This window comes from Poeciliopsis prolifica, unplaced genomic scaffold, assembly GCF_027474105.1.
Source record: "Poeciliopsis prolifica strain line A6 unplaced genomic scaffold, Auburn_PproV2 SCAFFOLD080, whole genome shotgun sequence".
Classification (NCBI taxonomy): Eukaryota; Metazoa; Chordata; class Actinopteri; order Cyprinodontiformes; family Poeciliidae; genus Poeciliopsis; species Poeciliopsis prolifica.
The window spans coordinates 363,937-424,884 of NW_026562455.1; the positions used below are offsets into that span (position 1 = coordinate 363,937).

The 60,948-nt window shown below is 38.8% G+C and overlaps 1 protein-coding gene across 1 annotated transcript; it reads right to left on the reverse strand.

The window, feature by feature from the left end:
• Positions 1-28,477: 28,477 nt before the first annotated feature.
• nxph1 (neurexophilin 1) lies at positions 28,478-58,444 on the reverse strand. Its single transcript, XM_055021949.1, has 2 exons — positions 58,002-58,444; positions 28,478-30,368 (listed from the first exon to the last, which is right to left on the reverse strand). Exons 1-2 carry the CDS (start codon positions 58,053-58,055, stop codon positions 29,613-29,615), a joined length of 810 nt encoding a protein of 269 aa, XP_054877924.1. The 5' UTR covers positions 58,056-58,444; the 3' UTR covers positions 28,478-29,612.
• Positions 58,445-60,948: the final 2,504 nt, after the last annotated feature.

Consider the following 60,948-nt stretch of genomic DNA (forward strand, 5'->3'; position numbering starts at 1 on the left):
AAGTGCTAGCAGCATAACATGTCCAATTTTCAAGCTCAGTCCAGGGAATCCAGGGGGTTTTCAATGAGGATAATGTCCATGTTTTTATCAATTTGCAGGAGACCACTAGGCATCCTTAAAATAACTGCCACCATGTCTGGATACCACAGCCTTTCTCATCCCTTAACTGCTGCCTCGGGCTTCAGAGAGAATAGTTTTAAGACATGAAGATATAGGTGTAGCTGTAGCTAATGTGTAAAGTAGCTTTACAAACAAACCACCACTTCTCTTTGTTTTAAAACTAAATCAATTTCTGCACCATAAATGTACATATCTTGAACATCATATGATACTTAAGGTGGTACAGAAATGGCCTGACAAATTTTTGTTTCCTTAATTCTTTTTCTACTTTGCAAGTTGAATCAATTAGGCAGTCAGAATGAAGCCTCCAGGCAAAGGACCCCAGCACTGAAAGCATGGGGTGAAAAGAGAAAAAAACCTCAAGTCATCAGGCATTTATATCTAATGACAGACATTTCACTCCATGTAAATGTAGCACATCAGCATCTCGACAACATTTTTGTTCCGCATCATTAATCTGCAGAAGCTTCCTTAGTGAAAAAAACAAAATGGAATTAATTAGGAGAATGCAAGAAACCAAGTTGAGGAATTAATAACACTGCATGCCTTGTTAATGGACACCAAGCAAATGACGCCATTATTCTTTAAAAGGCAGGCCGGCTCAGTGCACCGACTGCTTGTTTCTGACTCAATTACATTGCAGAGAGAGCACTGTTCTCTACCTTTCTAAAATGAAGTTTGAATGAGAAAATTTAATTAGGAGTTATAGCCTGCTGAAGACACTCATGGAAAACCATGTTTTTCATTTCCAGCTTCCTAGTTTCTCTGTAACTTTTCTGTGGAACTTTGGATTTAATTAGAAAACACTCTTTATGCATTGCATGAAGTCTTCACAATAAAAGAGTTTGGGAAATTCAATGCTGCATAACATTAAGAGATCTCCAGGGAAGTCCCTTCTTGCTGTATTAATTTCGATGAACAAAACTATTCAGTTAGATTTTTTACTTTTTCTTAGCTAATTTCTAGAAGCAGTTCAGACTCGTACTAAGCAGATGTTAGCAATGAATGTGTCTCGGCCAAGGGATGAAGATAATCTAACTCATACACCGTCTGCAAACATGGCTGAACCTACAGGACATTCTCATTGCTGTTGCTGGGAGGGTGATCCTACCCGCAAGCTAGCGTCATGTGTTGCATTTCTCCTTGGTAACAAGCTTAGTCCTTTAAAACCAGGGGGGCAAAGATGTTACTGGGATGGCAGGGGTCAAACAGCAGTGGAGTTAATCAGTATGTGATGAGTCAGAGGGTAGAGAGAGCTGCCTTACCTGGGGACATTGAGAACTTCCTCTAGACTACTCAGAGAAAAAAAATCAGAGAGCTAAATTTAAGAAGTAACCCATGAAATTAACACCTCCAGCTCTTTTTTTCTGCTTCCAACACTGATTTCAAGAATAGACAGCTTCCTTTAAACTTTTCAAAATGAGAGAGAGGACCTGACTTCATCAGGAATGGCACCCTGGGTGCCACCTGCTCCAGTTTGTTGTCTTATGGAAGCAAAGACTGGGCTGTTTGACAGAACTATTTAGAGAACTGTATCCCTAATAATAGAAAAAGATCATTTCGGATTAATGAACTCCATATATAAAATATGTCAGATATTCTGCCTAATTTTTCTTAGGAATAAGAAATTTAATTTTCTCATAATTTAGTAGTGTAAAAATTGTTTTATGATTAAGTGGAAAATTATCAGGTTCCATAAATATATGTTGTAATTATAAGTACCAAGTGCCTGTGTACTGTGACCCATTGGCAGTTTTGTTTCTTCCAAACTATGATATTTGTAAAGTTCAACATAATTGAAGGAGGGTTGATGGACCCAGATGCAGAGAGGCAGAGGCATCAATAGATAATAATCTTTTTATGAAAAAATGATCATAAACAAGAAGTTGCATAAGCAGAACAGAAAGAAACCAGATACATGGAGGAACATGATAGGGTGTAATATTAAAGCAGGAGAGGTGTGAAGATGAATGCTTGCACAATAGACCTGATCTGATTGGCTAACAGGTTGCAGGTGTGAGGGGAGAAAGAGAGAGAAAAAACAGGAAACTAGGAAAATTAATTTAACACTAACAAAAAATAACTATACACAAGGAACAGGATTAAACTACAATAACTAAGAACTGAACAAAAGGAAAGCAAAAACAAAGATGATCTAAACAAACAATGAAAACTAAAGACAAGCTGATAATAAAACAACACAAGATCCTGAGAAACATGTTGGTAATGTATTAAGCTGCATCATAGGAACCAGATGGATACAGAAACATGATGAAAACCATTCATTGGTTTTGATCAATAGTTGTCGTTATAGTTGTCTTTGGCTGCTTTTCAAAGCTACAGGATGTATCGTTTGCATTTAAAATATGTTTTCCCTTTTTTATTCAAACTGCCACCATGTTGTGACAATTTAATTTGAAACAGATAATCTGAAAAAAGTTGAGGCTCCTCCTTCTTCTACCTCGGTAGCTTTTACTGTCTAAAGAAATTCTCTTCTATCCCCTCTGATGCTCACTTTGACCTTCAGGAAGTCGTCTTTGCAATGTCAAACATCAGCATTGATACCTGGCTGGTTCGACTCAACAGGTCTGTCCAGTAAAGTGTTTTGTCATATAACTTTCACAAACAAAAAAAGGGCTTAAGTATGTACAACCCTTTGATAGTTATTGTATACAAATGATTTTACTGTATTAAACATATTAATGGAATTATTTTATAGTTTACAAAAACCATATGAAAAATAAACTACAAGCAGAAAATGTTTTGCTTGTCATATCTGCACATGGGTTTTCCTGCAGAAAGCTCTGCCTTTTTCATCTTCAGACTCTTGCAACAGAATCAACAGCTGACATCCATATCTAAAAAAACCCCTTATATTAATTTTACTTTGCAGCAGCTGGAGATTTTGTTTTTGTCTTTAGTTGAAGGATAAGAAAATCCAATCAAAATAAAACTGCTAATGCCCAAACAGCTATTAAAGTTTGATTTGACATGCCCTGGCAAGAACAATTGTAATGTCCCTGAAATCCCTATGATGTGATTAAAACCAGAGAAATGCAGGTCAAACATGATGAAAAAGGAAAAATATGACTATGTTGCACAGAAAAAAAATATTTGAAAGAATGAGTTTTTATCAACTACGATTTCCACTTATAGTCTGAATGACAGAGCTCCATCCACTGCGTGTAAAATGATCAAATTCCCACTGAGATCCCAGCTTAATGAGAACAAGTTTATTCACTCATTGGTCCCATGTATCAGTTGAGTAATTGGAGGTTTAAGTCGAGCTAACAGAAGGGACAGACAATACTCATGGATCACAACTTTTGAGAATCAGTTTGGACAAGTTAACATCAGGTGTAGGTGGAGCTGAACATGCATGTTTTCTAAAGAATAATGTTCAAGCCAGTAGCTTTATAGAAAATATCTGCATCCAGATTGCCTTTTTTTATTTAAAACTGAATAACTCTTGGTGACAAATCACAAGCTGTTGGGGAGCAATTAGACAATACCAATACAACAACCAATACTATACAAAAACACTGTAACATGGCCTGGTAATATTATAAATGCCAGAGCATCAACATCAGTACTGAGAGATCGAATTTCAAGTGTCCTGTTGCATCATCCTATATCATCCAGACCTGGTATTTAGTTTTAGGAGGTGAACATAGAGAGGAAGAGAAATAAGGCAGTCAGAGACAGGGCACTGTGTAATCTGCACAAATCATTTTATTCATCAGTTTACTAATAATTAATTATGAGAGTCACATTTTGCAAATTTCATAGTTTCATTTCTTTAAGACAATAAGCTCAAAATAACAAATTCTTAAGTAGCCAATTTCTTACTAAATGAATCAAAGAAGATGGTTAATAGTGGTGATTCATCCTGATTTTTCTCTGTCAGTGCTGACTGATTTTTAAATCAATAAGAATTGTTTTGGAATCTAGGCCACTTTCCCTCAGCATCCATGAAGGGCACAAGAGGTGCTTGCTGTAGCTTGGAACCATGATGTCAACTTGTAATATGATTACAAACCCATCTGTCTCTTATTGCATGACAAGCGTAAAATGTTCAATTATAGTTTTGTTAAATTGTAATTAGTTCAGCCAAATTTGCTGTCCTCCATGTGCTTAATGACGAGGAGATGCATGACTCTGTTCTAAAGGACCAGAGAGATTTGTACACATGTAGCGGCATGCGCTTAACCCTTTCTTTGTACTTTGACAAAGATCTATCTCATACAAAATGTTATTTTGTGAAAGTTTTTTAAGCTTTGCTTTTTCTACAATACTGGAATTATTGTACACAATAAGAGGTGAAAAAGTACAAAAATAAATAATGACTGAATGAAATGGAGCTAGAAGCTGTCATTCTGAAATTTGTACCAATACAAATACAAAAATACTGCTGTTCACTTAATTCTTAGCAAACAACAATGCAAGGTCATTTTTTGTGGTCCTGAATCTGAATTCCTAAAGCCTTCTCTCCACAGGCGTAGCTTTCACTGGCTCAGTCAGCCTGGATCAGATTCATTGCCCAGTTCCTCACAGTTTTCCGAAACCACTGCAGGGGTGATGCAAGTCAGGCAAAGATGTACGTTGAGTATATGAACTAAATGACACTTTTTTCTCTAAAGCAAAAATCTCTGTGTTCACTTGAGTTGGCCATGGTAACACCCAGACAGAGAATGACATGTAGCATCATTTTAGGCTTTAACCTTAATAATCCCCATGAGGCTAAAGAATTTGAGAATGATTTAATTTCCCCTTTGCATCGTTACAGCATTTTTGGATCTGAAATAAAAACAGATATATTACATGGGTTACAGATCTTTATTTACATTTTAGTCATTATCCCAGTAATGCACACTGCCTTCCTATCTTCGTCCTTCTTGTTTTCAGAGTGCTGCGTGGTCTCCTGCTGAATCCTGCATGATACTCTGCAGTACTACTCGGTGCTTGCTGTTGCTATAGCCACCTTGTATTTCGATTACAACTCATCAAAACCACCTTTGCAGAGTGTTGCTGCAAATGACATCATCGTCGACCACAGCTCACAACCCACTCATTCATTCGTACATTCATGTTCACCATCCCGAGAAACATACTACAATGGAGTCTATACTTTTAGATTGGACAATTTTGTTTTGTCTAAGCCCGACCTAGTTTATAATTCAGTTTAATCCTTCTGGTTGGTCCTGGTGAATGTTTATTTGCTCCTTTTGTGTGTATGTGCCCGTGTGTCCACGTAGATTAGATATATGAGTGTTTAGCACATATGTGTGTGAATTAGACACCTTGTGGTGCGATGACGGTACAATGGTGAGAAGGCTAGAAATTCTGCTACACTCAGCACCCTGGAGCAGCATAAGGCAGGTAGCCCCGGTTCCACAGGGCTGCAGCAGTCCCATGCAGATAGATAACAGGCACCCTGACAGACTAGCTGGACTACCCAAATGAAGACAGGTTGGCAGCAAAGTACCAACTGTCTTCCCTGGGCCATAAACACAGGAAGAGACACAGAGCATTGAACTCCTTAACACAAACCTGGTGAAATGTCCCACAGGGCAGGTCATGGGAAAAGGGCATGGTGTTTTTCACTCGGGCAAGATAACCACAGGGAAAACTGCAAAAAAAGAGTTTTCCACCAGAGCCCCGCTCAGTCATTCTAGTTCTAGCCACACAGTGGCTTCCTGTCATCCAGGAAGCCACTGTGCCGAAGACATGGCCTCAGACCCCATCTTGGGCCATGGTTCAGTATGGTCACTGGTTTTCTCAATCACCTTACTGATCTGATCAACCCTCTTCATAACACCTCCAACACCCCTAAAGTCATCCACACCCAACCAGTCCACTGTATCTGTTGGCAATGAACTAAATAAACCTAAATCTAATTTACTATTCTCAAAAACACAAATGTATTGTTACATGGTTCATTTTCAAAAAGGCATGCCTGATCCCATGCAATCTAATTTTGTCTTTGGAATAAATTTATATTCAAATTTAATTGAATGCAGTAATCTTTATGTCATAGGACATAATAAAACATCTATATTAAGACAAAATATTAAGTAAAAGTTTTAAGGTTTGATGCAAATAGATTTCAGCAGTTATTTTCCTAAAACATGTCTCTATGTACTATCAGGCACATGTCTGAGTTTCCAGTTTTCCTAATATTTTTCTATGTTCCTTTGCATCTCTTGTTGGCTGCTGTTCCAAATCATTACTGCTCACTCTTCCCCACAGACTGACAAGCTGACAGAGCAAACATAGTCTGCTCTGTTACTTGTTGTAAACAGCCTTAGTGTTGTATTTGAATTTAATCTGGTGTCCAGGTCTGTATGTCTCCACTGTCTCCACTTAATTAAACAGAACTAAAAGAGATCATTCAGGCTGTATTTCTCTGCTTTGCAGTTCTAAACTGTTATATTATTTTGATATGATGAACATAAAGACATATTCAGCATCAATAATCATCATGTTAACCACCACTTTATTTATTTATTTATTTATTTATTTTTAATACAGGTTTCTGTCACTAGTACAGTAAAATCAGATTTGTGTGCAGATATATTAATTCCATTCAAGCACATGTGTTCACTCAAGCTTCCCTTAGTTATGTTATTTTCTCATTTTAATTAGCTGTTTTTATGACATTTTGGCTCATTTGTCCAATTTTATATAAACCAGCTAAGTCTGGCAGAAGTTTTGGGACTTAATGAAGCTTTTACAAATGAAGCCTAGGCGTAAATCTACCTTGTACATGTTTTATAAGTCCGTTGTATCTACTGTTATATTCTAAGCAATTGCTTGTTGGGGGCAACGCAAAGAAGAGAGACACACAGAGACTGAACCGCCTCATCTGTAGAGGTAGCTCTGTGGTCGGTGTGAGCCTGGAGTCTCTGGAGACGGTGGTGGAACAGAGGACACCGTCTAAACTCAGTTCAGTCCTAGAGGACACCAGCCATCCCCTGCACTGTTTCTCAACCAGAGGAGCTCCCTCAGTGAAAGGTTCCTCTCACTGGGTTGTTCAACTGAGAGGATGAAGAACTGCTTTGTCCCTCGGGGTAACTAGTATTTTAACATATTTAAGCACTTTCTAGACCTCTTTGAGTGGTAATGTATTTATTATATTCTTGTTGTATGATCTTAATGTTGTGTGGATGTGAAATAATGTGTGAGCTACAGACTACCTCAAGTTCCCTCTGGGATTAATAAAGTTTTTCTATTCTACTCTATTGAAACTGGAATACTCTTTCACTCCACCTGCATCATCCAATCGGCGCGCCCCGCTAATCACCGACGATCTATTAACGCTGGACCGAGCCATGTCACAGCCAACCACCGACCATGCCACAGTTGATAAGGATGTCCATCCAAGGCGTCTTCCTCTTTGCTGCTGCTCTCAACCCACCTCCACCTCTTCTCCACCTCTACTCTCCCAGCTGCCAAGGCACACTTCGTTTCAGCGTCCTCCACCACCACCATCTGACTCTGGGGGATGACATTCCTACTAGCATCAGGAATGCTCATGCAAGCTTATCGCAAATCAGAGCTTGATGTCCTCAGCCGGAGCCCGAGTGCCAAAAACTTTAATTCATGCATGTCAATAAACTTTTCTAATCGCTTTCTTTCTCTGTCTGAGTCTCTCCAGATTGAACTGTAATTGCTACAGCAGCACCAGTACCTTGGCCTGGATGACATGACACTTGCTTACTGTAAGCATTCATCATCCAGGCATCACATGAAGTCAAATAAAATATTTAATAACAAAGTGAAATTGCTTTGGGGCTTAAGTAGGTCAAATCATGATGCCTCATTTGCTTCAGAAAACAAAACACAAATAACATTAAAAAACAGGCAAACTATGTTCAGTTAAGCTTGTTGACAGTTCATGCTGTTTGTAGCCATTTGGTCTTCCAAAATCAACAATGAGCCAAATCAAGACTTTGGATAATTTAGTTCTTAATGAAACAAAAATCAGAGTAGATTGCAATTACTGGGTGAAATTTAAATGTTAAAAATAATGATAGGCTGATTAAACTTTCAGAGACAAAATTAAAGTCAGCTTTGAAGTGATTGAGGATCCTGTTGCTGCAGTCAATTGTGTTTTTATCAGGAGTTAATACTTCTTTCACCAAAATTGCAATGCATTTATTTCACATGGCGGCCTTCATTTATTTGAATAAATGCTAGGTGAATTTATTTTGTTATGTTTTCCAGTGTAGTTTTTGCTTTTCTTAAAAAGCAAATCATTAAGATTAGTAAATAGCAACATCAATACATTTTACTGTTAGGCTCTTGTGGTGTTGAGTTGTTTTGGAGTTTGATTTAATGATTCCAGCTTCATTATTATTCTGTGTCACCTGTTTGATCTCTTTATTTGATTAGATCAGAATTGTTTCTGTTTTTACCTTCGATCATTTCTACTCAGTGATTCAAGTTTATCTTTATTTCTTTCTTGTCTTGTTACTCCTTGTTACTCTTAGATCCATTAGTTTCCTGTGCCGCTCTCATTCTCTCTCCCCTCACATCCTCAATCCGTTAACTAATTGGTCCAGGTGTTTGGTTCCAGCATTCACCCTCACAGTATTTAAACCCTTGTCCTGCTCACTCTCCTTGCTGGTTCTTCTTGTCAACTCCAGTTGTTAGACCCTGGATTCCTGTTTATGTTGTGACTCTGGCTCCCTGTGTTCCCAGTGATTTTTGTCTAATTTTTCATTCAAACATTCTTGACTTAGAACAAGGGTGGGCAACTCCAGGCCTGGAAGGCTGGTATCCTGCAACCTTTACAGGTGTTTCTATTTCAGCACACTTAAGTCAAATAGTGAGGTCATCAGTCGGACTCTGGAGAACTTGACCGCACTTAGGAGGTGATGAGCCTATTTGATTGAAGTGTGTTGGACCAGGGAGACATCTAAACAGAGGGAAGTAAATACCTTTGTGACAATTATTTAATCAGGGATTACAGAGTTGTAATCAAATCGAATAAATAACGTTTAACATATGTGGAATGTTGTGTGAGACAGACTAAATCAAAGTCATCACAATGGAAAAAGGAAAATGACAAGTAGATATTTGCATTTATAAGGTGAGACCAAAACCTTCCTATAATATGGGTGTTATTCATTTCTCTGCTGCTGTTTTTATTTGCATATGATAGAAAAAATTGTTTTTATCAAATCCAGCACAGCTGTCACAACCAGTGAAGGACTCCATTTGTTTCTAGAATGTCCCACACTAAATTTACTCCAGTTGCGAAATGCAGTGCGAGCTAGGCTGAAAATCAATAGAGAATGGCCACACTTCACTTAGCACCTTTATTCTCCTTCTGGTCTTTAAGAACAATCTTACCATGCTGAGACCAGACTGCCTTTATCTCACAATCTCAGTATTACAGGTACATATGTAAGAATCACTTTCAGTTCTTTCTTGACATGTTTTGGATTAATTTTCTGACCCACATGCAAAATCCTTCACAAGAGTCTACATAAAGGAATTGGATTTATTTTCAAATAAATATCAATTTGTAAACAGAAAAAAAAAATCTTGTTTTTCTGGAGTGGAGGGAAGGTCATGGAAAGGTTTTGTCTGAAATGAGAGCGGTGTTAATAATGGCCAGAAATGAGGTGATCAGAGAGACATGGATCAGAGTAAATAGTTCTTACTTCTGAAAGGATCAAACTGAGACAAAAAATTACAATAAAAATGGAAGCAAAGTCAAGATTTGAAAACAAGACAAACTGTGAGCTCAGAACACTGAAATAAAGCTCTCAATTTTGAAGAACAGAAAATGTTCTTTGTGTGAATTTGGACTGCACTGTTGTCACAGAGCTCACCTTTAGACCTAAAGTACTTTATAAAAGTGTATTCGTACCCCTGGTAAGAAGACATCTAATTGGTAATCTATAATCCTTTTGATACGCTTTAGCCTTTTTTCATTGATCCTTTTCCAGCAAGAGCAGCAGCACTGGAGGCCACATTAATCCTGTTATTGAGACCCAGAAGTATGACTCTAGAAAACCAATAAATCTGTTACTCTTGTTATCCACATTTCCCATTCTTCTTGTCCCTTGTTGCTGCCCATATCTGATAACCCCATCAAAATGAAACAAAAGGAAGGGAAAGCATAATAACAAAGACTTGATCCCAGCTTAGATGTTATTAAAATGTAATGTTTTTAGTAAAGTAAAATGTTTGCCCAAAATCAGAACTGCAATTAAATGCTTAATTATCTTAATGTTCTTTTCTTTGAAGCTATTTGCCTTTAGTGTTTTTACTTGCTCACTGATATGTTTTAATGTACCATCAGAGACAAATCACAGTCCAACTGGCTTGCAACTTTGTGAGATGCATTTTTTGCAATACATTTTAAATGGACAGATTTCTGCTGAATCTTATTGACAAAAATGTTTTGTAATGCTAACCATACTACCATACTATCTTAGCATTTTCTTTACTGAATTTACAATTGCAAATTGTATTATCCCTTTGGAGACATTTCACATAATCTGTACATAATTCATTGGAGTGGGACCAGATATCCAAAAGTTAATGATGATTCCAAATCGTTCATCCACTCATTATTATTCACTTTTATCCCTAATGGGGTGATGAGGGGTGCTGGTGTTTATAGACAATACATGCATACACAGGGAGGACATGCAAAACTCCATGCAGAAAGAGCCTGGGCTGGGTTTCGAACCCAAGACCTTCTTGCTGCAAGGCAACAGTGCTACCAACTGCATCACAAGTCACAAATACAGAAATTTGTAAATAACAAAATGGTTAAATACAGAGCAAAATAGCCAAAATCAAAACTAATAAATAGTAACAATACCTAAAGGGAACTAAGGAAGACCATTCTAATCAAACAGTAAAATATTTGGACTGTGACAGGAAGTAATCACACCAAGGCAAAAGGTCAATAGAATTTAAACTTTGGAACATGGTGCTTTGTCTAACAATCATCAAATGCATGGGCAGACTGTAGTAAAGTTCTGGGTTAGGGTTAGTAAAGCAGCAATACTGAAATAGCCTGTGATGTTTACGTTTATGCCAAACTAGCAGTAAAGGGTGGAAACATATTCAGCTATTGCAGGATGGATCAATGCTTTAATTTTTCTGACAAATTCGGATCTTCTGATATGGACGTGGCAGCTGAAATTCAGAATCATCATTTATTGTCCAATGTTTCTATGCTTTTATGAAAAGATTATGGAAATTGTGTAAGTAAAAAGAGGGGTAGAAGAAATGACAAGGTCAAAGATAAAGCCTTGAAGGCACAGAAATGAAGAGTTAAAACTGTGGCATGTAATTAGGTCTCAAAATTAAATGATATTTTTTTGCACATAGCCTGAGGCAGAACTGGTAATAATTAAATGGTTTCCTATAATTCTATTAAAAGTTTAATATTGATAATAAACACCTCCTCCAGGAGTCTTCAGTCTCCTGGGAAATCATGGTTATCATTGCAGATTCACTGATGTAGATCTAATGGAGTTCATGAGTGGCAGGTGAAACAGGATCAAACTTTGATGAAGTTTGATTAGACTTATTCATTGCTGCTGACATTAACATTACATAAGCATTATTTGCTAATTTATGATAAGATCACATAACTTGTACATTTTTAAATGGATTGAACTTATATAGAGCTTTTTGACCACTCAAAGCGCTTTACACTAGAGTCACTCACCCATTCGCACTAACAAACGCACACACATTCATACACTGACAGATCATTAGGCAATCTGGGGTTAAGTGCCCTGCCCAGAGGCACATCAACATGTGGAAGGAGGAAGCCAGAATCGAACCTACAATCTTCCGATCGCAGGATGGCTACTCTACCATATGGCCACAGTCGCCATATATAACAGAATGCCTGTCTGTGTGTGGCTCCCCTTTAAAACACACCATGACAGAAGGAGCCAGCAGACCTGCAGCTTAAACAGGAGTTTGAACATTTGAGACACACTATCAAGGAATATATTGATACGGTAGCTGCTCCGTGCTCTGCATGGAAGGGTTTTCAAGTGGCATCGGTCCAGACCCCACTCCTCTTTAACCTGGGTAAGATGGAGCTGTTGGAAGAGGAGGAGTGGGACCAACAAGCAGCATTAGCTCTAATGTCCAATAAGCCACTCCTGCCTCCCCCACACCTCCCATCCTTACACTCTACCCCAGCCTCTGGACTCCATCTTTCCACTATTAAACCTCCAGCTGCTGGGTCTCCTATCTCTGCTCCTCTGGCAGCCCGGCAGGCATCAAGCTCCTCCTGGTGGGTCCCTCTGGCTGCATGGACGACCTCCAGACTTCCATTGCCGATGGCCACAAGACTGTCTGCTCCTTCACTGCTGGCAATCAAACTCTTCTCTTTACACTTATGAACAGCTAGCAGTGTCCAAGAACTCACCCCGCTCTGGCAGACCTCATCAATTCAATAAACAGATTACCGTATTAATGAAAAATATATGTACCTCAATACCTCAGCTCATTAAAAATATATATACTGATTAATTCCACACATACTGATAAAGCTTTTATTTCTGTTAATGATGATGATTTATTGTTTACAGCTCACAGAAATTTAACATTTAAGATGAGAATTTTATATCAGAAAGTGAAAGAAAAAGCTGTTATAAGCGTTCCAAGAGGACAGAGTTTCCTTCCTGAAACTCCTGGATCAGAGTTTATGCAGTATTTATGTTAAATCAATAATTATAATGCCAGTCATGTATTCAGTTTCATTCCATAATGGCTGGATGTCCAACACACATTTCTAGCAGTAATAAATCTATATATATAAACTTTAATATTGCCTAAATGGGTTATTTCTTATTTAATATCAGTATTTTTTATTTAACTTTTTTTATTTAAATTTATTTAACTCTTTTAAGAATTTACACAAGTCATCATTTTAAAAACCTCTCCTTGGGGTTCCACCTTATTGTGGTGGAGGGGTTTGAGGGCCCCAATGACCCTAGGAGCTATACTGTCTGGGGCTTCATGCCCCTGGTAGGGTCACCCAGAGCAGGTAAGTCCGAGGTAAGGGACCAGACAAAGTGCAGCGCGAAGATCCCGATGACGAGCAAGTACTTTGGATCTCGTGTTCCCTCACCTGGACGCGGGTCAGCGGGGCCCCACCCTGGAGCCAGGCCTGGAGGTGGGGCACGTTGGTGAACGCCTGGTGGCTGGGCTTTTACCCATGGAGCCCGGCCGGGCCCAGCCCAAAGAGGAGACATGGGTTCCCCATCCCATGGGCCCACCACCTATGAGAGGGGCCAAAAGGGTCGGGCACTATGTGAGATGGGTGGTGGCCAAGGGAGGGGGTCCTGGCGGTCCAATCCTTGATTGCAGAAGGTGGCTCTTGTCACCTCTCTGGTGGGGAAGGAGCTGAAGCTGGTGTGTGAGGCTAAGAGGTTCCGGCTAGAAATGGCTCTGGTTCTGGAACCAGTCTCCTTGAGAGGGGCTGGATGTACTTCCACTCTGGAGTTGACCACAGCGAGAGGCGTCGAGCAGGAATGGGCATACTTGTTGCCCCCCATCTCAGCGCCTGTACGCTGGGGTTTACCCTGGTGGAGGAGAGGGTAGCCTCCCTTCGCCTTCAGGTGGGGGGACGGGTTCTGACTGTCGTTTGTTCAGATTACCCACCCTTCTTGGAGTCCTTAGAGAGGGTACTGGAGATTGCCCCTCCTGTGGACTCCCTTGTTCTGCTGGGGGACTTCAACGCTCACGTAGGCAATGACAGTGAGACCTGGAGGGGCATGGTTAGGAGCAGCGCTCCCCTCCAATCTGAACTTTATCCAGACTGGAGCAGTGGCTACAACAGATCCCAGGAACAACATCAGATATCTCAGTCCAGAAATGTGCAGTCCTTGGCACAGCCAAGATACTGCACACTGTAAAAAAGGAACCTCACATTAACAAAATAATATAATGTACTGTTAACTAAATAATTCCATGTTTGAGCCAAAAACATGATACAATCATGTTGCATAAACAAGATATTCCACAACTTCAACGTTTATAAAATTGAATCATGTTGAGAGAACATGATTCATTATAGTCAGACCGATCCTATGCTGAAGACCACGAGTGCGATCACGCGATATCACGCAAGTTCACGCAAGATTACGTGATTCAATTACGTCAGCTAGATCTTCCGCCAAAAAAAAAAGAACGTTGGTGCGTATTACATTGACAAAAGAATATCATGTATCTTTCACACAATAATGTTGGGTTTGAAGCGAAAACGTGATAAAATCATGTTGGATAAACAAGATATTCCACGACTTCACATTTATAAAATTGAATCATGTTAGCTCAACATGATTCATTATAGTCAGACTGATATTGTGCTGACGACAACGAGTGAGATCACGGGATATCACGCGAGAACACGCGAGACAATCGTTTTTTTCTCTCAACTGGACTAACGTGATTGAATGACATTATCTCAGCTTGAATACATCTAATTAACATATATATACCCACCGCGGGTGGTTCTTATCCCCTGAGCTCGGGTCCTCTACCAGAGGCCTGGGAGCTTGAGGGTTCTGCGCAGTATCTTGGCTGTGCCAAGGACTGCTGCACATTTCTGGACTGAGATGTCTGATGTTGTTCCTGGATCTGTTGTAGCCACTGCTCCAGTTTGGGGGTTACTGCCCCGAGGGTCCCGATGACCACAGGCACCACTGTGGTCTTCACCTTCCAGGCCCTCTCCAGTTCCTCCCTGAGGCCCTGGTATTTCTCCAGTTTCTCGTGCTCCTTTTTCCTGATGTTGCAATCACTTGGTATTGCTCCATCTACCACAACGGCTTTCCTCTGATGTTTATCCACTACGACAATGTCTGGTTGGTTCGCCATTACCATTTTGTCTGTCTGGATCTGGAAGTCCCACAGGATCTTAGCTCTGGCGTCTCTACCACCTTTGGGGGTGTTTCCCACTTTGATCTTGGGGTTTCCAGTCCATATTCTGCACAGATGTTTCTGTACACTATGCCTGCCACTTGGTTATGTCGCTCCATGTACGCTTTCCCTGCCAGTATCTTGCACCCTGCTGTGATGTGCTGGACTGTCTCAGGGGCCTCCTTGCACAACCTACACCTTGGGTCTTGTCTGGTGTGGTAGATCTGGGGCCTCTATTGCTCTGGTGTTTAGGGCCTGTTCCTGGGCGGCCAGGATGAGGGCCTCTGTGCTGTCCTTGAGTCCAGCTTTTTCCAGCCATTGGTAGGATTTACTGATATCAGCCACTTGGGTTATTTGCTGGTGGTACATCCCATGTAGGGGCTTGTCCTCCCATGATGGTATCTCTGGTACCTCAACCTCCGTTCCCTGTTGTCTGAGACATTCACTGAGCACATTGTCTGTTGAGGCTTTGTCCCTGATGTATTTATGGATCTTAGTTGTTTCGTCCTGGACAGTGGTTCTCACACTCACTAGTCCTCTGCCTCCGTCCTTGCGGCTCGTGTACAGTATATATATATATATATACTGTACAGAGTATGTGCTGATGCACATCTGGATGTTGGGATTGTCCTGGAGGAGGTGGAAGTTATGAACAGCTTGTGCAGTGTATCTTCTGCAATAGTGATGCTGCTGGGACTAATCTACGCACTAAGTTTAGTGCGTTCAGCACTCAACTTGCTCAGTGACTCAAGCATACCTTTGAAGTAATACAGAAAATAATAATGAAATTGGATGGAAAGAACTTATCAAAGAAAGCACAAGTTCTCAATATGAAACTCGCCGCTAAGTTGAGTAAAGTTTCATATGGAAAATGAGTGTTTAAAGTCTGCAGTAGAAAAGATTTATATTGTTACAGTTCTCTAAGTTGAGCAACTATACTGACATGTTTTATGTTGTAAAGAATTGGCTGGGAAATGAAACTGTAACCTTTTTGTAGTTGTTTTTTTATTTCAATGTCCAACTCGGCTGTGTTTTGTGCTGTGTAAAAAGACGATGTATAACAATTCTGAAAATACAATTGTGTTGTACCTTTTCTAATTGTTGAGTGTTCTTCCTACACTTTCACCTAGTGCTATCTTAAAATGCTTGATTAATGCTTGAAAAAATGTCTTTGAACTAACATCATGAAATAATGGAAAGGATTTCCACACGATTAACTAGCTGTCTTTTAGCATGAAGCATATTTGTTGAGCTAACTTGCTTTTCGTGAGTTGGACCTACTGAATCAGGTAGTGTGAAGGTACCACTGTAAAATAAGGTGGTTTCAACTAGATTTATATTCATCTTAATGAAGTAACATCAATGATTTGGTCCTAAACATTGCAGATTAGTTGGGCGGGCTGTATTGCATTACACTGGGTCACACTATAGTAACTGAGTTAAAGGAACCTTTAAAAAATATGTTGAGCCAACACATTTCATTTGAATTTGAATAACCTTAATGAATGGAGTAGAGCCAACTCATTTGATTTACAATCATCCATTGCATTACCATAATTCGGTTAAGCCAACATATTTGGTTTAAATTAGAACAACCTTAATGAATTATGTTTTGCCAACTCATTTATTTATATAAGAATAACCACAATATATTATGTTGAGCCAACATGTTTGATTTAGAATCACCCATAGAATCACCATAGTAACAAGTTGAGCCAACACATTTGCTTTAAATAGGAGTAACACAAGCACATGGTGCTGAAATAAAGCAAAGTAATCAGGTTGAAATCCTTTCCATAATTTTTTTATGTTCATCCAATGACTTATTTTTTTCAGTGCAGGACCCTCAAGCTCCCAGGCAGAGGGTCCTGAGCTCGGGTAGAGGACCCAAGCTCAGAGGATAAGAACCTCCCGCGGTGGGTGAGAAGGGAATTTATATATATAAAAAAAATTCCCTTCTCACCCACCGCGGGTGGTTCTTATCCTCTGAGCTCGGGTCCTCTACCAGAGGCCTGGGAGCTTGAGGGTTCTGCGCAGTATCTTGGCTGTGCCAAGGACTGCACATTTCTGGACTGAGATGTCTGATGTTGTTCCTGGGATCTGTTGTAGCCACTGCTCCAGTTTGGGGTTACTGCCCGAGGGCCCCGATGACCACAGGCACCACTGTGGTCTTCACCTTCCAGGCCCTCTCCAGTTCCTCCCTGAGGCCCTGGTATTTCTCTAGTTTCTCGTGCTCCTTTTTCCTGATGTTGCAATCACTTGGTATTGCTACATCTACCACAATGGCTTTCCTCTGATGTTTATCCACTACGACAATGTCTGGTTGGTTCGCCATTACCATTTTGTCTGTCTGGATCTGGAAGTCCCACAGGATCTTAGCTCTGGCGTTCTCCACCACCTTTGGGGTGTTTCCCACTTTGATCTTGGGGTTTCCAGTCCATATTCTGCACAGATGTTTCTGTACACTATGCCTGCCACTTGGTTATGTCGCTCCATGTACGCTTTCCCTGCCAATATCTTGCACCCTGCTGTGATGTGCTGGACTGTCTCAGGGGCCTCCTTGCACAACCTACACCTTGGGTCTTGTCTGGTGTGGTAGATCTGGGCCTCTATTGCTCTGGTGTTTAGGGCCTGTTCCTGGGCTGCCAGGATGAGGGCCTCTGTGCTGTCCTTGAGTCCAGCTTTTTCCAGCCATTGGTAGGATTTACTGATATCAGCCACTTGGGTTATTTGCTGGTGGTACATCCCATGTAGGGGTTTGTCCTCCCATGATGGTATCTCTGGCACCTCAACCTCCGTTCCCTGTTGTCTGAGACATTCACTGAGCACATTGTCTGTTGAGGCTTTGTCCCTGATGTATTTATGGATCTTAGTTGTTTCGTCCTGGACAGTGGTTCTCACACTCACTAGTCCTCTGCCTCCTTCCTTGCGGCTCGTGTACAGTCTCAGGGTGCTGGATTTGGGATGGAACCCTCCATGCATTGTTAGTAGCTTTCTGGTCTTAATATCTGTGGCTTTTATCTCCTCCTTTGGCCAGCTAATTATTCCAGCAGGGTATCTGATTACTGGCAAGGCATAGCTGTTTATCGCACAGATTTTGTTCTTGCCATTGAGCTGGCTTCTCAGGACTTGCCTTATTCGTTGGAGGTATTTAGCTGTGGCTCCTTTCCTTGTGACCTCATCGAGGTTGCCATTTGCTTGTGGTATACCTAGGTACTTGTAACTGTCCTCTATGTCTGCTATTGTTCCTTCTGGGAGTGAGACCCCTTCTGTGTGGATGACCTTCCCCCTCTTTGTGACCAGCCGACCACATTTCTCTAGTCCGAATGACATCCCAATGTCAGTGCTGTAGATCCTGGTGGTGTGGATCAGTGAGTCGATGTCTCGCTCACACTTGGCGTACAGCTTGATGTCATCCATGTAGAGTAGGTGACTGATATTGGCCCCATTTTTGAGTCTGTATCCGTAGCCAGTCTTGTTGATAACTTGGCTGAGGGGGTTCAGGCCTATGCAGAACAGTAGCGGGGACAGAGCATCTCCTTGGTATATGCCACATTTGATGGACACTTGTGCAAGTGGTTTGCAGTTGGCTTCAAGGGTGGTTTTCCACAGCCTCATCGAGTTTGCAATGAAGGCTCTCAGAGTCCTGTTGATGTTATACATCTCTAAGCATTCAATGATCCAAGTATGCGGCATTGAGTCATAGGCTTTCTTGTAATCAATCCAAGCCATGCACAGGTTGGTGTGTCGGGTTTTGCAGTCTCGGGCAACTGTGCGGTCTACGAGGAGTTGGTGTTTGGCTCCTCTGGTATTTACACGATACCCTTCTGTGCCGTGCTCATGTGTTTATCCATGTGTTTGCTTATCTTGGCCGCTATGATGCCTGACATGAGCTTCCAGGTTGTGGAGAGGCAGGTTATTGGTCGGTAGTTGGGTGGGACTGGACCCTTTGATGGATCCTTCTGGATTAGGATTGTCCGCCCTTCAGTTAACCATTCAGGGGTGAGTCCCACTTTGTAGCAGCTGGTTCATTTGGGCTGCCATTCGCTCATGGAGAGCAGTGAGTTTCTTTAGCCAGTAGGCATGGATCATGTCAGGCCCTGGTGCTGTCCAGTTTTTCATACCTGAGACTCTTTCTTGGACATCTGTCACAGTGATGGTTACCGGGGCTTGCTCAGGGAGGTTGCTGTGGTCCTCTCGTAGAGAGATCAGCCACTGTGCATTGCTGTTGTGGGACGCCTCCCTTTCCCATATGCCTTTCCAGTATTGTTCAGTCTCCAGCCTTGGTGGGTCTGCTCTGTTGTTATTGTTACCCTGCCATTGAGAGTACACCTTAGCTGGTTGAGTGGAGAAGAGCCGGTTAATCCTTCTGGATTCATTCTCCCTTGTGTATCTCTTTAGGCGGCTGGACAAGGCTTGGAGCCTCTGTTTGGCAGTCTCGAGTGCTTCAGGTATGGGCATCTGGCTGTACTTTCTGGGTACTGGTCTTTTCATTGCACCCTTGTGGAGCTCTGACAGTTGGCTCACTTCCCTCCTTGTTACCTTGATTTTAGCCTCTAACCGTCTTTTCCATGGTGGGTATGGGTCTCATGGTTGCTCTTATAGCCAAGTATCTCAAGGATCACTGATGCTGAGTTGTAGATCAGCTCATTGGTTTCTGTTATGGTGTTGGTAGGGATCGTTCTCAATGCTGCATTCACATTCTCAATTAGACTTTCAGATGGTACTTCACTCAGCCGTTGTAATTGGCGCCGGGGAGGCCTGGTTGTCATTCGGGTCATGATTCTCTCTCTCAGGTCAGCAGCTGTCTCGTTCAGCTCTGTTTCGCTCATTGGGGCCGTGTATCCCCTCACTGGGTGGGGACTTGTAGTTAAGTCCCCACAGTCCTGACATCCGGGTTCCTCCCTTTTGCCGTAGCATTTGTGTTGTATCTCGTCAATCTCAAGTTGTGATAGCAGTTGCCGTTTGCGGATGTTGGAACACTGAGCTACTAGTTGTTTAGCGCTTAGTGTTGACTGGGGATGTCGAAGTAACCATTCCTTCCCCAGTCTTTGCATGTAACCTCTCTCACTAGGGTTACTTGAGTAGTAGCATTCCAACAGATCCACATTTTCATCTCTCGCCCATTTCCGTCTTGTTCCAGTAGCCCATTTGTCATCAAGGTGCTCTGGTTCCCCAACACCTGACGCAGACCTTGTTTGGCCGGGCGACGTCTGAGCCGGCATGTTACGCAACTTAGTATCTCTCATGGTATGAGGTAGGCAGTAGCTTGAAGGGTCTTGCCTAAGGACCCAGACTGGATTCGAACCCTGCCCTCTCGGTGATATACTGATGCCTTATGTATTGAGCTATCCAGTCATATATATATATATATATATATATATATATATATATATATATATATATATATATATATATATATATATATACTCAGTTACTAATTTATATATATATATATATATATATATATATATATATATATATATATATATATATATATAAATTAGTAACTGAGTTAAAGGAACCTTTAAAAAAAATATATATATATATACACATATATATATATATATATATATATATATATATATATATATATATGTGTGTGTGTGTGTGTATATGTATATGTGTATATATAACAGAAGCAAGACAGGTCTAATCAGAAGAACAAACTAACACAGAATAATACTGGAATTAAAATCAAATCACTCCTTAATTGTCAGGACAATCAAGGACAGACAGTCCTTGATTTATACATCTACTATTTTAAAAAACTCAATTCTTGTCAGGCAGCCATTTTTAGGCAATCACTGAGACTGAACTCTTTGGCTATTTCCTTTCTGATGACCATGCCCCAACTTGGTCATTTTGATCTAAATTACTAGTGTTATTGACTTTTAATAAGTAAGTTTGAAATTATTTTATAGCAAACCAGACCTGTGTTGCTGTACAGTGGTGTATTATCTAAATTATTGTTTTAGGGTTAAGATTATTTACAACTAATATTTATTGGCGTTTAGAGTAATTTGAATATAGAGGGCTTCTTGCCCATAATTTCAAATTTCTAGAAGAATATGGTGGCAAAAAAAAGCTGAAATGAAAATTGCATTAGTAAGTTGAGGAAGACTGTATTAAAATGCAAATGTACAGCTGTTAATAGTTCTTCAAAAACCAATAATCCCCTACAGTCAGTCATGTGTCAAAATGGTTAATGGAAAAATATCCCAGAGGCACACAAGGTCCCTTTTCCATTCCACTTTTGATTAAAGCCGAAATTCTGTTCAGAGAAAAGTGTGGATTGGGTCAGGATCAGACTGTCAAAGATGGCTTAATGTGAGCAGTATACCAAAGTCAGTTCTGATGCCCTGATTCACAGACACACCCTCTCACGGGAAAAGCCCTTCTCATGACCAGGATGGTGACTGTCTGCATATCAGATCCACATTATTAGTTAGCATTTATTGTCTTGCTAACCTGTGCTGAAAGAATCAATAATCGGGAGGGTACCAATGCTACACTGATTTCTCAATTGCAGTCAACTATGCTCAAATCTGTATAAATCAATTTAAACTAATTAATTTGTGGAATTATTTAATTAAATCATTCTGTTATTGTATCTTGAAATAATTTTGTGAGCTCTGTAATTACATCTACAAGTAATGTTTAACTTGCAAAAGATTAAAGCCTGTCATATCTAATCAGCAACAGTCCAAATGTATGCAATTATTATTAAGTCTGTTATTTTTAAGTCTGAATCAGAAGGAGGCAGTATCATATAAAATTTGACTGTCAAAAATATGTTGATTGTGATTGATTTGCCAAATGAATAGAAAGCATCTGATGTCTGTGGGAATGAGTGGGGCACGTTTGATACAAACTGTACTTATCCACCCAAATCAATAGGAAGTGCTTTAACTCTCCACTGAGCTTCACATGAAAGTACTGGTTTTCTATCATTCATCAAGAAGGTAGCCTCATCATCACTGTTAATCAATGTTGGACTCAAAAACATTCTTAATGAGAACTGCTCTGAGGTCAAAATGTGTTAAATAGAATCAGCAAGAATCATTGAGTTAAGCATTTGGTTCTTTTCTGAATTTAAACACAACCTCTGCTGACTTGGTAAAAGTTATCATTGAGGACCCACTTTTGGTCAAGACCTCCTCAAGTAGGTCTTGAGGATTAATGAGGACATCTATTAATGCACTCCTTGGGCCTGCAATAAACACACCAACCTGGTAGTCGTTTTAATTACTGATACGTTGTGAGCAGCAGATTTCTCTACCCCAGACACTCTTAGCACATTTAAAGCTGAATACTGATTCTAACTGTAGAGTTATATGATTTGATGGAAGGTGCCAGTGGGTCTTGGAACAGATGCAATCAGCATCACATTTCAATCTTAACATCCCCCAGGGACAGGGATTCTCTCTGTCCAACTTTATGCCAATTATTAGAATCTGTTTGATCACACATAGTGCTTGATCAGCGCATGCTCCTAAAATAATTGTAGTCATCCATGACTGTCATTCTGGTGAAAGGTGGCACAGACTCATTATGCATATTGTTTATAAAAACATGTTAAATACGATGCACAAAACATGATTTATGGTTAAAGAACTTCTTTAATGATTTCTTTGTTCCAAGTAAGATTATTAATGAGAATAGTTCAATTTGTTACTGAACTAATTTTAATTCAGTTTTCAGTTTTGTCTATTTATAAAGTGCCAATTCACAATTTAAGCATTTTACAAGATAAACAGGTACAATTAACATTCAAGTTTATTTGTACAGCACATTTCAGAAATAAGGCCATTTAAAGGGTTTTACACCATAAAAACATGAAACAGCAATAAACACAAAATTTTGTCAAATGTCATCAAAATATATTGATCAAAGTACCATTCGCCCCCTCCATTGGCTGCCATCTTGCCATGGTGGAGGGGTTTGACTATCCCAATGACATTCCTAGTTACGCTTTACTTTAAGCTCCCAGTAGGGTTACCCAAAGTTAGGTGAGAGACCAGACAAATTGCAGCTTTTAATATCTTAATGACTTTGTAGAAGAGTAAAATTGGTGGAATCAGTGTTCCCTTGCCTGGGCTCAGGTCACCGGGACCAGGCACGCTGGTGAGCTCCTGGTGGCCTTTGGGCTGTGAAAGACATCTCCTCTTTCACAGCCCGAAGAGGAGATATGGGTCCCCTTCCCCATGGGCTCACCAGCAGTGGGAGGGGTCAAAGGGTTGAGTGCAATGTGTGATGGCCAAAGGCGTTGACCATGGCGATCTGATCCTAGACTGCAGAAGCTGGCTCTTGGGACATGGAATTTCATCTGTTTTGTAGGAAAGAAGCCTGAGCCAGTTTGTGACGTTGAGATGTTCCAGCGAGAAATTGTTGGATTCACCTCAATGAACATCGCTGGTTCAGCAACTAGTACCAGCTGGTTCAGCAACTGGACTCAAGAATGCTCTTGAGTCCAGAGGGAATGGACTCTCTTTCACTTTGGAAGGCACTAAGCAGGAGTGGACACAGGCCCCGTCTTGGTGCTCATATGCTGAGGTTCACCTTTTGACTGTCACCTGTGCTTTTGAGATAAGCAGCAGTTCAGATCTTTGGAGGGGGTCCCTACAGAATGCCCCTCCTTAGGACTGTCTCGTTCAGCTGGGGGATTTCAATGCTCATGTGAGCAATGACAGCCTCACTGATCTGAACCTGAGTGGTGTTCTGTTGTTGACTTCAGTGCTCATCATGAAGTGTTCAACATAAGTCAACTACACCCAGAGAAAACGTTGTATCATTTTTATAATGTATTTATTTAGTGCATCATAAGTGTGCACAGACTCAAAAAATAAATAAAAGTTCTATTACTAAATAAAAAACAATTTCCTCCTAATAACAAAGTATCAAAGTCCTCTTGTAGCTTACAATGGATGTGTGTACAAACCGCCATGAATCTCCAAAATGCAACCAACAGCACAGAAAGAATCAGCGATTCTTCTGCGTGTAGCCTTTCTGATTTCTGATATTATTTAGATGCTAGAACTTTTATAAAGTTCTGTAGATTAACTTAATCTAAGCAGTTCTGTAGATCAAGAGGTATTTTTAGTAATGTATGAAGTGTAATGTCACTAAGCTCATTTGGCCTTATTTATGCATTTAAATGACATGTTTAACAGATAGAGACAACTTGTCTACTGTCTTTGCAATGAGAAAAAAACAGGTCAAAAAGAAAACATCAAGGATTATTAGAGTAAATGTTACTAATATGAAATAGCTTACATTTGAAATTAGTATTATCATTCATTATTATTATTATTTTTAAAGTCATCCATGTGTTTTGTTTTAACTTGTTTACTGAATATGGATAGAGGCATTTTCAGGGCTCACCAAGATCTTCAGCCCCATGAGGATGATGACTGGTGTATATGCTGGTTTAGACTCACTAGAGCATTGATTTCTGTATGCTAAACTGGGTCCGGTATAGAAGAGACCGACATGCCAGAACCAGATGACCCTGTTCAATTACACTCCAGAGTTCATTACTCTGGAGTTTTTGGATTCCTACCAACACAAATTATCAGACAGGTATGTGTCTGAATTGATAAAAAAAATAAATAAATAACTCTCTGCCTGAAGCCACATTAAAGAACCAAATATGTATGCAAAATTATCCATATTTCTGGGAGGTTAGCCAGCACTAAAGGTAACAATGCCACCTGGGATGATATTGTTAACATTACCAAAAAGTGCATAAAATTTAGCCTGGAAAGTCAGCATGTCAGAGAGCAGGCTAACATTAACCTCTTCGTGCCAGAGCCTATCTTTTGGACATTTTTTGGAGAGAAAAAATGACATCCCCAAAATGAATTCCATATAAAGTGGATTTGACTGGTTCATTTATCAAAATAAAGGTAATATTCCAGAGAATACTCTAGGTCTAAAAATCAACATTTGTATTACTGAGAAAGAACAAATACATATGGCACACTGAAAAAATACAAAATAAAAATAATAAATTCTAATACAATGCATTACATAATGTGGATTTTTCTTAAAAGCATGCGGTTTTTAAGTTTGTAGTTCCAGAATCTCTACCAATTCACAATACAGGCTCTGACAAATTACTGTACCAAATTTTATTCCAAAAAACTGAAGCATAGACATTTTAGAAAGGTATTGGTTGATAAAATTCCAGGTGAAAATTCCAAATGTGTCATTGGACATTTTGCACCAATTACAAATTTCTCTCTCTTCTTTTTATCTATCTATTTATTTATTTTTTCCCAACCTATATCTTGCTATAAATATGATTTTGCATTTATAACAGGGGAGATTTTCTGCAGCTCATTGATTGATTTGGGTAAATGACACATCTTACAGCCAATGCAATCAGGAGATTACAAAATCCCATAGCAACATCATTTTCCAATCACAAATGAGCTAAAACTTACCTGTGTTGTAGGCGGTATCCATGGAGACAGAAAAGTTGAAAATAGTGAGAAATCACATCAGTGTGACATAAGAACAATAGATTACAGTACCAGAGTGGAATTATTTACTCTAACATGGATTATTACCATGAAACAGCAAAGGTAGGTATAGGAGCCATATATTTATTTTTGGAACTAAATACAAAATATCATTTTGTGTTTATGTGAGTTTAATTTATCACTCTTCTATTTTAAAAGGACGAGCATCTGTAATGGTATTGTGCTTAAGCTTATTATGTGGTGCCCTTCGATTGGTTATTGACTAATTAGTTTAGAAAAGATGAAATCATTTGCTCATTGTGGAAGTCTGGCACCTTGACAGAAACAGTCTTTTGACCGTCACTTTCTATTTGTTTTGAATCTCTTGGCTATTTTTCTTTTCTTTTAGTAGAAAAGCATCTGAAAGTTGCAGGAGACCGGCCCCACGCCTGGACTAGACTAGTGAGACCTTGCCACCCTTTCAGTAGAATGAATTTATGTTTTTAGCTTCATGAAATTTTTAGCTGCTGCTTCAGTGAGTTTTGCATGTACTGTGGTGATTCTTGTATTGTTGGAAATGGCAGAGCTTTGGTTTTACTCTGACAGTCTGTGTGCCTTGGGCCATGTTGCACTGTCATTGCTGTGTGTTTTACAGGATATGCCTCGTTAGCATCTAATTACGTTTTTTTTTTTTTTTTTTAATCAAGCTGCTTAATATTGAAGCTGGGTGTTGTTGAGGCTGAAAATATTGTTTCTATCATTTAGATGAGCTTTTTCCTGACATGTGGATATGCAATATGTCTATATTGGTAAATTAAAGACTCAATTAAATTAAAGCTATGTCTTTAATTGATCTTCTAAGTGCTGAGGTGCAAAATGTTGTTCCTCATGTTACGTGCAAGTTTTATATATATATATATATATATATATATATATATATATATATATATATATATATATATATATGACTTCATATTTAGTGACTTAACATCATCCTGATGCAAATTATTGTAGGGAAGAGACAGCAGGCAATTGCTACAGGTGATAGCACTTTAATCAACTTCTTGGTGAGTTGATGGAAAAACTAGTTTGTGGAATTCTAACTATTAGGGTGTGATGTACTGGTGCATTATCCTGCTATAACCTGCAAGGAACAGTGGCCAACCCCTCCCACCCGGCACCCCTCCCCAGGCTCTGGTTCCCAACACCATTCCCAAACCCCACTGAGTGTAGAGGAAGTGCGCCTTAATATTGTTCATGTGCCATAGGCCTCCTAAAACACCGGTAGCAATGCATAAATGTTATTTCATGTCACTGTGACAACCAAACATTCTGTTCTTACTACTGTCCACTTTACTGACATTATCTTCTGCCTCTGTGAAAATGTCTCTCTTTTCATTGTATTTGCCATTGTTAATCATGAAACTGCATTGATCAGCTGGCTCATTTAAATACACGGTAACATTCATGAGGTACTTTTCATTGATCATTTATGGTTGAATGTGCTGCAATGTACTGGAGGACCAGTCCAGGGTGACGCTGCCTCTCGCTAGAGATTGGATTGGGATGAAGTTAGATAATGGATGGCAGTGACGTCAGGAACGCGTTGGTTATTTACGCGTTCCTGACGTCGAACCACTGTTTTCAGCAGTAATCTAGCGCTTTGCTATTTCAAATCCAGTAGTCAGACTACAGTTACTTATCGAAATCTTCTTTTGTAATTACATTTGCTTCCTCTCCGCGCCTTGGGGAGAGTCAATGAGACCGAAACATAAACAGCGGAGGGAGAAGCATGTTGTTGGAAAAACAGGAACTATTTTTAATTTTTGATTATCATAAGCAGCTTTGGGCTTCTTTTTTTCTTTCTTTTCTTTTTCTTTTCACAAAGGTCGCTTCCAGATTCCAGTCGCGGTTTTTGGGCTTAACAAGCAGACATAAACCCAGAGTTTGTCTGACATCTAGTTAGTTTTAGTCAGGCTCTTCCTGTCCATCGTTTCCTGGATGATCCATCCCCCTGCGTCTTTGTTAATGTCAAGTCTGAATGACGTCAAGCTTCGTGTTGCTCTCCAGAAAATTGCAAACATTGAGACTAATATGAACAGTGCAATAAACATGAAAACAGCCACGAATGAACGAGTCCGTAAAGTTGTACTACTAAATGCCATAATAATTATTAATATTAAGATAAGTGTCACAAATCTGTGCGGCAGCCATCTCTTGAGTTGTGGAGCAGCAGGAGGAGCCAAACACAGGGCCGTAACACTCCACCTGGAGGCTGGGGCCATGGTGGAGTCTGGGGCCAGGGATGGAGGCTGGGGCCAGGGATGGAGGCTTTAAAATCCTTCTTAGTTTTTGAGACAACAGTGGACCACACAGAAACACACACACCAATTACAATTATTATTATTATTATTATTTATGTGTGTGTGTGTGGGGGGGGTGGCGGGTGGGGGGGGTGAGTTGGGGGTTGGGGGGGGTGTGTACTGTTGTAACCATTTAAAAAAATCTCCTCTTCAGTTATAACTTGCAATTAAGTTTTGGCAAAGATCAATGTTATTTTCACAGGAACATTGTTGTTGTTAGCAGCTGCTGAAAGTAACTCAAAAAGTTACTTTTAATGTAACTGAGTGACTTTCCAATCAAGTAATCAGTAATCTAACGAAATTCATTTTTCAAGGAGTAATCACTAATTCAATCAAAGTAACTTTTTCAAAATAACTATGCCATTACTGATGGATGGATGGTTGAAATTCTGTGTATAGAGGGCCGTACCTGAGACAGGACCTTCTGCACAAACTTTTAGGTTAAGCTACAGTATGATGTATAAAGGAAAATTGTTTGCCTGTGTGCATGCACATGGTTTTTAAATCAAATTATTATTTTATTTTAGGTGAACAATATTTTTGCCTTATATGAACATCCAATTCATAAAAACTTACCATGTTTTTATTCATCCCACACCCCAAGAAAGAAAATAATTCTGAGAATAGTTTTATTATATTTAGTCAGTTTTACAACTTGTGTACGGAACTGTTTTTTCATGAAACTCACATCTAAGGTATCAACATCATTGTATCTGATAGAGGAACCAAGAACAAGCATTATAATGGGGTGAACAAGAGCAGGAAGGGGAAAACACACAGCTCATGTGGGGACGTGTACAGAAGCAGCAGAATTTGGATAAACTATGTACAGTACAAATCATTCATACAAATTAGGCTCAAAGATATAGATTTTAGTACATTACAGTTGATATATTAATTCAGACTGAGGAAGCTCCACCCACCATACATCCCTTTCATGAATGTCATTCAGTCAGCCAGTCATTCACTAAACACAACATTCTGGCTTCACTCAAAGCATAGTGAGGAGAACTGAGGATTGACATTAGTAGTATACAACTCAACTGGACGTGAGTGAAGGTGTTCGCTCAGTCATAGTTCACCCTGTTGGCAGGGAAGACCATCTTACATTTCTAAAACCACCAAACTCACATTTAATTCACCATCAACTGTTTTGCAGTTTCTGGAATATTATTGACTAGAGAGTCCTTCATTGTTTCAGAATGACTTCATTAAATTTGCTTTCCAGTTATGTAAGAAATAAGAGGAGCTTGAAAGGGCACTGCAGAGGCAATCATTTCAAATACTGCTGACAAGAAAGTTAATCCATTGTGACTGAAAAATGAAAATTAAAAAACAACCAATATGAAAATATGATAGATCTGGGGTTAATAAATAAACACAGTGAACAAGTAGGATAAAGTTTAACAGTGACAGTTACAACCCCAACCGGACCAATAAGCCTCTCCATTATAACCCAGGCTGGGGAGATACATAACATAATTCAAAGAGGAAATTCTAACAGCAAAAATCAGTCTTCACACAGTTTTTCCCAGGTACATTTTAAGCGTCTGACAGTTCTATGTATCTAGGTTTGGCATTTTCACATGATATGCTCCTTCTAAACAATTTTAATAATAAATGAAAAAATAAAAAATTCGAATGGATGGTGCAGACATGTTGAGGGATGTTATGGCGAACATACAGATTTCTCTGGAATGGGAAGAGTGCCCAATCATACATTGAATTGCCTGTGTTGCATTTGAGAATGTCAGCCAGAGGGGAAGTAGGGAGTGTCACTGTGGTAGTTGTAGTCTGGGCACACCTTCTGCACCAGTTTGTAGTCAGTGCTGTAGAAGGAAATGAAGATGCAGATAACCTTGAAAGGTTTGGAGCAGAGCCAGGAAACATGGCTTTGGGTTTGCTCCTGGTAGCAGGTCTTAGATGGATCGAAGTTGCAGAGCGTATTCTTTGCACCCTTTTCCACCTTCTCGTATTCTATTCGGCAGTTGAAAGACTTTGAGTCCTTTGCATCAATAACTGACTGCTGTGCTGCCATATCAAACTCCACTATCTTTGTTGGAGGGACCAAGCTGACCGATACATTCCCCTGGCCAGTTGAGTTGTGGCGGAAGTACACGCTGAATGTACCATTACCATGATCCACAATTTTCCCAGTGATAAGAAGGTTGAGTTTCACCGTCTTTATGTTGGAATGGAAATCCCCCCAGCCAAACATCTTCTTGAACTTTCCTGTCTTAACCATGGGCCGCCGTTTAGCTCGAGGCCTCGAGTCCTGCGGGTCTGTGGAGTTTCTCAGCCAATCCCATAGGTCTTGATCTGAGTAGGGCTCAGGGGTGTTATAGTGAAGGTCCAAGGCAGTACTGTTCTTGTTGCCATGTAGAGTCTGTGACAAGAGCCTGCTGATGGACATTTCCTTCCCACTTTCTGTCCATATATGCTTTGGCATGGACTTTGAGTGTCCTGTCTTTACAATGTCTGACCTTGAGGTTTGGACACTCGTAATCTGGGAAAGAGAGTAAAATATATTTGTTAGCCAGTGTTAGATAAGTTCCGTAAACACATGCATGAATTATATTGGCTGACTAAAAGATAAAGTCAAGGTCACATGAGGTCCTATATAAAATTTCTTCAAATGACATTGAGGAATTATATTTGTGACATTTCAGTCATTTCCTGAGGAAAGAAATGCTATGTCCAAATTCTGGTAAATAAAAGCCAAAAATAGAAGAATAAAACATATTCCAACTTAAAATTTTTATGAGAACAATTGTTAAAGTAGAAGTAAAGTAGCAAACAATATGTAGTGTTTGCTGTATTTTGAGCTACAAAGTGTCACAAAAGGCTCAGCACATTATACTGACATCAGAACATTGAAGCTTTAGCAGAAATAATGAGTCACACTTTAACGTTAATGGTAGATATGTCTACGTCTCATGGATTTTTGGACATTTGACACAATTTTCAAAAAACAAAAAAAATTCAGTGTCTCTTGCAATGACTAAATATGTAAATATAAAATCTTTCCCGTAAATTTGAGTTGTCTTTGTGATTTACTGCTTTGTTATTCCATGTTAAAGGATGTTCTAGATGTTAAACTCCAGGCTCAGCAATGCTCTGACAGTGTGAGGCAGAAATAGCCTCAGCAATTTCTTTTCAATGAAAATGCCTTCTCATACTCAACCCTCCTGCATGGTGAGGAATTTCATTTCAATGGATTTCTAACTGGTTCTTTTAGGAATATAATCTGTAAAGGTGTGATGTCCTTCAGCAAAGTCTCTAGAGTGCATAACCAAGCAACACATAAAAGGAAGGAATAAAGTAACTGATACAAGCAAGCAGTGCTACTGAATTACAGTTTTTTATCACGTCTCGACAATTGGATAAACTAAAAATAGAAATAACGCAACACACTCTTTAGGGGAACATACATGTTTTAACAGCTGTGACAGGAAAATGGGAAAAAATGAAGTATTTAATGTGGCTATCAGAAGGACAGATGGACATGCTTCTAGTGCTGCTTATTTTGAGGTTTTTATAGCATCTGGTGTTGCACATTTTCAGATTTCAAACATTTGGTGTACAGCAACTTAAAACGGCTAGAGTTGTAAAATCTAAACTATTGCAGCATTGACCAGTCAGACAGACTTTAACCCTAATTATTAATTGCCCAAGTTGTATGGAAAACAAGCCTGTTTGCTTCCTGCCTAATTACCATAGCAACAGGGTCCACGGCCAGTGAAAATAAGGTTGGTGAAATGCGACACTCATAATGTGTAAATTATTCCAAGACAACTCATATAGAAACTATACGATGTTGCATTGTTTACAATACTGATTGTTGGCCTCAGACATTTTTCTGTTTCGTCAGTGAATGATGATGTTTGTCAGCATTATTCTATACAGGCAACTCAAAAGGGAAAGAAGGCTCCGGATATGAGTCAAGAAAATATGTTGAGAATGACAACGCAGTACAGTTGCATTTATCATGAGAGGTTTTTGAAAGAGACTTGGGCTCAGAGTCTCTACATTAGGTTCGTAAATGGTCCTAAAGTTATGCTTAGATGATTAAAATATACTGCTTGTCAACAATCACAAGAAAAATCTAATACTGTTTTTCAGAGTGTATTTCCTCATTGCTTAGACAGCACACATTTATGTAGCAGTAAAAAAAAACAACTAAAGAATGATTTCTATGGACATTACTTTCCCCCTTTTTCAAATTTATTTCAGCCTTGCGTTATAAGATAATTTTGTTCAGATCAGAAGAAACAATAATTTTGAGGAGAAATGTAATTTTTTCCCAGAAGCACCCTGGTGATGGCTGGTTGCACAGCAAATAGGTATGCTTGTTGTGGGTCCTCATGAAAAAACTCTCCATATAAAATAAAAAGACTTCTACAATCTTCCTGTGTCTGTTCTTGCTCCTGGTATCTAACACTAGATGGAGCTAAAATGATTTTTATTCTGCAGACGATGTTATTGAGATCTTTAAAAACTGCAGTGGTGTAATTAATAAACTTCTTATTCTGATGATGTGATTCCTGTCAGAATTCTCTTGAAAGTGGATGATCTTAGAACTCAATGCATTTTTATGTTCTTCCTCTTACAGCATTAAAATGGTTTCTATTGTCTTGGAACCATCTCTCCCTGAAAATCTTAACAACAAAAGATTGATGGAAAGTTTCCTCAAACTGTTTTCTGGTGTAGTGATGACAACCTGATGTCACACAAGGGGATACTCCTGTAAGCTGTCTAGTGGGCAGACACAATCATCATAAAAAGAAAAGGCTGATGAACTTGATTTTAAATTTGGTAGCGTAATTGTTCATATCAATAGTAACTCATCGAGCAAAAATACTTATTCTACTTCTAACAATTTTGTTCTGATTCTTAGTGAGGAACCCAGATGAAGAGTGAAAAACATGTGACCTTTCCAAGGTGACCTTCCCAGATATTTGATGAGGCATCCCAGATATTTTAGTACTTGAATGTAATTTCAAGTAGGCTTTATCTTTCACTGAACTCTCCTGCACAGTAAAAGCAACTAGCATAACCCTAGCATATGGTGCCATGTGACAAAGACAAGACAAAATATTTATCTTTGATTGACCCTCTCTTAAAATGAAGGGGAAAACATCTGGATAAAGATGACTAGCATGAATATTTTGTCTGGGCTCCATTGCCCCCATACTTTTACCAGAAGAATCTATGCTGTGTATTGCATTAACAGTTTCTCTCTTGAAGCTGCTGCAGGCTGTAGATTCACCCGAGACTTGGTCTAATAATACAGTAAAGCTTAGAAATATTCACACAGCTAACATATTTATGACTTTCATTCAACCAACATGTTTGTGTCTGGCTATGAATGAAGTGAGTATCTATAGAAAAACTGTAAAAACAATTTTTTATTTAAAAATAAATACTCCCCTTTAGAAGTTTCAACAATCAAACTTTTTGTAATTGCAGAGCAGCTCTTTCATGTTTCCACTGGTATGTTCAGTATTTGTTTTTGGTGATGATCTCCATCAGCCGACTCTCTGGTTCCCTTCACAGATCATGGGTCAGAGTGAAACTGCAGGTCTTCATGCCTGCTTTTCTGTCCAACTGTTCTTAAACAGTATTCAAAATGCAACAAGGGCAATGTTTGGGTAAAATACGCCAGTGTATTCAAGAAAAAGTGTTGAAGGGTGAATTTTTCTAGAAAACATTTAGATGCTGAGAAATTATTACATTATTAATCTTGCTGAATATGATTTTTATTTATAATTAGTGTAACAAGGGTCTTTCTAAAACAAAGACACAGAGAACATGCACTGGATCAGGAAATAAATCTAGACATGTCTAAAGAAACTGATGAAATGCAAGTTGTAAATTAGAAGAGTAATTTTACTTGTGTTAACACATATTAGAAGCTTTGATGGGTTTTCTGCTCTGCTACACTGAACAGCACATTCTACATTACCAAACCATCCAGAGGTTTTCTTCATTCCCAGTGTACACATCTCATAAAGTGCTCCTCTGAGAGAATAAGCCATTAAGTTCAGTTGCTAACAGCTATTAACACCCACACTAGGCAGTATAAGTTAACTATTGGTGCTTAGCGACACACTGCTGCTGGAGGCTGCCAAATGGCTGCATCCTGTGAGGAGTTTCTTAGACAGATCATTAGAAAAGGATTTCCTGTCTATAGAAATAAGACTCTGAACTTTCTACCCATTACATCATCCCTTCATTAAAAACACCCAGATTCAAAACAGAAGTTATAAATGCATCTTAAATAAATATACACTGAAGAAATTATCCAAATTCCTCAATAGAGAGAAAGTGAGAGAGAATAATATAGAATTATATTTACATATCTATATATATGTCAGATGACACATCTGACATTTTAGGTATTTTGAGATATTGATGGGATCCTGAGTTTTGATTTTTGTTTATTATTTTGTTCCTTAATTTCTTTCTTACTTCAATCAGTCTTGTTTCTGTTTCATTTTAGTTCAGTCCTTCTTAATGATTCTAGTTTACTTCTTGTCTGTTGTTGTTCTTTCTTACTCTAGTTTAATTATGTTTCTTACATCCAGTTATTCTTAAGTATTAGATTTATTTCCTAGCCCCCGGGTCCCTGTCCTTCAGCCCTTCTGAGGGGATGGAGGTAGATCCGCCTCCGCCTCCTGTCGTCGCCTGTCACCAGACTCTTTGCTCTTCATTAACTTATTATGAAAGGAACCAATGTTTACAGTTTAAAACTGTAGACATTGGTTCCCCTGTGTTCAGTTTAAAAATGCACAGCAGTGAATAATTTGCACTTTGTCTCTTTCAGACTGAGTAGTACTTGAATATTACTGATTGAGTAGATAAACTGAATTTGGAAATTATTTTGAGACTTAAAACAATAAAACAAGTGTTTTGATAATCAGGTGATGGAATGCTGGGGCCAGTGATGGTGTTGTGCTCTAACTTCCTGGTTTAAGTCAGAACCCCATCAGCAGAGATCTGGATCAGCTGCACCTGGAGGATGATATTTTAATCATACCTTTGAAGACACTGTTGCAGTAAACTGTGTGACTAAAGATCAACATATGGATGAGTTTCTCTAGATCTTGATGGAACATTAGTCCTCTAATTCTGGAAATGTTCTTCAAGTGATAGAAGGCCGACTTTGTAACTGTCTCTGAAGGTTCAGGTCAGAAAGTATATGGCTGAGAGTTGTAAGATCAGAATGAGTCAATCAGAAACATGAAGAGCTAATTTAATATTAAGTCACATAAGTTTGATTTTAGGTTCGTGTTCTTCTGGTCTCATTCTTGGCTGTGGAACAGAAACTGGGAAGGTGAGGTGGTGGGAGTGCAAGAGGAAGTGCTGGTTGTTACCATTTTAATTATTACATCCTGAGTTGATTTCCCACCTGCTGTGCTTCATGAAAATAACCTGAAAGCATTAAGTAAGACTGATAGATAACTGTTATGGTTCCCCCCCCCATGTTTATTGCATAGCAATATTTGAAATGACATACAAAGAAGAATTTATCAAAATCAGTGTTTGAGATTTTATTTCCTGTTCAAACAGGAAAATCAAGCTAGCCAAGTCTGATTGATGTCCTTTTACAAAAGGTTGAGTGTAATTAGACAAGTGCGTCTGCATGCCCATGAATATCTGATTAGCACTGGTCTTGTGAGTGACTGATTACAACTGTGGAGCCACATGTAAGTGCACTGACTTAATTACAAAGTGATTCATATAATTTTTGAGTTTATTTAATTTTGACTTTCTCTATAACTTTAATTAAGTCAGGAGAATTATGAAGACAACAATGAATCCAGCATACAAATTCCTCATCGAGCCTGAATTCCTAAAATAAAAACAAAAATGACAATACAGAAACATAATTATCAAAAAAGTTACAGCCTCTTATTTTTGTTTTTAAGGGTTGAACATATTTCTGGTCAGTTGTTGGAATAATTTAAGTTTAAACTTAAGTGTACAACAATACAAACAATTCCAGACTCAATATTCAAAAAAAGAATGTGACAGAAATGTAAGACAACTGCAGTAATCTTCCTATTTTGTTCGGGAACGATTGCTACTATCAGGAAATTGCCAAACTCTTGGGTTTGTGATTACAGATGAATTGATAAGGCTCCTTCAAAACAGACAATTCCACCTTTTCATCAGTTCATCCACAGCATTTGATTTTCAGAAGAGTGCACTAGTCCACTTAAACAGTTTTTTTGTTCCTTTTTTTTATTTTTTAAATAAAATCTGACATTGTTTTGTGTTTCAGCACACTTAGTTTTAGAACCTGGCATGTGCCAGACCATTACTACTAAACAATAAAATATAATGTCTCATGGTGGTAATACAAATCTAGAAAAGAACTACAACCTGCTATGCACCAATCGAAGGGATCTACTTTTGTCCTGTGTTCTAATCAGGAGATAGTTTTACAAGCCAAAGGGAGAAGTTTAGTGAAACAATAAAACAAACCAAGCACACTAAACGTAATCCGAAACAAAAGTCAAATGTCTCTGCACTGAGCAGTTTTCTACCAAGCTAGAAAATAAAGAATGCTCATTTTCTCAATGAAACTTTTGTGTGTATTCATATGCACAATAAGATGCCAATGGTATTTTTAATTTTCACATTTACATCTCAGATTTTCTATGAGCTTCACACTCTGCTTTAATATGTGTGAACCTTCAGTAATGATAAAATGTGACCATAAAACCCAGAGCGCTGTTTCTTTTACTCTCCTTGTTAAAAAAAACAAAAAAAAAAACAATTTATGTCATTGTATTCTTACATGTCAGTGTTACTATTGTTACCTCACTTATCTTAGTTTACAATCAGAATTGGAAGTTTTGTAAATGAAATTCAGAACATAATTCATCCCGAGGTGTAATAAATCAAAGCTGGCTTTATTTTGTCAGCACACAGATGGTCCAAACACAAACCCACCTCAATTAAGACTTGAAGATTGGAGCTAAAAGGCAGAAGTGTTTGGAGAGGAAGCAGGGCACCTGTTCGCCTGTCATATCCACGGCTCTTCTGATCAGTGACTGGGAGCTTCCCTCGGAGCTGTTTCAATGCTGAATTAATGATGGCAAACAAAACTAAAGCCTCCTCAAAGCCCCTTGGTGGGTTCATTCTCTTTCCACTTTGGTCCCTCTCAACTAATCTTCAGTGTCACACTTAATGAGATTTTCAGTTTGTAAAGTAAGTGGAGCAATAGCTCCCCAAGCACAGCCTGCCATCTCTGTTCCAACCATCTCGTCAAATGCTTTTAACCGAGCCACCTTCATCTATTCCTACTTACACTGAAGCATGCTTGATAAATTATTACTTTAAAACACTTTGTATGACAAAAATGGTGTTGTGCCCATTTGGAGCTTCTGTTGCATGTTGTACGTTATCAGTAATCAGTTGGAGCAGATCCCCAAGGTGTTGAAGTCTTTAAAAGTGATGAAAATTAGCTTAATGTGCACTCCAACATTACTGTGGTGCTAAAAATACACTCAGAATGAACTCTGCTGCCATCTGCCAAGAGTGTTTTATTTCATGTAATTACTGTTTTGATTGTTGTAATGCTGAAAATGATCTCTCAGGCAGTTGAGATAATCTATTAGAAAACAATGCATCACCATTAACATCAAGCCACAGTCACTGCAGCAAGCCCTGATTCTAAAACTGTTTTTCTATCATTGTGAACCCAATATCTTTATTAATTCAGCTGGATGTGTGCGTACGTGTGTGTGTGTGTGTGTGTGTGTGTGTGTGTGTGTGTGTGTGTGTGTGTGTGTGTGTGTGTGTGTGTGTGTGTGTGTTTCTGTCACTATCTCACCACCACATGTTAAACTGATCCCAGAACATCCATTTGGGATAATCTAAGAATAAGAATTTTTTCAATAGCAAACAAATCAGCACCTTTCTGACATCATAATCCATTTAAACCCACATTTTTTCCAGGCATGAAAATATTAAATCAGATGTCATTTATAGCCCTTTAAACTAATCAAGGGGAAATAAGTTTAAAAATTGTGGAAGATAACATCTATAGTAGAGGCCTTTATTTGCATTATTAAAAATCATGTGTATGACAGTCTGTCTCACTGTCATACACTAATAAACTTAGTCCAGGGGCCTTCAACTCCAGGGATTTAGGGCCAGTGTCAGGCATCTTTTCCATCCCTCTCTGGTTCAATACACCTGAATCAGGTGATTAGCAGGACTCTGGAGTACTGGACTACATACTGAGGAGGTGATCCATTTGATGCAGGTGTGTTGGACCAGGAACACACCTGAAAGTTGCAGTATTCCAGCCATACAACTGGCCTGGAATCAAAGTCCAGTTGTATGGCTCCTTCTCACCATTTGGTGACTTTGGTAAGTGTCTTGGTCACATCTTAAAGAGAAGTGTCCACTTAAGATCTATTTTCATGATGTACTGACTTTGTGCAAAACCTTTGCATAAGATAATAAGCCACAACCAATGAGAAGGTGAGCAAATTAGTCGTCCCTCCTACAACACATTTTTAAAATGTGTTAAAATGTGTCTAAAAGGTAAATTGCCTGTACTTGTATAATTCTTTATTAAGTCCAAATGACCTGAAAGTGCTTTTCACCACATTCAGTCATTCACCCATTTACACACACGTTCACATACTGATGGCAGTAAGCTACTATATTGTAGCTACAGCTTCCCTGGCACAGTGTGACAGAGTAAGGCAGTCGTACCTTGGCACCACCGGGTCCTTTGACTCCCCCCGGCAGGCATGGTGGGTGAATTGTCTTCTTGATCAAGGCCACAGTGACTGACACAGACAACGTGGGGGTTCCAGGAGGCAACCCACCAGTTACAAGATAAACTCTGACCTCCTAAGCTACAGTCATGCCATTTACAGGTGTGATTTTGAGAAGGGCCACCACCTGATCATGACTCTGTACCTTGAGGGGTTTGGTCATGAAGGTCTACACTTCTCATGTGCTCATTTGACATCAGTCTCTGTGTAGTTCTTTCTCATCTTTGTTTCTACTGTGAACATATTGTCATCTTTCTAATGGACCAGCGGTTTCTCATCTTGTGTCAGAACCTCATTTGAATCTTCTGTAGTTTTAAAAGTTACATCAGAGAGACAGTTGTCTCTTCATCATAAACTTTGCCGGTAATGAGAGGTGAAGGGTCAGATCATGCTCTTTTCCAATGAACTGATCATACGCATTCAAAATCGGGCATGGATTATCCCTGTCTAAGCCACCACCACCAAAATCAGTATGGATTCCATCTTTCTCATGACTACATTGTTGTATGCTTTGTCCGGCCATCACTTTGTCCAACAGATCACAAACCACACTCAAAATTAATCTTAAAAAGGAAGAAATTTGGAATCGGAAGAATATGGTATGTATTGTCCCACCGGTCACTATTGTGACCGTCAACATGTTTGCACATCCTGCTCTCATAACTAGGCACTTTGAAGATGACGTGCACCAAAAATCTTATTTAAACATACATTGCTGGCCTCTTCTTTGGGAGGTTTGTGGCAGTCTTCCTCTCGCCAACCCAGATAGAAACAGCTTTGGTCATGTGATCATTTACTCTAGACCTGTAATAATGCATCAGTTTTATCTAAACATTCAAAACTTTCAATTTTTGCTAAACATTAACTGAAAATTTAATCAGTAAAACTTTTTGGAGTCCTTGAAAGTAAAATTAATTTCTTTGTCGCTATTGTGACCAGTGGGTTTAAATGGGATAATTAACTTGAGTTCATTAAAACCTACGTGAACATAAACACTTGCTGTTGTCTTTGACTCCACCAAGTCAAATAATAATTTACATTCTGATATTAGTAAGTTTGATAGAAAATGAGAACAGTGAAGTTAGAAGTGAATAAATGAAAGGATTTCCATATTTATTCATTTCCCTTTATATGGAAAATAACTCAAAAGGATGTCTTTTAAATCTTGAAATTCCATAGTGATTAAACTAATGCCACCATGCATTAGTTGGTGGCATTAGAACTCTTCAAAAGCATAAAAAAGCATAAAAAAAACTCTTCAAAGCATATCTCTATATGCTCTTCATTTTCATTCCCTTGATGCCAAACAATTTCTCCCCTGCATCCCAGTTTTTGCAGCCACTGAATCCAAAGGATAAAAAACCTTAACGTGGATTCTTTTTAATCTCTCCTGTAAATGAAGAGCATTTTGCCTGAGATTAGTGCTCAGGCAAAACTTAAGTTTCAGACAGTGAGGAGAAGTAAGTACGTTGGCAGCAGTGCCTTAGGGTGACATTCTTCCTTTCCAGCTCAAAAAAACCAAAGCCAGTGAAGTGTCCGAGGCCACATGTTAAAAGGATAAAGTCTTTTAGCCAATAAAATACATGCCCATATAACAAATGAGAGTAATTTCTGTTTGAGTTTTGAGGCTGTGCAGAAAACAAAAATAATAAAATGAAACAAAATAAAATGTGGTTTGTAAGTTTGGTGTGAAAAACTAATCAGTTATTACTGTGTGCATAAAATTTTAATTAGGAAAACAATTATCAAAACACACATGCTTTGCTTTGGGTAGGAAGTTGCTAATAATTTTTATGGGTTCACAGAACAGTGTGTGGGTCGACCGTAGCGCCACTTACGGTCTGATTACATGGCTCCACAAAACACATGTAGCCTCTTTTCAAGTGTGCGATAAAGAGGTGAATGTCAATCCACTTAAATGCGTCATTTGGTTATGAAAGTCTTTTCTATTCCTGTTATTATCAGACTGAGTTCTGTGTCAAAGTGCATTCAGTGCTTCCAGTACAGGTACAGTTATCATATGTCATCCTCAACATGTCATCAGTATCTAATTTGTCAGATCAGAAGGAAAATAGAGGTTGAATCGTTTTCTGGACTAGCTCTGCTGGAAACCCCTTACTATTCCTCCTGAGGCAGGTCAACTTCAACCCACCATTCTGTGTTAGGATCTTTTCAGTTAATCAGGGGCAACAATGCACCTGCTAGCATTATAAAACTTCATCTGCTTCTAGTTTGTAGAAATATGGAAAAGTTAGATTGGAGAGTCGCACCAATCTAACTTAACATGCCTTCAAAATGTATTAGAGGAAAGAAGGACAACAGGCGACGCAATGGGCTGAACATTAGAAACATCATACAGAAAAAACTGCTGCACTGTAGTGTCTGGAAAAAGGTCACAACAAATCAATATCTCTGCCTTGCTGCTGTTCCAACTCATTGACTTTTATCTTCCGGTGAAACGTTCAGAAGTAGAGGTCACTGAGTGGTTTGATGGGTGACGAAAAGCAGAGGAAACATTAGTGGTCAAACATCTCAAACAACGGAGACATTTTAGTTTTTTCACCTTCTTTATTCTATAACAATTTGTTTAATCAAATGTTCAAACATGGAACATTCCACAAGAGATTGCATGTCAGCAGCAATGTATCATTTTATTATCCTATAATAATATGAACAATAAAAACTAGAATTTCAAGCAGTTATCAGCGATTTCCAAGATTTACCCAGAAGGTCGGCCCCTACCCTGCCGCTCTGCTCTGCTCTGCTGACCAAATTAAGAATTTGCTGCTGGATCTTTTTGGTTATAACTGGTGTTGTCATTACCATGCATTCAGCTAGTTTGCCCATGTCACCACCCCCAGCCTGTCCACACTCCTCCCAGTTAGACCAGTCCCTCCACACAACTCTGACTTGAGTGAATCCAGTGAATCTTTCCATGTTAAAAGGCTTTAGTCCCCACATGACTCTGTAAGGACAAGCAGGTATAGAGGACGGGTGGATGGACAGACGGACGGATGGATGGATGGATGGATGGATGGGTTTTTCCATCTCTGACCACATTCTCAATCTACAACAGTAAAATGCTAAATAATGACTAATGTAATCTTAATAATTTGAAAGGAAACCAAATTCCAAACCCAAACATGACTGAATTATATTTTTACTTTTACTCTTTAATATTCGCCATATAGACAGCCAGGCAGGTAAAATTCTGGGATACATAATCAGAGGCCATTTCATAATTGACCCATTTGATGAATGAAGTAGTTGTTTTACTGTATTGGAAAACCTAATCAATTCTTTTACAGAAGCAGTGAAGAGACTCCCAGTACCAGCCCAGGTTTTACACTTAATGCAGGGATTAAGTGTAAAAATCACAACAAAACTTTTCAATAAAAAGCCTCTTCATTTCTGCTCTCCTGAGTGCTTCACAATATGAGAATAACTCTCCTGCATTTGAGCCTGGCTCATTCAGTCTGATGGGATGCTGCAGAATTTAACTTAATCTTCCGCAGAATTTCACAGTTATTTGAACAGCTGCATTTTTTGGGAGGGAACCAGACCTTCAGCTCAGCTGCTGTGCCTGTTGTTGGGAGCTTAACATGCTTTGGTCTTTTACAAGCTAAATATCGTGGGACAGAGGAAGAAATTGAATTCCTACAGTCACTCATAAGACACCAGGGTTAGACCCTGTGAATGATTCATAGTACACAATTCTAAGATAATGATCAGAATGATCTGCTTATGATTGCCATACTTTAGAGTTACCATGGCAGCGCACATGGACTTTCAATCTTGGCAATCTCAAAAGTTGCACATGTTTACAGGAGATTTGCTGAAACTTTAACAGCTTAATTCTAGTTTATTTACTTATTTATTTATTTTATTTCTTTACTTAACCATTAATTATTCATTTAATGGTTTTCCATGGCGGCATGCAAGGAAGCAACAGGTGTAGTTCTCTTAACTGTCAGTCAGGTTAGAATTGCCGAGAGGTTTTCCTGGAGGTGGGACACTGATGCCATGTAACTTCTGGATGTTGGGACATCCGGAGGGGATGTTGGGACCGCCAGGATCTCCATGGATTATGGTGGGACTCTGAGAGAAGTGCTGGTTTTGTGAATGTTAACAATGTCAACAGAAACAATGTGGAGTTCTGCAGGCCAGGCTGACCACATGGACAGAGTGGAAATATTCCAATGGAAACACAGCTCAACGGACAAAAGTCATGACATATGGAAAAGGTACCAGTGTGAGTTAATTTACACAAGACAGCAAACCGAGATATTCACCTGAAGAAGTGCAACATTGAAGGTCATATTAGCTCTGCCAGCTTTAGCGTTTCAGATGCTTTTGACTTCATTCTTTACACACAGCTGTGAGCTCAGAGGAATGAGTGTCACAGTCATTACTGCAAATGTTGGGGCTGAAATATTCAATATTGATGAAGTAACAATTCAGTGACACTTTGATACTGACACTGTACAGTCAGGCTTAAATGGAAATGAATTGTCAGTGACTGGAGTGTCCATCATTACCGATGGACAGCTATCATGTACAACAGGACTGTAACATGTCATACTGACTACTCGCAAACCATGAATCACATTCTTCCATACAGTTTTTGAATAACAGACATGCACACGCACACACACACACACACACACACACACACACACACACACACACACACACACACACACACACACACACACACAGGAGTGAATCTTGGTGGAGTCCTAAAGGAGGCGTAGACGGAGTGGGATATGACAGACAAAACACCTGCACTTGTAAAAACAGCAACATGTCCGTCTGATCCAGAGGCAAGTCTGCTAACATACATCAAATACTTTAAACATATTATAATTTTAATTAAACATAAAGGCCTGTAATATCCTGGTGCTGCTTGTCTTCTCGGCAAAGTAAAATACGTTGTGTCCTTTTTTTCACCAGAGTTTGGTGAACCTTCCGCTTCTCTTCAAAAAGAAGCGGAAGGTACTCAAATTTCCAGGACACCATCTCAACGCAGACGGGACAACACAGTAGAACAGCAGTCGATGCGACACAGTGGTTTACTGCAACCTGCATTCTGTGCTTCTCTCCTGGACAAAAACATGAGGGTAGGCGGAAATGATATGCAAACACTCACTAGAAGAAACCTGGTGAAACTACAGTGTCACCACCATTCTCTATGATGGTACCATTCAAAGCGATTGGAGTAATATAGAGGAAGATTTCACTTGAGTATGAAAGACAAAGCAGATGATGACCCAGGAGCTTCAGTAGTGATATGTAGCCATGCGCCTTCCTGCAAATAGCATCTGCCTTAGACAGGATTTAACCAGAAATGCAGCCTGCCATCATTTCATACATGAGGCTATAGGATAAAAGAGTAAGTTATTGTCTTTCTTTCTGGTGGAAAACAAACTATTATCCATGAATTAAATATCAATTACTTCTATTATTATTGTTGAAAAATGTTCCTTTGTGCACATTGATCATTCACAAAATAACAGCGACAAATTGAGAATGAACCTCCTCATTACATGCAACCAAAGCTCTGATCAACCTGATGTGGCGACTTGGTTCAAGTCACAGAAAGAGTTATGTTTTACATTCTGTGGAAAGAGTTTGATTGAATGTAGACAAGAGAACAAGTTCGGTAACAATAAGCTAATAAAAGTTTGAAGTATAATATATTCTGTAATCTGAAATATTAAAATGTTTGTGTCATTTTAGATAATGTCAACAAGCTTAACATTACATAAAATCATTCTGCTACATCTCACAACTGAGTACATAGATGGTGCTGTGTAGGAGTTAATAAACCGAATGAAATGAAGTAGACTAAATTGGACCTGGACTGGTATAGAGGGCAGTTTGGCCCAACTGGAGAAAGGCTGAAGATGAGTTCCAACATACCTGGAAGGAGAGAAGACTTGGTAAGCAGCTCTGTTTGCTGGAGGGAAGACCAGCATACATTTTATTAAGATAAAATTATATAATGTAACTACAGCCACCAAAACTCAATTAAATTAAGTAACACGTTATCTTGTCTTGAATCTAAATAAAAATAAATATTCCGATACAGTTTTTGTCTTCAAGTCAATCATTTAAAGCAGTAAATCTTTCCATAGTTTTTTTTATTTTTTAACAATTTAAAGTTGTGCAATAAAAAACCTTTTTTATTGTTCCTTTAGAATAGTTGGCACAAAGTACTGATCTTTCTTCTCAGAAGTTGATTGTTGTATTTGCAGAAATGCAGCAAATAGTTTCTTCAAAAGATGGATAACAAATAAGTTAATTGCATTATGAATAATCAATTAATAGTTGCCATCCTAGAAGAGAACAGAGATTTTTAACCATAAAGACAAGTGACAAAATATATATTTTTTAATTGTGTGCAGGACCCTGAACAGCAGGCTATAGACCTTCTAACAAAAAGGAGCAGACATTCATGATGTAGACACAGAAGCACCTTTCACAATTATTGGAAAAGTATGTAAAAACAGGAAAATAAAGTCAATCAATCTTTCAATGCTGCGACACTTAAAAGTTTTAATTCCGTGTGAAATTGCATCATCATCATCATTATTAGTATTATTTATTTATTTATTCATATCAGCTGTGCAATAATTATTGGTATCTCTAATTGCTCTCATGAAATAAATGCAATTGAAGTATTTTATATATACTTATTGGTAAAGAGGAAGTTTTAATTACCAATCATGACTTATTTTGTCCCTTGGGTATAAATATAACATTGCAAAAAGGTCCAATGTCAAAGATGAGAAATGTGTCTTTCTCATACAGACATATGAGAATTTAGTATCTGCTGATTTGTGGTCACTGAGTCTCCATAGCAACCATTAAAAATCCAGTATACATGTAAACCAGTGAATAAAATGCAAGACAGTGATGGCCTTTTCCTGTTCCAACATCAGAACTGGAAAGATGTGGAGTTTGTTGAAAGCTGAAAATCTTAACTTGCTTCCAAGACTGGAAGTTATGCCAACTGTTGGAAAGTCTGGCCTCAGTAATTCTTTCATCAGACACACAATCAATCTTCTTCCATGACTGTCATAGTCCCACAAAAATCTCTTCTTCAAAGATGTATAATAAAGTTTATAAAAGCAGCATATTGAGCTTGGTCTGTTTTTTCTGCATTTAAGGTGTTAACAATGTTAGTTTCCCAATTCCAGTTTGTTTTGCCTTCTATTTACAGTGGCTGTTGTTTTGTGACCATCATTCTTTCTTGTGACTGACATTTGATCCTGGTGTGTACAAAACTACATCCACATTGTAAGTTATAAAAAACAAAAGGTTCAAATTTGCCAAAGAGATTTTCTGTTCCTTAAATTTCTAACATAATTTCAATACCTTCAGCATTCCTTCCAGGAAGCTCTGCGGTATGATCAGACTTTTCTCAGTCAATTCTCCAACACAGAGATACCTTCTACAAATCATTGTGACCAAGCTGCACTCTGTGGCACCAGTGACAGTCTAACGGCTTGTAGGACCCAACAACTGCTCAGGCCTTACTCTAAACTACGAGAGCAATGTTCAGAATGGCTAGTAAAGAATTAGTGATTAAAGAGACAGGACGAATTATTGCAGACACCTCACTACCTGTTAGGATGGGACTCCCATCAGCAGTAACTGATCTGCACTGATCTCGACTAAAAACCAGCTGTTTAGAGTTTTATTTGAAACGTAATCAATGAAAAACTTAATGAGGACTGAGAGGGATCAGAGGAAGAAGTTATACAGAATCACAGATAGATGTTCAAACCCATAAGAACGATCAAAACAATTGAGGTTATACAACTTAAAAGATAATAACATGATCTGTTGTTTGATGTTTTTAGTACAAAATGACTGCCAAGCCTGAAAACATGCAATCCAACCCCACTCAAACTCTATCACGCTCTCAGACTATGCTGTGCTGTCCTTCAGTTTGTTTCTGTTTTGTCACACTTAAGCTGGACATGCCTGGTGAGATCTTTGCTCCATTTTCAATTGATTCTTTAGCTGAGAAACAACTTTTAGAATTGGGCCAGGACTCAGTCTACTTGTCTGTTGAGCATCTTCTAGAGTACAGAGGATAACGAGAAGTGATTAACACGCCACAATCAGTTGCAGATCAGCAATCATACAGTCATACAAAAATTACATCTGGTTTCTATTCAACAGGGCATGGCACCGCAGAAGCAGCACCTCGAGCCAAAGTTACCTGATCCAGCCAGATCTAGAGAAACTCATCCATACGTTTATCTTCAGTCACATTGATTATTGCAACAGTGTCTTCACAGGCCTGTCCAACAAATCAATCAAAGCTGATCCAGAAGCTGCTGCTCCTGTTCTCACTAAAACCAGGAAGATAGAGACATAACAGCAGTTTTAAAGTCCCTCCACTGGCTCCCTGTAGCTCAAAGAATAGATTTTAAAATACTGTTGTTAGTTTATAAATCACTGAACGGTTAGCACCACAATACATCAAAGATCTGCTGTTGTTGTATCAACCTTCCAGACTCTCAGGTTCTGGTTCTGGTTCTGCTCTGCATCCCCAGAACCAGAACCAAAAGAGGAGAAGCAGCTTTCAGCATCTATGCACCAAAAATTTGGAACAAACTTCCAGAAAACTGTAAAACAGCAGAAACCCTGACTTCCTTTAAATCTCAACTAAATACACACCTGTTTAGAGTTTGATTTGAAACGTAATCAATTAAAAATGTAATGATGGAACAATGTATTGATTATTCCATGATGCATGACTTTGTGTTTTTGTGTTTATGATGAAAAGCACTTTGAAATGCCTTGCTGCTGAAATGTGCTATACAAATAAAATTTGATTGATTGATTAGATTTACTCATCTCTCTTTAGCATTCATTAATATGTTTTTACACACAAAATAACTGCAGTAAAAGTATGCAGTTAGATGTAGTAAAGTTATAGTTCCCCCACACAAAATGGCAAGAAAGCTGACAAGAATAGACATTAAAGATCTGCTGTTGTTGTATCAACCTTCCTGACTCTCAGGTTCTGGTTCTGGTCTGCTCTGCATCCCCAGAACCAGAACCAAAAGAGGAGAAGCAGCTTTTTTTTCTTCACAAGAAGCGACTGCATTTTTGTTGAACAGTTGCTTCTTTTTGGATGAACATCTCCTCCTCTATTCTTCTCTGACTTGAGACTGTGGCCTCGGATTTGGAGGCACTGATTCTCCTCCCTTCACTGCTCTAGTGAAAGCTGTGGATCACAGTCTAATGAAGCCAATAGCTAATAGCATCATTTGCAAAAAGCAGAGACCCAATCCTAAGGCCACCAAAAGGAGCTTGTTTCAACACTGTGGCTGCACCTACAAAATCTGTCCATAAATAAATGACAGATTTTCACTGATGAGAATCAATGAGAAAAGAAAATCCTCACTGGAAATGAGACTGACTTACTGCCAGCAACGTGGGCCAAACTCTGACACTGGTATTCAGGCGCCTGGAAGCCTGTATCAAAGGGCCTGGTTCACTATATTTTGGAGTAACCCCACACAATAGAGCACAATTGTGTAAGCCACCACAACCACACAACATCCAGAACCTTGAAGACCTCTGGCTGAATGTCCACCCTAACCTAGAGCCTGAGTCTCATCAGGGTGTGAGAGCTCTTATTTGTGGAACTCTTTTAATTTAGCAACATTTTACTGTTTTCAAGTATGAAAGACGTATTCAAGTTCATGCTCCTGCATTTCAGTTGGATTAATTACTAATTTAATTATTGATTTGCAAAGAAGACCATTTAAGGTGAGGTAAGCTTGAAATGCTTTTCATCCCCTTCAGCAATAAAATAATGATTGTAAAACTTCACATTGGTTATCTCTGATAGGAAGACTTGTTTGATCTGCACAGTTTCAGTGTTAGGAATAACGAAGACAGAACATCTGTAAACGGGCAAATGCTTTTACATGCCACTGTGAGTGAAAATATGGAAGACATGAAGGGATTAATGTGGGATGTAGCAAAAGCTATGGATCAGTGTTTGCTAAAAGAGGAGATCTTAGAGTTTAGGGTCAGCATGATAAGGAAAGTTTTTCAGGAGATTCTGAGGAAAGATTGTACAGAATGGGAAGTGAGAGGGCAGAGAGCAAAGCCGGGTGACAGAGAAACTGAGAAAATGGGAACCAAGATAAGGGAGGAGTGAGAAGAGTCCCATTCTTTAACCTCTGAAGGATGACTTCCATCCTGGTGAGATATGATTGACAGACACCACAGACAAAAACCCTATTTCCTCTGGCCCTAGGTTATGGAAAAGATGAAATTATCCTTTCAAAAATCAATTTTCAGTGTTGCTATGGGTAACAATGCTTCATCACTTTATTCAGTCAGGATTTAATGAGGAAAATATTACATCCCATGTCAGAAAAACAATGCAAATCTTTGTAACTGTAATATTTCTATTTTTGAATAATTAAAACTCGATTTGCATGGGTTTTGAATAAAATCAAGTTCATTTCATTAAAAATTATTCTTTTAACAATGTAACAATGTATTACTGTATTGTATATTCCACAATAAAAATCTGTGTCTGTGGTACAAGAAGCTGGGACCCCGTAGAGCAGGGGTGTCAAACTCCAGTCCTGAAGGAGCGCTGTCCTGCGGTTTTTAGATGAGCCACAGGTACAAAACACTGGGCTGAAACGGCTTCATTACCTCCTTCTTGTGTAGCTCAGATCTCCAGAGCCTTAATGATCTAATTATTCTGTTCAGGTGGTGCAGCAGAGGCACATCGCAAAGTTGTAGGACAGTAGCCCTCCAGGACTGGAGTTTGACATCTGTCCTGTAGAGAGTAACTGATCAAACAATATTTCATGCATAGCTGTTAAATGAAGAAGTTTGACATCTCAGAGTTTTCCATCTGCACTGATTTCCTGCTGCAAATTATGCTAATTCAGAATCAGTTTTTAAAACGTTTAGACAAACTCTAGTTTGTAGTTTGTCTACGAACCAGAGTTTGTCTTGAGTGTGTAGAGTTCGTCTACAAACACTCTGGAGCTTGTAGACAAACACGCTTGAGGAAGTGCGAATGTATAATCAAACTGTAATGTGAATCTAAAAGCCTAAAAGCCTAAAAGCCTGGGTCTGGACTTGGTTAAAGTGAACTCTGACCCGGTTCTGCTCCTGTTATTTTGAATCCTTCAATAAATAAAAACTGTACTAATTAACAAACCATGGTTTGTTCATTTTTAAACTAATTTAAACAGTGGTAATTAAGTGAAATTAGATTACTGACCAATGTAAAAGAGAAATGTACTTAATCTAGATATAGTCTTTATTGATCTATATATGTATATTTAGATAGATAGATAGATAGATAGATAGATAGATAGATAGATAGATAGATAGATAGATAGATAGATAGATAGATAGATAGATAGATAGATAGATAGATAGATAGATAGATAGATAGATAGATAGATAGATTGATTGATCAGTAACACACAGATGTTTAGTGTACTATGGTGCAGGAAGCTGGCATCGTCATAGGGATGCCTACTTGCTGGTTTAATCCAGATATGTGAACTTGAAACCATATAATTTGGAAAACTTCATTCTACGTATTTAGAGAAATGTTTATTCATCAGAAAAAAAATTGTCAATTGTATAAAAAAAATCTTTTGCTATGTTAGAACAGCATATTTTTGGATTGCTGAGGAGAACAAGAATGGAAGCGTTTTCCTTTCTGTTGTCAGTAAGGACATTTTGAGGACATTTTGAGGACATTTTGAAGAACTGCTGCCAATTTCACGACTAAAAGCAATCGGCCGTCCCTTGTTGCTCAGCCAGGAGGGGTGACTGATGTGAGTCAGTGACTTGAAACAATCTGCTATTTTATTTATTTATTTGTTTGTTTTATTTCTATAAAAATATTTATTTTTTGCCAATTTGAACAATAAACTGAATTTGATTGTACTATTTGAAAACTTGGAATCTGTGAGACTGGATTAAATAACTATTTTTTCTATGAAATGGATGTTATTTGTAAAGTGCCTTGAGACTACAATAACTGTGAATTGGTGCAATATAAATTAATTGACTTGAACTGAGAGAGCAGATTTTCTGGCTTCTGTCCATGTACAAGTAATGCATCTTATTTTTGTTTTTTCCTATGTCTGTAATCTATAAAATACACTTTGTATAGTATATGAGCTACGTTAAGGCATGTTTGAATGGAGGGTAGAGTGTAACACAATCACTTGATGTTTCATTTTGACAGCCTGAACTTTTGGTCTGGCCAGGAAAAAGGTATTTAAGGACTGTACTGATGAACACAGCTGGAGAAGCTGAATGCAATGAAGCGCACAAATGTGATGAAGAAACAGAGATGAAAAATACCAGCAGCCAGCACTGGAGCACTGAGGACTCCAGTGCTGGACATTAAAGCTTAAGGTCTCCTGTCACTTCATATATCCATGCATTTCTCTAAATAATTAACTGAGGAGTGATAAAGCAGAGAAAAACTCGGAGAGGACAAACAGCCCAGTCTGACAGACAAATGTGTTCAGGACAAAAAGTCAGAGCAGGAAGTTCACCTTTCCCACATATCCTCTTTATGTACGGCCTTAAACTGGAAGTAAATTAAATGGTGAAGAGGAGAGCTGCAGATTGGAGTAAAGTAAAAAAAAAATAAAAATTAATGTGCACAAAAAAACATGAAAGGTCTTTTGTGTAGCAGGTAGAGAAATGTTTCACTAATGAAATTGACTGTGTGTTTTCGTACAGTAATATTGGAAGGCTAATTACCTTTAATATTTGTACAAAATTAAAGCTGAATGTGACTAATATGAAGATACAGGATTGCTCCTTTAAATGATTCTGAGAGTGAAACGGAGCAGCAGTGATCCGATAGCTGATTGTAGACACAGAAATAAAACTGTGACTCAGGATAAAATTGAAAGCTCTTTCTTGTGAACAAAGTGCTGTTGGTCAATAATATCACATTTTTGTTGTGAGCTATTACCATTGTGTTAACAATGGAACATTATCATGACAAAAATATAATACACAATGCGACACTTTGCTGCATGTGGAGTAGACTAAATAAAAGAATGTGTAATGTTTAAAATACAGAATCATGGCATTATGCCATCTTAAAACTGCTGGAAATGATGCAGGGTTGTGTATTAAAGCCTTCCAGCATTTATATTCATTAGACTTCACCTGTGGCATAACTGCTGTTCCTAAAATACATCGAAAATGATCAGTCGTCTTCACTTTCTGATGTGAAGACGACTGAATCAACATAATACCATAAAAGACCAGTAAGATTTCAAAACATTTCATTTGGTGAAAATAAAAAGCTTTTTGTGGTGCAAAGGTTTTTCTGGAGGCACCAGTGGGTTGAACAGTTTTATAAAATGTGACTGGATGCAGCGGATGTGATATTTGCTACCCATATAAAAATGATACATCTCCCAATTCCAGACCAGACTCTAATGTAAAAAATTGGAAAAATACCACAAATTCTGCCACGAAACAGCCATTCAACAAAATTTAAGTCAAAATGAAAAAGTTTATGAAAAATGATCCACTCCCTAACATCCTTGGTAGCATGACAAATGTTGATCATTTCAATTATTTCCTCAAATATACATTTATTTTCTTTACCCTCTATGAATGTTCACAAACAAAACAATTGTTTGTGAACATGTGTTTTGTTCTGTCTCTTAATTGAGAGATAAGTTAATTTTCTGTCAATTAACTTGACAGAGAAAATATTCCTGGTCCAGTCTGGACCAGTCTGGTGCAATTTGCTCATTTTTTAGGATTATTTGTGTTATTTATTCAATCTTAATACATTACATCATTATTAGAGAAAATGAATAATCATTCATTTTGAATATCAATCAAAATTGGTACAATTTCAAAATGTAGCTTGTAAGTAAACGGTCATGATAGTGCTTAAAAAATTATGAACAGTCTTTTGCATATTTTGGATCTGCTGTATAAACTTTCCCACATCATAGTGCAGATATTTGTCTGGTATAAATCTAATGTAATGTTCTGGCTATACAGAATAATTTGGACTCTTCTTCTTGATTTTCTCTTTTTTGAAGCCGAATCATGTCTGCCTGGGGTAACAGAAACCGCATGGCCAGTGGCTGTAACCTAACAGGATGGGAAGATCTTAAGATAAAGGACATGGCTGCTGATCCCCCTTTGCAGCTCCGCTGGCAGCTCCATCACTGCTGAGGCAGCCGAGGAAAACTGTCTCTGCCGCACAAATACACTACCTGCTCTGCCATTTCCACTCGTTCTCCACCTTGTTGCTGCATCTCAGCCTGCTCTATTTCACTGGTCAGTCAAGCCCATCATCATGTTACAACCCAAGGCAATCAATCAACTTGCAATGCCCAATCCACTGCGTGGATGTTTCTGCCTTGGAAAACCATATATAAAATACCTAAAAATGTCAGCTGTATGTGTGTTTCATTTCTAATTACTGAATTGTGAATGAAAGTAAAGTTTAAAAAATCATTTGTTTTCTTGCCACGTTGATGTTGCGAGTTATAAATTTAGTTTGAGTAAAGAGAAAGCAGATCCCGAGAGAATACATATATAGTTAAATTGATTTTTTTTCTTAATTAATAATTAGGCTCTATGTAATAATAATAAAAAATGGTGGAATTTTGTCTGATATATGTTGCTGACAAGGAGGATCCAGGTGGCTGCAAACCCTCCAGATGACAATCATCTCATGTGAATGACGGGAGTAGCTGGAGCGCCAGCGCTAGGCCGGCTCGGCCCGCTCGGCCGGCTCGGCCCGCTCTGCTGCAGCGGCTGTCACAGGCCCACACTCACAAGACAACCAAATACCCGCAAATTTAAAGCAGGCTGCACCAGGTTATCTAGTCACTTCTGTCCTTCAGACTCTTCTCTCCCAGGCCTGCATCAAAGCGCGGTTATCAAGGTGTCACACGCTTCACCATGAAAGAATTGCTCAATGTGGAGAGAGAAGTGAAAGGATTCGGACTTCCCCCAAGATTAAACCTGGGTAGAAGCAGGACTGTGGACTCGGAGCAACGCCCTTCAACAATCAGCTGCACTGTTGACCTCTGAACTGAGAACGCAATTGAAAATCTAGACCAGTGCATGAAGTGAAGAACAGAGGCTGTAGTCATTCATCACAGAGTCCTGTCTCGTCAAATCCAAACACACACACAGAACAGTAAGCCACACTTGGTGGCGACTGAATATTTAGTCATATCAAGTCTAATATTATTAATGTAATAAATCCAAAGCAAAGTTCCCTAGTTTGCCATTTCTGGCTTTTAGCCGTTGTGTGCATGACAAGAAAAAAACCAACCTGGTGCTGTCCATGGGGACTTTCTGGGCAAACATCAAGGTCAGGTGATGCGCCTGTTTGTGGAGCTTGGTGGTGCTTTGGGAGGCTCAACACTCAGAAAAGAGGTCACAGTTCATGGTGGAAGAAATTTTCAGTCACCTTTATATGTCATTCTGCTGACCCAGGAATGTTACATTTAATCATCACCTACTTCAATCTAATTCAAAAGTAAGTCAAGCTTTTTAGATTTTTACATTTTTCTTAGACCTCAAACAACCGTCCTTTGATTACATGAAGGAACTGATTGTTAGTAGAAGTTGAGATCTCCATGAAAAGCTGCAAAAACTGGCAGAAGAAAGTGAGCAATGGGAATCAGACCCAGATCAGCAGGTGATTCATTTTATGTATGTGCTAATTCAAGAGAGGAAACTAATCACAGCATTTTCAGGTTTGTATTGTTTTCTTTGTTTGTTTGATTTGCTTTGATTTTTGCAGGAGCCATGACATGATTGGTTCATCACTCTCAAGATAATAGCTTATGGTTTTAGATCTGAGCTCTAACAAAATATTCACAACACAAATAATCAGTTTTTCATTTGTGGTATTAAATGTGTGAGCTATTTAGCGAGTGGCATATCGAGGTGTGTAAAAAGTTATTTTTCAGTGCTCTCTGATGGACAAATGGTGTAATGACAATGCAGTACCGGCAGCTGGCTATTTTTTTGTCTTGTCTTATTCTCCTCAGTCTGACATTTAAAGGAAAAGTTCCATGCAAGGAAAACACTTTATTGTCCCTCATTTATCAGTTGGACATTTATTAGAACAGAACAACTCAAAGTAAGTTTTAGATGTATTATTTGTTCTGATTGCATGCTAATCTTCACAGTTTGACTGGACAGTTTTATCATTATTATGTTTCTAGTTCAAGCAACATGAATAAAAAGAAATCAGCTATTACATTTCAGCTTCATCTTCATTTCTGAATGTGGTTGTGTTTTAATTCCCATAAGTCACCAAAAATTCCATCATTTCATGACTAATTATAAACGTGATTTGTGCAAGACCTGAGTTAAATTTCCTACCTTCTGTAATGTTAATGCCATCTCTCATGATTTGATCATAAAGTCTGTTGTTTGAGAGCTGTTGAGTCGTCTCAGTAAGTTAAGCAGTAGAAGCAGCTGGGCTGCTCTTGTCGCTGGAGGGGGAGAAGACCCCCCGTTTGTAGGCTAATGCGGGGGGAAAACTGGGTGGATGGGAGTAGATGGATTTCTGAGGAGGAACTCTGGACACATTTGTTCAGTGTTCCTTTGTGTTGTGGAGGAATTGAGAAAATGTTCATTTCTGAAGGAAAAACTTTCAACAGCTCTCACTTACTGGAAACATGCTGCAAATGTCTAAGTGTGTACAGCAGGTAGCATGAGATAATTAGAAAAAAACACTGAAATAAAATTAAATCAAACATTTTTTGATCTTAATTTGAGCTTCAAATTGTTCAGTGGAATTAGTTGTTTTAATGCTTTAAAGGTTTATGATCTACTCGGATGGTTGTGAGGGAGATCAGTGTGATGTGGGCTGGTTGGGGGCCTGGTGCTTTTGGTGGGGCGGTCACACTGTGTGAGCTGTGCTGCACTGATCTCTGTGGGACATTTTTCTCTCCCTGCAGCGTAGAACACTTGACTCTGCAGAGCCCATTTGCATTGTTTTATAATAACACTTTAATGCGACAACAATGGCTGCTGCCAGTGGGACATCTTGAGTTTGGCCCACAGGAGAGAGAAATCAGGAGGAGTTGGGAAAACTGCAGCACTGACTGGAAAAATGTCAGAAAAAAATCTACTTTCATTGTGTTAAATAGTAGAATCAGTGACTTCACCCCAATATAACTGATCAGAGGAGCCGATCAAATGACAGCAACTCCACAGATCGCTGCTCATAAAAAGATATGAGAGCAGGCTGCAATAACAACAAAAAGTTACACAAAATACAAGATATATTGCTAAATGTGTTAACTTAAAAACAGAACACAAAATTATACATGTCAAATTTTTAGGGTTATGGTTATTAATTATCATTATTATATTATTATTAATTTTAAATGAAAAAAGAACAAGATGAACATGTTTTTGTTCTTATTTCTCCTCTTTTTAAAATGTACCAATTAATAACATATTAAAACTAAATGACTTTTTACTTTCCTGACAACTTGTTGAAGGGACGACAGAATAAAATGAATAAATGCAGGAATGCATAGTAATTTTAATTGGTTCAAATTCAGTTAAAACGGTATGAAATTCAAAACGATGAAATAATTAACGCAAATCATGACGATTTAAAGAGGTTAACTTCAATAGAGCAATCACTCCATTAAATCCGTAGATATCCTATTAAATTGTTTAAAAAAAGAAAAGAAAAGAAAAGAAAAAAGCCCCATCACTGTTAGTGGTCTTGTAATTTAATAGCGGCCCTTGTGTCGGTGAGGCGCCAGTACCTGCATGAGCTGCGCTGTTATCGGGGTCAAGGCGCGGCGCTCAGACAAGAAGCTTAAGGAGACAAAAGTCTTTAACACGAAATAAAACCGTCAAAGTTCAGCTGTAATCCCCGGCTGCTGCTCCGAGCCGCTGCGCGCTTTTCCAGCGCGGAGCGCAAAGAGCGCAAAGAGGTCATCATCAGTGCGCTCAGACAGCACGCACACAACATGGACATTCTGGAATAAAGAAACCGAGGAAAGGGGAAAAACAGAGCTTTATGTTCTGTCCATAAAGATATAAGGACTAATGAATAATCAAGGAAACACACTGACAGGGTTTGAGCCGCACGTAAAAAATAAGAAAAAAAAATCGGATCAGTGGGATGTAAAATTAGCTTTCAATTATCCATTTGAAATTCAGTCAATTTTATGAACACTGATAGAGGGTTAGTGCGATTCCCGCGGTAATCTATTGAAAATCAGTGAATTTTGTAAATGAGTTTGTTCACCAGACTGAGAAGTTTAGCACCATGGAGAGACATGGTTCTCCATTCTAAAGGCACAAATTCAAATATTCAAACAATGCCCAAAATACTCAAATAAAACAAACAAATAAATGTTTTAACCAATTTATGTTGATAATCAAATAGCCTATTTGAAAAGCAAACGAAATCAGATAAAAGATGTTATGACTGTGTTAAAATGATAGATCCAGAAATTACAAAGTTAAAGTCATTTAGAGGGAATAAATGAGAGTCTTTATGGAGCACATTTAGTTTTTCAAGAAAACGTTTTAAACGTTTATGCAACAAACTGGAAATGTCCTAAAGATTTAATTTCCCTCTTATCTGGTTGGAATTTGACTCTGAACTCATGTTTACTTCTTGTATTTCAGATTGAGACAATTACAAAAGTGACTGATTTAAAATTAAATTGTAACTATTTTTGAAAAAAAAAATCTAAAAGACAAAGAAGAAACCCGACATGAGCATGAAGCAGTCTGCAGCAGGCAGAGTCTTGTTATTTTGATGTATTTATACTTTTATCATTTAAAGTGGAGCAGATGAAGTCAAAAAGAGCGGCCGCCGAGCGCCTGACATGGAGGTTATCTCACAGTTTCTGTGAACAACAGCGCCCTCTGGAGACGGTTCCCTGCCAACTGCACTCACAAAGCTCAGTTTTAGCCACCAATTATTTTCCCCAATAATAACTGGTCCCCAACTACAGAACTTGTTCAAATGATCCAAGTCATACCATGAATAAAACCACTGCCTCATTATCAAGACACTCATTTGTGATTCTGTTTCCATTTTTTTCATTATTATTTTATATCAAAGGTTTAAAGAGCACTTTAAGAACTTCTTTGTCAAGAATGCCACTTCGACAACAGTGAGGTGAGAAGCTCTCTCCTGCTAACGTGACTCTGTTGAACAAATATTCATCTGCAAGGACCGGAATGGCTTCATGGTTTCTGTCACAGCTGCCTGGGACAACTTTAGAACAGTTGTGCAAGAAATGCAGAAAAGCGCAACTCACCAGGCAGAGAGCATGCGTCAGGAGGAACACGGCGCACCAAGACGTCACCTGCATCCTCCCGGAGCTCAAACTTCCACTAATTCCCTCGAGTGATGGCTTCAGCTCTCACGACCATGAATCCACCTGGTGTCCCCCTCACAGCGCGGCCAAGCCCCTCAGCTGACCAGGCAAAAAGGAAGCGACGTGCCCCATGACTGCAGGAGAACCGCTGAGAGTGGAGGGTGGAGCGGGGCAGCAGGTTCCCGGAGAACCCGCCGAGGAGGCTGCTGGTCACAGCGGAGCGGCGCTCTGGTGGAGCGGTGAACGGCCGAGGTGCGGAAGTTAGCTGAGAGTTAATCCAGGAGAAGGCAGCAGCAGCAGCAGCAGCAGCAGCAGCTGCAGGGTCATAGCGGGCTGCAGGCTCTGGTCCTGGGTGTCTGACGGCTGGTGCGCGCAGCGGTCGGAGCTTTCGATCTGAAGCGAAAGGCTGAGCTTTCCGCTTTATAACGCGCGTCTCCGACACAAGGCAGGAGGAGGGAGGGAGGGACGAGCTGAGGGTGAGGAAACTTGGCAAAACAACACGGCTGCACGTTTGTTTCTACGGGACGAGGACGCCAAAACACCAAGTGTCCATCTCCGTGTCCTTGATCAGGAAACTGAAGGAGTAAAAATAAAGACTTTGTTCACGTGAAGCGGGTGGATGAGCTGAAAGCTTCAGAGAATCTCACACTGAACCAGTTCCTCCATTTACACATTTAGTACTTTGGCTTCACTGTTCATGGAGAAAATGAAGACAAACATTGTTGATCTTTATCGTTCTTTTGTTTGACACATTAATACATTATGATATAGTTTTAATACTACCAGACATGTATCATGTATGGACGTTTAAAATACGCTCCCCCTCCCCCCACGCACATACACACACACACACACACACACACACACACACACACACACACACACACACACACACACACACACACACACACACACACACACACACACACACATTTATCTCACCCAGATCTGAAGTTCAAAGCTAAACCCAGAAACTAATAAGCCCTCTGGTAAAATCATTGTCTTATGGTTTCAGACATATGCTTAATTAACACACTATGTAGACGTCATTGCTTTGTGTAAAATACATTTCTCATACAGAAAGCTGTGAGGATCTGCTCTGCAGTCCCGCCGTCTCATCATGGTCTGTTTAGACCTTCAGATCTGCAGAATCCAGTTCTTTGACTTTGATTCATGAGTTTGGTCTCGTTAGATCACCTCTGGATTATCTGAATGTTAAATCCAGTAATTATATATTTATTGTACAGAAAATGCAGTGATGTAAAAGAAAAAATAAAATTAAGTTCTTTGTTCAGAAATTTTCACATGCTTATTTTTAATGTCATTTTCTAAAGTAATTTACAGAAAAGGCCCTAAATTATTTAGACCTCTGGCAAGTTTTAATTTGCTTTCTTTCAACCAAGAAGTGTGTTATTAATAGGAAACAAGCATTGCTCAAAAATAATTATAGTTAAATAATGTTTAGTGTTGGAAGACCTATTTGCTATTATTCTATTCTGTAGCTCAGATTGGAGTTGGAACTGTTGGTCACTGCAGCAGATGAACATTTATCCAGTCAGGAGAAACATGTTGGTCATTGACAAGGTTCATGTAAACCAAGGACTACAAATAACTGTAAGCTTTGTGGAATATATCAAAGTGACATATGCTTGAATGGCATAAACCCAGGGATTTGCAGGAGTAAAATCCCTCCTTCCATAAAGTACACAAGTAATTGACTCAGGATTAATTCAACAAGGCTACATTCTTCCATTGTTTATTCCAGCTTGGTGGTCATGTTTCCACTATTTGTATTTTCACTCTGTATCATTCATTTGTGGGAATCGTCACTGCTGTCCAACTTCAGAAGAAGTCATGATGCTGTTTGTATTCGGTCCCCTACAGTCACTCTGCATCCTTCAGAGCTGCTGTGACACAGAAGCTTATTGTCTGGATGTCATCTTAACATCATTGTGTGGACGTAACATGTTATGTTTTTGAGGGTTGCGTCATTTTGTTATTTAAAAAAAAAAAAGAAAAGAAAATGTTATGACTCAGTTTGGTTCTGACCACCCAGTTCTCTGCTAACACAGAGACATTTTCAAACTCATGGCCCGAGGGCCAAATCTGGCCCGTCTTAGCTACTTCTGTGGCCCTCGACACCACAAATGGACGGTTGTGTGCTTTATTTTTTTTGTGTGGGTGTTATTTTTTCGGGAGACTAAATTACATCAATGTGAAAATATGGTAAACATTATTTTATCTCAAGTATAAATTAAGTATAACATAGTATAGCAGACAGAGCTATGCTATTTCAATTGTTTGTTAATAAATAGTTTTATCTACATGTTCTTTTAAGGACATTCACGATCTTGACCCAAAATGAAAATGAGTTTGACAGCCCCTTCCTAACCCACGTCTGAACTGATTTCCTGGAGTTTGATTGGCTGTCATGTTTGACTAGTCAAAATAAGCTCATCTGGAGTTGAATACCAGTTAACGTGAGACGTTCTTCCACCTTCAGGAAAAGAACTTCAATGTTACATTCAATCAGAACATTTGAAGAAATGACCTATTCATGTCCATTTCTGTGGAGATACGTTTTACGAACACAGTGAATGAGAGAAGTCCATGCAACAGAAGAACCTAATGGTCCAATGACCAGACCGGTCACTAATCATAAATGGAAAAAGTAAAATGATTATTTATGATGAAGTGGCATTTGTTTGTTGTACAGTTTTGGAATATGAGAAAGTCACACTTTAGTGTTTTGCAGGTTTTATAATGACTGTAAATAACTTGATTCAAGAAGTTTATACTGTAATACAGAAAAGTGAAGTTAAGAATTTCAATAATTATCTTTATTTGCTGTCTAATAATTTGTTTGCATACTTTTAAAGTAAGATCC

Excerpts from the sequence above, each read along its gene's own strand:
- nxph1 (XM_055021949.1), bottom strand. The coding sequence starts at position 58,055 with ATGCAGGTGACGTCTTGGTGCGCCGTGTTCCTCCTGACGCATGCTCTC. Across the intron at positions 30,369-58,001 it reads TGACGCATGCTCTCTGCCTG|ATTACGAGTGTCCAAACCTC; the intron begins GTGAGTTGCGCT and ends TCTCTTTCCCAG.